At 37.7% G+C, this 72,089-nt stretch overlaps 2 protein-coding genes and 3 long non-coding RNA genes across 5 annotated transcripts in view; 3 read left to right on the top strand and 2 right to left on the bottom strand.

Annotated features, from left to right (window-relative positions):
* The first annotated feature begins 22,842 nt into the window (after positions 1-22,842).
* LOC110918018 lies at positions 22,843-24,798 on the top strand. Its single transcript, XR_002581017.2, has 3 exons — positions 22,843-23,442; positions 23,555-23,632; positions 24,083-24,798. It is a non-coding gene; the product is annotated as an uncharacterized LOC110918018 (long non-coding RNA).
* Positions 24,799-25,058: 260 nt separating this feature from the next.
* LOC110917987 lies at positions 25,059-27,634 on the top strand. The gene is made up of 3 exons (XR_002580993.2): positions 25,059-25,352; positions 26,467-26,648; positions 27,322-27,634. It is a non-coding gene; the product is annotated as an uncharacterized LOC110917987 (long non-coding RNA).
* Positions 27,635-28,554: 920 nt separating this feature from the next.
* On the bottom strand, positions 28,555-29,909 carry LOC110916446. Its single transcript, XR_002579762.2, has 3 exons — positions 29,781-29,909; positions 29,403-29,517; positions 28,555-28,783 (listed from the first exon to the last, which is right to left on the bottom strand). It is a non-coding gene; the product is annotated as an uncharacterized LOC110916446 (long non-coding RNA).
* An 18,049-nt stretch (positions 29,910-47,958) lies between these two features.
* Positions 47,959-48,639, top strand: LOC110920069 (leucine-rich repeat extensin-like protein 5). Its single transcript, XM_022164307.1, has one exon. The coding sequence runs from the start codon at positions 47,959-47,961 to the stop codon at positions 48,637-48,639; it is 681 nt and encodes a 226-aa protein (XP_022019999.1).
* A 21,646-nt stretch (positions 48,640-70,285) lies between these two features.
* Positions 70,286-72,089, bottom strand: part of LOC110920068 (AAA-ATPase At3g50940) — a 3,304-nt gene continuing 1,500 nt past the window's right edge. The window contains exon 3 of the mRNA XM_022164306.2: positions 70,286-70,735. Within this exon, the coding sequence (XP_022019998.1) occupies positions 70,349-70,735 (387 nt within the window). The 3' untranslated portion in view covers positions 70,286-70,348. The remainder of the gene's footprint in view (positions 70,736-72,089) is intronic.

The following is a 72,089-nucleotide window of genomic DNA, read 5'->3' as shown; positions in this document are numbered from 1 at the left end:
TTCTCGAGGTTCATCGTTTTCAACTACACCCTTGGCAACAATTTCCCCAACCGGTCTAGAAGAACTCGGTTCACTTCTATTTAAGCATAGGAACACATGTTCAAACCACGTTGCATCCTTAGATTCGATTATGGTGCCTTTGCATATTCCAGGGTTCTTGGAATCATGCACAATAAAACGATAAGGACCATAAGGACGGGTGTATCCTATAAGTACAGAATCCACCGTTTTGGGACCTATTAGTAGGCGCTTAGGTGGTGTGACCACCACCTTAGCTAGACACCCCCACACTTTTAAGGATTTATATGGTGCTTTCTTTCCCGTCCATAATTCGTAAGGCGTTACATTCTTTTTCTTATTGGGTATCATGTTCAACACATAATTTGCCGATAAGATTGCTCCCCCCCCCCACATGTTTTGGTTTACACTAGAACTTATCATCATGGCATTCATCATTTCTTTCAAGGTACGATTTTTCCGTTTCGCTATGCCATTTGATTGAGGGGAGTAAGGAGCTATGAGTTTGTGGATGATTCCACTTTTTGCACATATGTCAATAAAAGCTGAAACATATTCACCTCCTCGATCGCTCCTTACGATTTTGATTTTCCGATTTAGTTGATACTCAACTTCGGCTTTGAACAAGATAACCTTGTCAACAACCTCGTCCTTACTCTTAAGTAAGTACACATAGCAATACCTTGTACTATCATCAATAAACGTGATGAAGTACTTGTTCCCACCACGAGTAGAAATTGCTTTTAGATCACACACATCAGTGTGGATCATCTCGAGGGGTTCGGTGATTCGTTCAACCTTTTTGAATGACGATTTTGTTTGTTTTGCTTCTACGCAAGCTTCACATTTATTAATTGAATCGATATCGAATGTTGGTATACTATCAAGTTTGATTAAACGACGAATGGAATTATAATTTACGTGACCTAGTCTACCATGCCAAAGATTAGAAGACTCCATCAAGTAAGTAGAACTAGTAGCGTTTTCTTTCATTGCATTCACGACAATTACATTGAGTTTAAACATTCCATTTAGGGCATAGCCCTTACCAACATACACACCATTTTTGGTCAACACGACCTTATCCGACTCAATCACCATTTTGAACCCAAACTTGTTCAATTGCCACCCCGAAACAAGGTTCTTACGAATTTCTGGAACATACAACACATTGGACAATGTGAGTTCTTTTCCAGAAGTCATCTTCAAAACCACGTTACCCTCGCCTTTTATTTCTATCGTGGCAGAATTTCCCATGAAAACCTTTTCTCCATTAGTCACCTCCTTGAAGGTGTTGAAAAGGCTTTTGTCAAAGCACACATGTCGGGTAGCCCCCGTATCGACCCACCAATCCTTGTTATTTTGCCCAACTATATTCACTTCCGTGACCAAAATTGAGAGGTCCGTGACCATGGCAACAAGCTTATCTACCATGTTCACTTGTTGAGCATTTTCCTTCTTCTTGGGAAGCTTGCATTCGCTAGCCTTGTGGCCTTGCTTTTGACAATTATAACAAGTTCCTTGGAACTTCTTTTTCCCAACTCCTCCTTTAGGACCAAGGTTGGAGCGTTTCCCATGACCTTTCTTTCCACCTTTTCCACTGTTTTTTCCCTTTGAAGATTGGCCATGTTCAACAAGATTGGCCTTCACTGTTTCAGGACCATCAATCCGTTTCAAAGCCAATTTGTTATCTTCTTCAATACGAAGATGAACAACGAGATCTTCAATGGTCATCTCCTTTCGCTTATGCTTGAGATAGTTCTTGAAATCAACCCAACTTGGTGGCAGTTTTTCAATCACTGCCGCAACTTGGAATGTCTCGCTGAGGACCATTCCTTCCGCATGAATATCATGAAGAATAACTTGAAATTCTTGGACTTGGCTCATGACAGTTTTAGCATCTATCATTTTAAAGTCCAAGAACTTAGCCACCACGAATTTCTTAGTGCCCACATCTTCTGTTTTGTATTTGCAATCCAACGACTCTCATAATTCTTTGGCAGCCTTGGCTTTGCAATACACATTATACAATGTGTCCACCAAACCATTCAAGATAAAGTTGCGGCACAGGAAATCCGAATGATTCCAAGCATGCATCGCGCTCACAGTTTGAGCATCCATTTCCCCTTCATCAACATGGGGTTGAGGTTCAATCAAGAACCTTGCCAGATTCAGCGTGGTCAGATAAAAGAACATCTTTTGCTGCCACTGTTTGAAATTCACACCATTGAATTTCTCTGGTTTTTCAGCATGCGAAATTGCATTAGGCAGCGATGCAACCAGACCGGGTGTGACAGCAACAGGGAAGTCATGACAGCAGTGACGACTGTAGAAACAGCAGTGGTCACAGGGGTTTCCATTCTGAAAAGAACAAGAAGAACAATCAGTAAGCGAGTCTGTTTAAGTTTGTTAGAAAAAGTAATCGCTGATCAGAACCATTGTCTGTTTAAGTCTGATCAAACAGTGGCAAGTTTGTTAGAAAAAATAACCACTGATCAGAACCGCAGATTAATTAGAAGTAGAAAAATAAATTGCAGAAACAGTAAACGATTGAACCGGGCTTGTGTTTAACACAATTCCCTTAAACAGATTCGTCGTCGTTTCCCAGGGTACGCCGGTTCGAAGCAGCACCGCGCACTGCCGGACTTGAGCACTTGCCTGAAAAGAACAAGAAGCTGTGTTGCAGAAACTGAGATAGAGATAAGAGTAGTTGTTTTGTATATCTCAACTGATCAGCCTAGTCTTCGATTTATAGTGCCAGAACCCATAACCGAAATCAGCAAATAAAAGACCATATAATGGTCATTAGTGTATATCGGTTACGAAACTGACTGATAATTCATCACTACAGCTGTTAGGATTTGAAAATGAAATAATGATCTCATTTATTCATTTCAGTTTCAAAAAACTGAAAGTCAAGAGTGTAAAAAACCGCTCCACGCGGACCCGGGTTTTTGGAACTGCATTCGTGTCCGCAGGACGTGCGGGCATACGCGAGTTCAACTAATTCCGATTCCATTTTTTGCACCCCCCCTGCGCACGTGCGGGTAGGACTTGTGGTAAAACAAGTCATAAGACTTCAAAGGCTTGGATAAGGATTCACCTTATAAATAGCCTATCATTTTGTTCCCACTCCGATGTGGGACAAAGTGGTTTTACCACTTGTGACTTTCCATTCACACTATAACTTCCAACAAAAACTACAATATCCCTTTCTGGAAGACCATAAATTTAATTAGAAATGTTGAAGTGTCTACGAACCAATTCGAACCATAATTTGGATTACCCACTGGAGTCCAGATGCAAGACGAAATGGAATTAATAAAACAACCCTAGGGTGTTAATCGAAAAACGTACATTTTCGTAGAAACACGGCTAACCTATTTGCAACACCTTGGTTCAACTTTTGGGTTGAAAACCAAGACATGAACACCCAGGTTCAAACTCCTACGAAAGTACTTCATGAAAGTAAACAAACCACGCAAAACAAAGTGCATATGGGAGGTGGTGGCGATGCAGTGGTTGGAAATCGGTGGTGGTGGAGTCACAAGGGGGTAAGAGAGAAAGAGAGAGATGGTGATTAACTTTTTCAACCTAATTTCAATGCCTTATATAATATCCCCACATCTTAGGTTTTCCTAAACTTACCAATATCACATGACTAATCCCCGATAATTACCTCATGGAAGTAATTGTATATAAGTTGAGGGGACAAGTATGATTACCCTTAGATGCCTATTATATTGGAAGTTAAACGAGTTACACGAATACTAATATGTAACACTCCGTTTTGTAGACAAAATAAAATTATATAAAAAATATAGTTCATGTATTGTCAATCGAGTAAGTTTATTTAGATATGTAGTATTTAGACGAATATCTAGTATTATAAGGGACCGTATAACAATAATAATATTATACAACTTCGCTTCTAATGAAATTTAGGTTAAAACGTAGAGAAAAATGAGCTTGTCTTAACAATATATTCGTAATCTTATAAAATGCCATAGTATAGAAGTTATAAACGATAAACGAATGATGCAGCTGATTAACTATAATAATATAAAATTGAGTTTGTGTTTGGGGCGGAGTAAGCTGGGTAGCAAGCTAGCACAACACTTTTAATCCTACATCGAGTTAGTGAAGAAATCTGAGCAACTTTCATCGTTTATAGATATAAGTCAACTAGTAAGATTACCCGCGTTACGTTGCGGGGTTTGGATCGATTTCTATTTTGTTTCAGTATAGCAACCGAAAGAAACATGCTCAAAAGAATATCTACACATGTTTTACATCCATTGAAAACGGAAATGTAGACACCATTTTTAATATAACTTTAACGAAAAATTTACATCTAAACATAAACCAACTTGAATTTATACATACACGTGTATAAAATAAGTCTGTAAGAAAATATTGGTTTTTAAGTTAAAGAATGGTACGTCGGGTTTCGGCGGTGTTGAAATGTAAAGTAAATCGAATTTATGCCATTTATGCCAAAACGTAGACCAATTGAAAACGTACGAAATAAGCACGAAGAGAGTATTATATTTAACTTGACTCATTTATAAAAAAATGTAAAATTTATGCCAAAACATATAACAACTGAAAATGTATATAATAATAAGCGGTAAAACATATTATATTTGATCCAACCTTTTTAAGGAAAAATTAATATCGAAACGTGATTTAACTTGAATTTATACCGACTTTACATTAAAACGTAAGTTAACTTGAATTTATTCTGATACGTACATAAATATAAACACGTAAAACTTGATTACAAAACTTTTAGAAAATTAAGGGATTTTAATGTTAATGCTAAAACTTAAGAGGTAATAGTATAAACAAAAAAAGACAAAAAGAGAAAAAAACAAAAAAATAAAAATAAAAATATTGTTCACAAAAGTTATTAATTGTATTATAGTTAATAGTTTCTTTTAGAATATAAGTTTTAACGGGAATGCTCTAGCATAGAGAATCCCGTCTTTCTTTCTTACGTGCTTGTTCTTCTTGAACAATCGCATCCAATCTTTTTTTCTCAGCGATCTTATCCAGCCTTTCTTTCTCAGCGGCTTCTTGAGCTGCTTTTTCCTGTTCTTGCTTTCGTACATGATCAATTCCAAGATGCCGAATCTTCAAAGCACGCCATACTTCCTTAGCATTCATGAGTATGCCAACTTGTACCAAGATGTCGTCTGCCAGGGTTTGACATATGTACCCCAATGCGGTATATATCTTCTTCATTTACAGCTACGTCGACTGCAGGTTCAATAACGTCCCAAAAGCCATAATCTTTTAGAAATCCTTCCATCTTGATTGACCATACTTTGTAGTTCGATTTCGTCAATACTGGAAGTTCCCTAGTCACCATCGTGTCATTTCTATCTTTCGTTTCTTTTCTTTTCTCGTTTGTTATTTTCGGTTAGTATTGATTCCCGATACCGAAACCAATCTCTAATAAATAACCAAACACTACAAACTTTTCTTACTTTCTTTCTTTCTTTCAATTCATCAAGAACAACATTCTTGATTACCAGAAAACAATCTTGCTAAACGAGAACTTACTGCTGCGTTTTTTTTTTCTTTACTGTGTTCAAACGAATCTAAATGTTCATTTGGGCTGATCACTTGGATCACATTCGGTTGGTGCTCCTCACATTAAAGACTCATTCGCTGGTAGCTAAGCACTCTAAATGTTCATTTGGGCTCACTCGTATCGCTTATTTAGGCCATCATATCTCCAATCAAGGAGTTGAAGTTGATCCTTCTAAAATAGAGACCATTCAGCAGTGGCCTCGGCCCATGAATGTCAAGCAAGTCTGTAGTTTCCTTGGGCTTACGAGATACTACAGGCGCTTTATTCGAAATTACGCCTCGATTGCTGGCCTGTTAACTGATCTTGACAAAAAGGATGTCTTTCTTTGGTCATCACAGGCTGAGACCGCTTTTATTGAACTAAAACAAATGCTATGTACTACACCAGTACTAAAACTGCCAGATTTTACCAAAACATTTACTATTGAAACTGATGCTTTTGGGTCAGGTATCGGGACAATTCTTTCTCAAGATAAGCACCCGGTTGCTTTCTTTAGCCAAAAATTATGCCCTCGCATGCAACACGTGTCGGCTTACCAACGCGAGATGTTTGCTATTACCCAAGCAATTGCTAAGTGGCGCCAATATTTACTAGGATGTCGATTCCAAGTTATTACAGATCAACAATCATTATGAAACCTTCGGGATCAGGTGATTCAAACACCGGATCAACATAAATGGTTAGGCAAGTTACTCGGCTACAATTTCGATATCATTTATCAGTCGGGTAAAAGTAATTGCGCTGCCGACGCCATCTCCCGAATTCACACGCCATCTTGTTCCGCTTTGTATAGCGAGAAACTAGAATTTTTATCCGAATTACGGGCTGCCTTGGCCTCTGCCTTACCAAAGTACACTATGAAAGATGGGTTATTATTCTTTCATCACCGATTGGTCATTCCATCCCTTGATTCGATCCGCCAAACCTTACTTCAAGAGTTCCATTCTACACCGATTGGGGGCCACTCTAGCGTTACTCGCACATTTCACCGCCTCGCAGCTAATTTCTACTGGAAAGGTATGCGTTCCGATGTCCATACCTTTGTTACAAACTGTCATACATGCCAACACATGAAGAATTCTTGTGTATCTCCCAGTGGGTTATTACAACCACTTCCAATACCTACTTTAGTATTCGAAAGTGTGGCAATGGATTTCATCACTGCTTTATCACCCTCTCAAGGAAAAACGGTTATTTTCGTCGTTGTCGATCGACTTTCCAAGTATGGGCATTTCATGGCTTTGCCAACTTCATTCACTAGTTCCACAGTCGCTACTGTTTTTGTTAATGAAATTATACGGTTACATGGTGTTCCCATCGATATCGTCTCGGATCGTGACCCGCGTTTCATGTCTGATTTTTCGCGGGAGCTTCACCGACTTCAGGGGATGGCTTTATCGTTTAGCACGGCCTACCACCCCCAGTTGGATGGGCAAACCGCAGCTCTCAATAAATGTCTGTAAATGTACTTACGATGCTTCATTACCGATCAACCGAAAGAACGGGTCCGTTTCTTACCATGGGCTGAGTTTTCGAATAACACTTCTTACCAAAATTCAGCCAAGATGACACCCCTTCGAGATCTTATATGGTCGCAAGCCACCTACTATTACCCGCTATGTTAAGGACTCCACATGTGTCACACCCCGATTTCCACGTGTCTCACCGGTGGGCCCGGTGGGGGTTTACCGTGACGATGTTGGCAACAATATAGTCAAACCACACAATTATATAATGCACAGCAGAAGCATAAGATAAATATATAAATTTCAACCTCTGATTGTAATATCAAAATGTATTACAGAAGTTGAATATCCACAGTGGATCGTAAATACAGATAAAGTATTGTTCCATCAGATACTGCAATCAAGCTTGCGAGGCTTATCCCGACGCTAGGGAGCTAATACCAGCCAATTACGTTTAGGTACCTGCACTTAATCTTTTTGGGGAAAATACGTCAGTTTACACTGGTAAATACATTCAACTGACACATTTGAAAATGTTTATTAAAATTGATTTGAATGCACAAGGCACAAACTCTTTTTAACTTGGGAAAATTCATAATGATCTTGTGAACGTTTTACATGTTCTTTTATGCGTTCAGTAGCCCGGGTCGTGCCGGGTTAAAGATTTATAGACACACCACGTTTGCGTAAAACCGTAGTATGAAAACCAACGGCTACGTCTTTTAGTTTTAATGTCGACACTTTATACCGGGTGTACGCCTACACCGGGATGTCGATGGTCGTGGCCATTTCGTAAAATGATGCCGAGGATATCCGGGACAACGGTCATTAAACCCCCCAAAGGCTTATAAGCAACAAAACTGTTTAAATGAGCCAATCATATTTAATCATTTAACCACCTAAGCGATGGAAGTATATAATGCTCAATCAAGCGGTATTAGTATACCGTAACCCAAGCCCATATAGGGGAAATAAGTCAAAAGTATTTACCTTTGCAAGTATTAATCCTTAATTTAGATCAAGTCACCGATAGCTTTTACTGGGGCTCCTAATCTGGAACGAAGGTTTTAATTAACCTCTTAGAATCCTAACGGTCCTTGTATTAGCCGTAGCTTAAACCGGTTGATTCCGATATATAGATATGGTTAATTCGCACGAAAAGGCGAAAACCGAGAATGGAGTATGATTTGGACCCAACAAGTTTAGTGACTTGTTTTATATGGGTTTATAGTTCATACTCTGGATTTTGGGGTTCAAATAATATAATTTGACCCGTATCGGCTATTGCACGAAAACTAGTTCCATGAGCCGTACCGTGTGCGCAAATAGGCGAAACGGTTAACCATAAGAGTCGTACGCTTATTTCCTAAGTCAATATGCCTTAAAAGTATTTTGGTATCAGTAGGATACCTTCCGTAATGCCCGTAACGAGTCTAAGTTTATATTATGCCCCGAAGGGGCTTTTCGGTCATTTTAAAGACTTTAAAAAAAGGGCTTTTCGAGTTCTACAGGAAATCTGAGTTTCCCGAACAGCTTATAAAGCTTAAGACACTTTATTTATTATTTAAAACCAGTGGCAATTGGAATCGGGTCAAAAGACCTTGTAGAACTCCCGTTTTGGCCAAAAAGGGCATATTCGGTATTAACCGAACCGTAGCCATAACCGCAGGTTATGAGCAAGGTAAAAATTATTAAAAATCTTTAAAATTCCCAAAATATTATTTTACCACAGTGGGTAAAAGTTTTGGTGACGAAAACTTGGGTTAGATGGGCGTTATGCTAATTGCGCCGTTAATTACAAAACTTTCTTAAAAGTGCGCCTTTTAGCATAACTCTCATTCTAGACCTCGGATTGACGTGAAACTTCAGGGACATGCTTATAATTTAACAAGCAAGGTTTTGGTCCGTTCACGTGTTCGAAATACTCGTTTTAATTTTAAAAGGCCGTTACGGTCAACTTTTAGGCGAATGACGGAAATGCGCTAAAGACTCGGATAACTCATGAACCGACCACAGAGGCTTATACCAACATGTGACCTGGTCCTAAGAGAGTCCTAAGGTATATTTATACCTCACTAAAACGGGTCAGAACTGAAGTCAAAGCAAAAGTCAAACTTTTGCGACATTCGGCTCCGAACCGGTTCTATATAGTAAATGATCGATTCAAACGAGCGCAAACAGGTTTATATACTTATTATCATGTTTTATGATTGTCAAAACAGGTTCCATAACATATACATTACAGATTATGCTTAAATCGCTAAAATAGCTTTCTGTTGACTTTTTAACCGCACGTTTGACTCGATAATTGACATAGTTAGAGTGGTGATCAGGGGGAACCCTTTTTGAGGTTTAATACCCACATAAATACCAACTCATAACCATTTTTGATTCGTCATAAGACTGAATCATTTGCAAGATATTGCAATGACAACCGTTAGTTACGACGGTTGTGTTTATAGGCTATAACTATGGAAATGTGAAACCAAAATGGTTATGAACGACTTACAGAAGTTAACTCTTGATTAGAGAACAGATGAGAATGCTAGGGAGCTCTTGAAATGATCAGTTGTAAGTGTTTTGTGTTGTGTGATTTGTTATGCACAAGGTGTGGCTATTTATAGCCAAAGGAAGCAACTTATGATCATTACAAGCACTACAATCAGTCCAGAGCTGATGGGTAGATGTCCCCTAAGTGTATGGGTTGAGCATAGGGTGCCCATGCCCCATAATTATGTGCATGATCGTTCACAAGCTCCAAAAGTCAAGAAACTACAACTTTTTGCATCTGGGCGTCGTACGCGACCCGCATGGACATTCCATGCAACTCTTACGCGGGTCGCCTGGGATCAGAAAATCAGACGCGTAATAGAGGAGGCTCGCGGCCCGCCTCAACTTATGTTTAAACCTTACGCGGGTCGCGTGAGGTTATATTTTCTGAATTTTTCAAATCTTTTACAATGATTACAGAATCGGGCCATTAATAACGAAATCTTTCGTAATGATTCACCTGACCTTTCGGTTCTGAAGGGGTAACTTTGCGGTTTGGCCCTCGGTTATTTACCGATAGGGGCCTCGTGTTAATTACCCGCATTATTAAGTCCCCGGTTTATTTATTAATTATATTGGAAAGCCTTAACTTTCACTGTTGACGCTTTTAACCCTTCTTCTACGAATTCGATCGTAACTTTCTCGTTTCGTAACGAAACTTCGCGAAATTCATATATGTTATTTTAGTGAGGGTATAATACCGTTACAAAGTCTTTGGAACGTTAAAGGGTCACTCAGAGGTATTATTAAACATGTTGACACAGTTAACCCCTGTAGTTTGTAATCTCTCACTTTCTTCCGCGTTTTGTTTTTGTACGATCTATAATTTATTCGTTTGAAGGTTTAAGCATTATTTAGGGATACTATACAGTATATTTACCCTTGTTGGCGTTTATAACCCTCGAATTTATATACTTTTAATGTTTGTCAAAATTAGTCCTTTATTTATTATAGATGCCACGTGTAAACAAATGACACGTGTTAACACATCATTGGACACAAAAATTCGAGGTGTTACATCCTCACCCCCTTAAAATAAATCTCGGCCCGAGATTTACTCAAATAAATAGGGGTATTTTTCTTTCATTGTAGCTTCGACTTCCCACGTATATTCAGGACCTCTACGAGCATCCCATTTGACTTTTACAATCGGAACGTGCTTTCTGCGAAGCTTCTTCACCTGTCGATCTTCAATCGACAAAGGTTTTTCTATGAACTTTAAGCTCTCATCTATATGCACATCTGTGTGTGGAATCACCAATGTCTCGTCGGCGAAGCACTTTTTGAGATTGCAGATGTGGAACACATTGTGAATTCCATTGAGCTCTTCAGGCAAGTTCAGTTTATAGGCAACTGATCCGACTCGTTCAATGACCTCAAAAGGCCCTATGTATCTCGGACTCAGCTTGCCCTTCTTGCCGAAACGCATCACCCCCTTCCAGGGTGATACCTTAAGTAATACCTTTTCACCTACTTCGAAGTGAAAATCCTTACGCTTTGGATCAGCGTAGCTCTTCTGCCTATCGCGGGCAGCCTTGAGACGTTCCCGGATCTGGACAATCTTGTCCGTTGTCTGGAAAACAATCTCTGGTCCCGATAATTGGACCTCTCCTACTTCCGCCCAGCAAACAGGCGATCTACATTTCCTACCATATAATGCCTCAAAAGGCGCAGCCTTTATGCTGGTGTGGTAGCTATTATTGTAGGAGAATTCGATCAGGGGTAGGTTTTTATCCCAGTTACCACCTAAATCGATCGCACATGCACGTAGCATGTCTTCTAGCGTTTGGATGGTACGCTCACTTTGACCGTCCGTCTGTGGATGGTAAGCCGTACTAAAGTTCAAACGCGTGCCCAAAGATTGCTGGAAACTCTTCCAGAAGTGAGATGTGTATCTAGTATCCCTGTGGGAGATAATAGACACAGGTATGCCGTGTAAGGCTACAATCTTACCAACGTAAAGTTGGGCTAACATATCGGAGCTATACGTCTCCTTGATGGGTAGAAAATGAGCTGATTTAGTCAGCCTATCGACTATGACCCATATTGTATCATTTCCTTTCCTGGTTTTGGGTAACTTGGTTATGAAGTCCATAGTTACGCATTCCCACTTCCACTCGGGAAGTTCAGGCTGTTGTAGCAAACCAGACGGCTTCTGGTGCTCGGCTTTGACTTGAGCACAAGTCAAGCACTTTGCTACATGGGCGGCTACAGACTTTTTCAAGCCTATCCACCAATAATTTGCCTTTAAGTCTTGGTACATTTTATCAGCACCAGGATGGACTGAGTATTTGGAACTATGGGCTTCCTGGAGAACAACATCTCGTAGTCCCCCATAAATCGGAACCCATATACGTCCATTCAATCTAAGAATTCCATCCTTGCTAAGAGTCAACTGCTCCTCAGTTACTCCCAGCTTTTCATTTGGATAATTAGCTTCCAACACAGCCTCACGCTGCGCAGCTAATATCCTTTCCATCAAATTATTTTTAACTTCAATGCTCTTGGCATTGATTCGAATGGGTTTTACCCTTTCTTTCCTGCTCAATGCATCGGCGACTACATTCGCCTTGCCGGGATGGTACCTGATTTCGCAGTCATAATCATTCAGGGTTTCCATCCAACGGCGTTGTCTCATGTTCAACTCCTTTTGGTTGAACAGGTGCTGGAGGCTTTTGTGATCAGAATAAATCACAAATTTAATACCATAAAGGTAGTGCCTCCACAACTTAAGTGCAAATACAACGGCACCCAACTCCAAGTCATGGGTGGTGTAATTCTTTTCATGCACCTTTAATTGCCTTGAAGCATAGGCAATCACCTTGCCCTTCTGCATAAGCACACACCCCATGCCTGTATGTGATGCATCGCAGTAAACTACGAATTCATCTGTACCCTCGGGTAAGGTCAACACAGGTGCGTTGCTTAGCTTCTGCTTCAGTATTTCAAAGGACTCTTGCTGCTTCGGGCCCCAAATGTACTTTTCTTTCTTCTTGGTCAAGGAAGTCAAGGGCGCAGCAATCCTTGAAAAATTCTCAATAAATCTCCGGTAATATCCTGCTAATCCCAGGAAACTACGGATTTCGGTAGGCGTCTTTGGCTCTTGCCAGTTCATGACTGCCTCTACCTTAGCGGGATCCACTTGGATACCACGCTCACTCACAACGTGTCCTAAAAACTGAACTTCTCGTAGCCAGAATTCACATTTCGAGAATTTGGCGTAGAGTTTCTCACGTTGTAGTAATTCGAGAATGCAACGGAGGTGCTTCTCGTGGTCAGCTTGGTTCTTGGAATAGATAAGGATATCGTCGATGAAGACTATGACGAATTTATCCAAGTATGGCTTGCAAACGCGATTCATGAGATCCATGAACGCAGCCGGTGCATTTGTGAGCCCAAAAGGCATCACTAGGAACTCGTAATGACCATAGCGAGTCCTGAATGCAGTCTTGTGTACATCTTCATCTCTGACCCTTAGTTGATGATAACCCGACCTTAAGTCGATCTTTGAGAAGTAGCTCGCTCCTTGCAGCTGATCGAACAGATCATCGATCCTTGGCAAAGGATATCTGTTCTTTATGGTAACTTTATTCAGCTCTCTATAGTCGATGCACAACCGCATCGATCCGTCCTTCTTCTTTACAAATAGGACAGGAGCTCCCCAGGGAGATGAACTAGGTTTGATAAAACCTTTCGCCAGCAGTTCATCCAACTGGGTCCTCAGTTCTTTCATTTCCGTTGGCGCTAATCTGTAAGGTGCTCTGGCTATCGGAGCTGCTCCAGGAATGATGTCAATTCTGAACTCCACTTGTCTATCTGGTGGCAAACCAGGTAGTTCTTCAGGAAAAACCTCGGGGTATTCAGAAATGACAGGAAGATCCTCGATCTTCGGCTTTGGTTCTTCAATTATCACCTAAGCCATGTAAATTACACAGCCTCTGTTCAAACACCTTGAAGCTTTCAGCATAGATACGTCTTCGGGCAATCCGTAATGCGTATCCCCTCGAATGGTAAGAGATTCACCACTCGGAGTCTTTAAAACTATTTGCCGCTTGCCGCAAATGATTTGGGCCTGGTTATGGGATAACCAGTCCATGCCTAGCACGATGTCAAAACCCGCAAGTTTGAAAGGAAGTAGAGATAAAGGAAAAGAATGGTTCCTAATGGATATTTCACATCCTTCTAGAACGGTAGAGACGGTTTCTATCGTGCCGTCTGCTAACTCTACTTCGTATTTCACGTCAAGGGTTTTGATTGGCATATTTAGTAGTTGGCAAAATTTCTGGTCTACAAAGGACTTGTCAGCGCCAGAATCAAACAGTACTCTTGCAAATATATTATTTACGAGAAAAGTACCTGTAAGCACATTGTCGTCCTTGACCGCTTCCTTTGCATCCAAGCGGAAAATTCTCGCATTTGATTTCTTAGTCTCTTCTGCCTTCTTGGCATACTTCGGGCAATTACTCTTTATGTGCCCCTTTTCATTACAATTATAGCAGGTTGCGTCCTTTATCTTTTTGCACTCCACTGTCTTATGCTCCTTGGACTTGCATAGCCCACAGGGTGGAGTCTTTTGTTGCGACTGTGAACCAGACGCAAACCTACACTTCCCGGAGTGAGGTTTCTTGCAGACCTTGCAGTGAGGTCTTCCATCAACTTGCCCCTCTCTCTTTGCCTCCGACCCTTTCTTGCCTTCACCGTTTCCACGGTGCTTTTTACCGGACTTTCGTGAGGTATCATCCTCACGCTTTCGCTTTTCAGCCTCCTTGCTCCTTTGTGCCCTCAGACGGACAGCGTCAAGTGTAAGAGACAAGGAGAGGTCAGTAACTGACCTGAAGGTCGTTGGCCTAGAGGCCTTTACGCTGGCCTTGATCGCCGGCTCTAAGCCCCCAATGAATCGGGCAATCCTTCTAGGTTCTGGTGTCACAAGATATGGCACCAGGCGTGACATATTGTTAAAGCTTGTCAGATAAGCTTGACAATCCAGGTTTGTCATCACCAGTGAGACAAAATCTGCCTCAATCTTCTCAACCTCGTGCTGAGGGCAGTAGTTTTCTTTTATGAGGGTAATAAACTCCCCCCATGACATTTTGTACAAGGCAGACTTACCTGAAGCCTGCACCAGAGCTCTCCACCACGCCAGGGCCTCGCCCTTGAATGACTGGGACACAAACTTAACCACGTCCCTCTCAGCGCACCCGCTGATGTCCACAATCGTGTCCATCTCGTCCAGCCAGGTGATACAATCAACCGCACCCTTCTCCCCTGTAAATTCACGGGGCTTGCATGATACAAAGTATTTGTAGGTGCAACCCTTAGCACTGGACGCATCAGTATATTCTCTATCGCGGTGAACGCTGTGCTCAGTAGACGAGTGCTTGTCGTCATCTTTCTTGGGTTCAGAGGGTGGTTTGGAGTGTGTCTTTGGTTTAGAGGGTGGTTTTGACACAGTTCTGCCTTGAGACTCAGTATGTTGACGATCAATAGCTGCCTGGACAGCATTGTTGATCAGAGCCTTTAGCTGTGCGCCTGTCAAATGTACTGACGCATTGTCATAGTCATCTTCATTCGTGTGGCTGTTCTCTCCATTGGGATCCGCCATTGTAACTTGAATCTGTTACAAAAGATAACAAAATTTTAATTTAGGAGATTATTATAAAATTGTCTTTTATGACAATTTGTCAACCATGGTACAGAGACCATATCTGGTTAACTTATTATTTCATTATATATTAGGATCTGAATATCTCCTATTTCAACTATATAAATAGTATTGGCGGCATAAAGCCTAATCATGATGATGTTTTATAATGTTAGCCGAGATTTCAGAGAATCAAAGGCATAGAGAGTTGAACCGTAGTTCTTTTATCTCTTTCTGACAGAGAGTCATAGACTACTACTGCCTTTTGTCTTATAAGACAATTATTATGGCCCATAGGCACTACACCTCTAATGGATGTCTTAATATGGTTGGCCCGTAGGCACTACATCACTAATGGATGTTCTCATAATTCTGGCCCGTAGGCACTGCATCACTAATGGATGTTTTAATAATACTGGCCCGTAGGCATTGCATCACTAATGGATGTCTTAATAGTTCTGGCCCGTAGGCACTGCATCACTAATGGATGTTTTAATATGTTGGCCCGTAGGCAGTGCATCACCAATGGATGTCTTTATAATACTGGCCCGTAGGCATTGCATCACTAATGGATGTCTTTATAGTATTGATCACCTCTATTGGTGATTTAACCCACGATTTATATATCATTTAGTTGGGTTTTGAAATCCTTAAAGGATTATTGTATAGGAATGACGTGCGTGATTTTAACGAATCACATCTGCCATGTATGTTAACATGCGTACAGAGGTTAACAGGGAATCAGAATCTTTTCAGCTAGGTCGTACCATCTTGACTGATCTCAAAAGACCCCAAGCTAGGTTTCACCCCCTTAAGATTCTTTATTTAGGCAGATCAATGTAAAAAGGAATGGTTTTGATTTATTTTTATATATATTAAAACAAAACTCATAACATACATTCCAAAATTTCAAATACAATTACATATTGCCCTAAACGGGTCTTTCAAATAATACATACCTCCAGAGAGGTTTAAAATAAGTGACAAGTCCACGCAGGGACTAATACAAGATAGGTGTCCATGCAAGGACTAAAGATAAGTCCACATAGGGACTGAAATACGATAAGTTGTCCACACAGGGACTTATTTTAAAGTATAAATTACATTCGTACTATTATTAAGGGCTAGTGGTCACGTTTCTTCTTTTTGCCCTTTAGTAGGTTCGCCAAGCCCTTGAGAAATCCTCGGTGGCTTTTCTTCTCTTCCTCGAACTCTCTCTCCACACGATATAGTCGATGGAGTATTTCTTCCTGTTCAGGAGGAGAGAATCGTGGTTGTGGCGCTTGTTGCGGAACTGGAGGTCTGGGAGGTATTGGATACCCATGAGCTGAGTAGTCCGGTGGTCCCATGTTTCCATGTGCTCCGTCAGGGTAGCGCGCATTATATCTTGCCGACACCACATAGGGGTCGCGCTCATAGCCGTAGTTGTATTGTGCTTGTGACGGTTCGAACGGGTTGTAAGCCGTTGGACCTGTGTAAGCTGGTATGGGTTGGTCATACCCAAATGGTGGCGAATTTCGTGCAGTAGGTGCGGAGTTCGCTTCCTGTATAGGACTTGAAGGTCCTTCTTCATGTAGTGGCGGATAGTGGCTACTACTAGAATGTCGAGGAGTGCTGAAGTGGTTACCCCCTCCTCCTCGTGTAGACATACGAGCATTGGTCCTCCTACGCCTCGGCGGATCAGGTATTACTGGTTGTGCCGGTGGCGGAGGTGGTGGCGTAACTGCCTCAAAGCGTGAATCCTCAGAGGGATCCTGTGGATGTCTCGGTTGCGATGTCTGATGAGATGGTGTGTTGTACCACTCATGTCGGTCAAACAAGGCCATAAAGCTATCTGGGCCTTGATACTGCGGACCATGATATGAAGATCCATCAGATACTTCTATCGGATGCGTGGGCGTACCACGAGCTGGTTCAGTTGGATCCTCATCTTCCTCCATGGGATCTTCAGAAAAGTGGTCTTGAGGACCAAGCGGAACAAATCCTGAAGGTTCCTGTATGTAGTCAGCCGGATTAAACTGAGCTACGTAGTATGGACTAGGGTCGTCGTAGTTTCGGTGCGATACCGAACGTTGTAGAGGTATGAAGGAAGGTTGTGGATTGTTGGGATCATTTTCTGAGTTTGGCCCAAAGGAGTGCCGGTAGGATGGCGTCGAGCTGTGCGAAGTGGAATGCCTCGCGGGTTCGTAAAGATCTCTTCGTCGTTGTGGCTCTTCGCTCCTTGTCATCGAAGGATGTCTTGTACCAGATGGTCCAGCTTCTTGATCGTGATGTGTCACGATTTCTCCTCGGCCTCTTCGTCCCCTTCCTCTTCCTCGGAATATAACAGGTGGCATTTTCCTGCTCCAAGACTTATTAAAAATCAAATCGAAAATAAAGACAAAAAGGAGTAATAATCCGAATTTGTCCTAAGTTATTGTCTAGACTCAAGTATGTGCAATTGTGTCACTGAGGTTAAACACATTAGGATAGTGTTTAATTCACTCAATGTTGGCTCTGATACCAACCTGTCACACCCCGATTTCCACGTGTCTCACCGGTGGGCCCGGTGGGGGTTTACCGTGACGATGTTGGCAACAATATAGTCAAACCACACAATTATATAATGCACAGCGGAAGCATAAGATAAATATATAAATTTCAACCTCTGATTGTAATATCAAAATGTATTACAGAAGTTGAATATCCACAGTGGATCGTAAATACAGATAAAGTATTGTTCCATCAGATACTGCAATCAAGCTTGCGAGGCTTATCCCGACGCTAGGGAGCTAATACCAGCCAATTACGTTTAGGTACCTGCACTTAATCTTTTTGGGGAAAATACGTCAGTTTACACTGGTAAATACATTCAACTGACACATTTGAAAATGTTTATTAAAATTGATTTGAATGCACAAGGCACAAACTCTTTTTAACTTGGGAAAATTCATAATGATCTTGTGAACGTTTTACATGTTCTTTTATGCGTTCAGTAGCCCGGGTCGTGCCGGGTTAAAGATTTATAGACACACCACGTTTGCGTAAAACCGTAGTATGAAAACCAACGGCTACGTCTTTTAGTTTTAATGTCGACACTTTATACCGGGTGTACGCCTACACCGGGATGTCGATGGTCGTGGCCATTTCGTAAAATGATGCCGAGGATATCCGGGACAACAGTCATTAAACCCCCCAAAGGCTTATAAGCAACAAAACTGTTTAAATGAGCCAATCATATTTAATCATTTAACCACCTAAGCGATGGAAGTATATAATGCTCAATCAAGCGGTATTAGTATACCGTAACCCAAGCCCATATAGGGGAAATAAGTCAAAAGTATTTACCTTTGCAAGTATTAATCCTTAATTTAGATCAAGTCACCGATAGCTTTTACTGGGGCTCCTAATCTGGAACGAAGGTTTTAATTAACCTCTTAGAATCCTAACGGTCCTTGTATTAGCCGTAGCTTAAACCGGTTGATTCCGATATATAGATATGGTTAATTCGCACGAAAAGGCGAAAACCGAGAATGGAGTATGATTTGGACCCAACAAGTTTAGTGACTTGTTTTATATGGGTTTATAGTTCATACTCTGGATTTTGGGGTTCAAATAATATAATTTGACCCGTATCGGCTATTGCACGAAAACTAGTTCCATGAGCCGTACCGTGTGCGCAAATAGGCGAAACGGTTAACCATAAGAGTCGTACGCTTATTTCCTAAGTCAATATGCCTTAAAAGTATTTTGGTATCAGTAGGATACCTTCCGTAATGCCCGTAACGAGTCTAAGTTTATATTATGCCCCGAAGGGGCTTTTCGGTCATTTTAAAGACTTTAAAAAAAGGGCTTTTCGAGTTCTACAGGAAATCTGAGTTTCCCGAACAGCTTATAAAGCTTAAGACACTTTATTTATTATTTAAAACCAGTGGCAATTGGAATCGGGTCAAAAGACCTTGTAGAACTCCCGTTTTGGCCAAAAAGGGCATATTCGGTATTAACCGAACCGTAGCCATAACCGCAGGTTATGAGCAAGGTAAAAATTATTAAAAATCTTTAAAATTCCCAAAATATTATTTTACCACAGTGGGTAAAAGTTTTGGTGACGAAAACTTGGGTTAGATGGGCGTTATGCTAATTGCGCCGTTAATTACAAAACTTTCTTAAAAGTGCGCCTTTTAGCATAACTCTCATTCTAGACCTCGGATTGACGTGAAACTTCAGGGACATGCTTATAATTTAACAAGCAAGGTTTTGGTCCGTTCACGTGTTCGAAATACTCGTTTTAATTTTAAAAGGCCGTTACGGTCAACTTTTAGGCGAATGACGGAAATGCGCTAAAGACTCGGATAACTCATGAACCGACCACAGAGGCTTATACCAACATGTGACCTGGTCCTAAGAGAGTCCTAAGGTATATTTATACCTCACTAAAACGGGTCAGAACTGAAGTCAAAGCAAAAGTCAAACTTTTGCGACATTCGGCTCCGAACCGGTTCTATATAGTAAATGATCGATTCAAACGAGCGCAAACAGGTTTATATACTTATTATCATGTTTTATGATTGTCAAAACAGGTTCCATAACATATACATTACAGATTATGCTTAAATCGCTAAAATAGCTTTCTGTTGACTTTTTAACCGCACGTTTGACTCGATAATTGACATAGTTAGAGTGGTGATCAGGGGGAACCCTTTTTGAGGTTTAATACCCACATAAATACCAACTCATAACCATTTTTGATTCGTCATAAGACTGAATCATTTGCAAGATATTGCAATGACAACCGTTAGTTACGACGGTTGTGTTTATAGGCTATAACTATGGAAATGTGAAACCAAAATGGTTATGAACGACTTACAGAAGTTAACTCTTGATTAGAGAACAGATGAGAATGCTAGGGAGCTCTTGAAATGATCAGTTGTAAGTGTTTTGTGTTGTGTGATTTGTTATGCACAAGGTGTGGCTATTTATAGCCAAAGGAAGCAACTTATGATCATTACAAGCACTACAATCAGTCCAGAGCTGATGGGTAGATGTCCCCTAAGTGTATGGGTTGAGCATAGGGTGCCCATGCCCCATAATTATGTGCATGATCGTTCACAAGCTCCAAAAGTCAAGAAACTACAACTTTTTGCATCTGGGCGTCGTACGCGACCCGCATGGACATTCCATGCAACTCTTACGCGGGTCGCCTGGGATCAGAAAATCAGACGCGTAATAGAGGAGGCTCGCGGCCCGCCTCAACTTATGTTTAAACCTTACGCGGGTCGCGTGAGGTTATATTTTCTGAATTTTTCAAATCTTTTACAATGATTACAGAATCGGGCCATTAATAACGAAATCTTTCGTAATGATTCACCTGACCTTTCGGTTCTGAAGGGGTAACTTTGCGGTTTGGCCCTCGGTTATTTACCGATAGGGGCCTCGTGTTAATTACCCGCATTATTAAGTCCCCGGTTTATTTATTAATTATATTGGAAAGCCTTAACTTTCACTGTTGACGCTTTTAACCCTTCTTCTACGAATTCGATCGTAACTTTCTCGTTTCGTAACGAAACTTCGCGAAATTCATATATGTTATTTTAGTGAGGGTATAATACCGTTACAAAGTCTTTGGAACGTTAAAGGGTCACTCAGAGGTATTATTAAACATGTTGACACAGTTAACCCCTGTAGTTTGTAATCTCTCACTTTCTTCCGCGTTTTGTTTTTGTACGATCTATAATTTATTCGTTTGAAGGTTTAAGCATTATTTAGGGATACTATACAGTATATTTACCCTTGTTGGCGTTTATAACCCTCGAATTTATATACTTTTAAGGTTTGTCAAAATTAGTCCTTTATTTATTATAGATGCCACGTGTAAACAAATGACACGTGTTAACACATCATTGGACACAAAAATTCGAGGTGTTACAACATGTAACTCTATTGTGGATTCTCAATTAATGGAACGGGATGCTATTTATTCCATCTTAAAAACAATTTGCTTAAAGCACAAGAGCGTATGAAGTTGGCTGCGGATAAAAATAGACGTGATGTTTCCTTTCAAATTGGGGAATGGGTATATATTAAACTGCAACCGTTTCGCCAAGGTTCAGTTTAGTTGCAACGACACTATAAGTTAGGCCGCTGATACTTCGGACCATACCAAATTCTTGCTAAAGTGGGATCCGTGGCTTACAAGTTAGCACTACCCGAAACCGCAAAAATTCACAATGTTTTCCATATTTCTCTGCTGCGTAAATGCGTGAATATCAACTTAATCGTCTATTGTGATTATCAAGTTAGAAATTTAGTACCATGCGATTCTGGGTACACTAAATTGTAATAGGTTTTTCATCATATTTAAACCTATATATTTAAATTTCCACTGTCATCAGCAGCAGTAAGAAAAAAAGTAACTCTCCAATGACTTTCATGAGGCAAGTTGTAATATGTACTTCAACATTATGGCCAATAAAGAATAGGCATGAACTTCAACATATTTTTTTATAAAAATCCAAAGGATGTTCCTTTAAATACAAGTTTTAGCCCTGTTAACAAAACTAGATAATCTTTACCCGAACATCAAAACCTTCCCCTTTTGCTACACCCAAGAAACTCCCAAGACTTTAAATTCAATTATTCTTTGGCCTCTTTTGACATGCTTTTGTTATGAAATGTTGCAGGTAATAACTATGTGCAGTGGCTCATGATATGTTTTTTTGTTTACTAATTGTATGTTTCAAGACATGTTACAGTAAGAGTTTTGAATCACTTTTGGTATGTTAGTGCTAATTATAGGTTGTTATATACCCAACTGACCATCTTATTAAATTACTGTATCATTTGTATTAGCAAATTAGACAATACTAGGGACATTTCTCAGACGCGAATCCCGTCACGAAGTGCGGGGAGTATTACTAGTTTAGGACTAAAGAATAATAACAATAAAGACAAGACGTCGTTTTTATGAAACTTGCCTAGCTACTATATTATATGTGATGGTAACGGTTAAAAATATTTTACAAGAAGAATCTTTTGCTGTTGAATCCATCTACTATTAAATGACAATTTCATTTAGTTATAGAATAATGTTTTATTCATTTAACACAAAATTTCAATTGTATTTTGACCATTAAGTTAAATTGTATGTCGATCATATTATGGCCCATCCCGAAGTTTAAATTGTATATGATAATGATCATTAAGTTCATGATCTAAGATATTATATGGAGCAAGACATTCTCAACATTTTCAGTCTAATAAAGATTAGGGGCAATTGATGGTAAGGTTGGACTATCTGTTAAAATGTTACATTTATAAAATATAAATGGTGTTACATTTTTATATCTTTCTCTTCATTTTTATACTTATATAATGCTTTTTTTTTTTTTTTTTTTTTTTATGAGGAAATGGACTGGTACAAAGTGTTGGAGCAGCTGGGCTACTCAAGAAGTGATGGGCCGTGTTTCATCAGATGGGCCGAAGATGCTGTTGGGCTTTTGTCAAAGTTAGGCTGGTGGCCTTTGAAGGCTAGTTATTAAAAAGCTTCACTGATCTATTTGGTCAAGATCACATTATATATTCTTATGTTCCCATTAAAGTCAATGGGAACATTAAGCAATCTCAGCCCTTAGATGAAGCCAAGATTAAATCCTGACCGTTATAAATCAGAAAAAGTTTCTAGAAGGGGAGGTTTATTTTGGTTTCACTTTGACCGAACTTGTGCGAAATTGTTGGAACTCCCACGTTCTATTTGAAATTTGAAACCTTTGTTCTATCTTCTAGAAGGAGTAACCTCTCTCCTGTATAGGAGCAGTTATTGGAAACAACGCGGGATCGGTTTTTGTAACCTACTAGGTACAGTTTTCCAGATCTTCGCAACCCTATATACAACCCCACGTCTACCCTCATCCCAAGCTCTTCTGCAATTGTTTCTAATTTCTTTTCATCTTCACATGGAGATGCTTCTCAATTCTCATTATACCTTAATTGGCGAGAACACTAGTCCGTACGCCATTGCATCTTCCACTCTTCACCAAAAAGGTTGAATAATAATTTCGAATGGCTGAAGTGAAGAACCCTCTGGCAGGCTTTTTTTTATTTATTGCAATACGATTGATTGACGAAGATATTTCTTTCACCAAAATCACTGGCTCAAAAGCTTCAAATCGATGTTCTTGTCTGATGCTCAGGTATAATTAGGTTTGTTCATTTTAGCCCCTTGTGATTTCTGTTTTTTTAATTTAGTTTATGTTTATCGTTCTTAGGTTGTTCAATTTGTGTTTATCAAAACTTTGATTACAGGCAGTCCAGAAGAAGCTACTAGGTGGATTTGGATACATGAGTTGCAGGTACAAACTCAAAAAGATGGTAGCCATTTAGGTAAGACATAATGTGAATTTGTTTAATTATAAATATATGAAAAGTTTTTTTTATGAATTTGAGTCCTTGATATTAAATGTTTCTAAAAATGTCATGCACACGAATTGTCAATTGTGTTATTGGACCTTATCTTCAACAGTGTTTTTGCTGGCTCTTTGATTATATTTTAAAAAAATCAAGAATAGTTATACAATAAAGTAAACAAGGTCAGCTGATGTTGAGGAAAGAAATTTGACAACTTATATGGGTATTATGAGATAGACTGAGTATTTTGTGATGATATTAACAAAATATCGAGTGAACTCATGCTCTTGGGTATTGACCTTCCTGGCCTTTTTGAGGCAATCCTGGAAGTAACAGTAATATATTGTGTTTAAAAAGCCGTTAAGTATAAAGTTCCCAAACCTTTTTCAACTAGAGCATCATAGAAATGTTTTAATATCTGAGCAGGTCAAGATGGTTGGTGGGGTGCAGAGGAGGCTGATGTAAACCGATTAACTGCAGCAGTTATGGCTTTTGATTTCGGGTCAGAGTCCGGGCAGTTTTCGTTGAAAAGTCTTAGATGTTTGATGGAACACAAGTTTTTTTTTTCAGATCTGCGGATTGGATATGAATGGAATGGGTGGGTTCCTATTAAGGTAAATTTTGTGGCATGGAGACTTGTCTTAAATAGGTTGCCAACTGCTGTGAATTTGGTCCAAAGAAACATTAATATTCCAGACACAAGGTGCAAGGTTTGTAATGAAGAAGACGAGTCGGCATCGCATTTGTTCGTGGCATGCAATTTTGCTCAGAAGGTTTGGGATTTTGTAGTGGGTTGGTGCAGGCTTGGACCCCTTTTTTATCCTTGAACTAGAAGATTTGGTGACTGTCCAGAATTCATACCTCAGCTTGGCGAAGTGGAAGAAACTCAAGAAATGGGCATTCATGTGAATTTTGGGTCTTCTTTGGTGGGATGCTTTGATTGGCAAGAAGATAGCAACTGAAGATTAAACAATGTCATATAAAACTCCTGCCAAACTTTATTGGTATATTTCCATGTTATCACTTAGTTAGGCGATACTGATTATTGCTACCTAAAAAATGTGTATAAACCCCACCCCTCAACTTCAAGAAACATTCCAAGATTTGTTACTCACAGTTTATATTATAGGGAAGAGTGTATGCAACTGTTATATTGATTTTTTTACATTGTATATACAAAATAACTTTTTATATATATGTTATCCAACTCGTGAAATACATGTATGTCTACACGCAAACGTGGCCCATTGGAATTGCTAAGACCCTTGCTTTGTTATGTTTTTAGACATTACCATAAGTATGCCCGTCCACCGGACGGGTATAGAACTAGTTTATATACTATACAAACACTATCGTCGGGAATAGTGCCAGGCACCAGCCTGGCACATACCCATTCGCCTGATTGGGCGGTTTGCAGCTTTTGCAAACCCTAATTTCTTTGAAACGTAGACAACATAGCTAGAGGCAAGAAAGAAACAGAGAATAAGGCGGGAAAACATCAGGCTCAATCCTCCGGTAAAGAGAGTTCCGGACCCGGCGATCTAAGGCGATTGGCTTCAGGAATCTGCGACGCACTCCGGCGGCGCGTTTAATGTTTTCCTCGGAACCCTAACAGTAGTTGCGGTGTCGGTCACACAAGTGTGAAACAACGGCGTATGACGGTAACGAGGGGCGGTTCCGGCGACTATCGTTTTTTGTAAGTTTTGGAATCTGAAAATTATAAGAGTTTAATACCAATTTGCTTGAAATTCCAAAAATTTGTGTGTAAATCTGTACAAGGCAAAATCGGTCCAGATAGATAAAAAGAGAGGTGCCTAACAACTGACTTTAGACACCGCCAGTGATCATTTTTTGATTGATTTTTACCTGTATTAGGTTGGTACTTTGGTGTCCCATATGGTAGTATATATATACCCTTACTATGCCTGATGATACATACCAATTGTAGGCTATAGTTGTATTTATAACAGATTTAGCGTTGCACTCTGGCCATACACAGTTTCTTATTGTTACGCATTCCCGTTGTATGCTGCTTTGCTACTATTTTTTGTTACATCTTTTCTACCAGAGGCTTATGCTTGGTGCTGTTTACTTGCATAAACATGTCTTCTAAAGAGGGCAAATTGATGTCAAACATTTCAGCGACTGAATCAAATAGCTCTAAAATCATATGCAAGATACCCTATATAAAAGAACAAGAAGCAATTAGTTGTATAGCCTACATGCTCAAAATCTCAGCATGATGTATTACTCATATCTTTGTGTATATAAGTTAAAAAGCTTAGATTTAATTACAAAATTAAAATGCTAAATTGTATTTGTAATTCGCCTGCTTTTTGCTTTCGTGGCCAGCGAGCCAAGTATTACAATCCAGCAAAAGAATATGTTATATATACACATTTATCCTTAGATCGTGAATTGACTTTTTGGTGCATCATTTTACTAACATAAATATTGGATTCATCATATAACAGAAGTTTTGAAAGTTGGGATTGTGTAGTATAAAGCAGAGGAGGAGGATGATGATGGTGTTGGAATTTGGTGGCACGGCAGGTTTGCCGGCCATCGGTTTCGTTTTGAAATTTACTGGTTAGGCCTATTAGCTATAATATTTAATCAGGTCTAACAACTATATATTTACTGGATAAGATATTTTCTTTAATGTGTTTTTCTAAATTGCAGGTCTAACTACTATGTTTGCGGTTTTCTTTTGCGTTTTATGTAGCTTTGCTGTTTTCTTATTTGTCTTTTCTTTTATATATCTTTATTTTGTACATCTTCATTTTTATGAGCTATTCTTTTTGTTAAAGGGTGGCGTGCACAAACTGTATGAGAGAATGTGGCACGCTGGTGCAGAACTAAAGACCCGGTGAACATGTTCCGGCATGCGCGCGGCTCACACAGGTGGAAGAAATTGGGGTATAGAATCGTGCAAACAACTATCTGGTGTATCTGGAGAGGCCGCAACGAAGTGGTTTTCAAACGAAAACAGGTACATGTTAACAGTTTATTTGAAGAAATTAGAGTTCTTGGCTTCTATGGCTTAGGAATCGAGCAAAGGTTCGAGAGTTATCGTGGGATCTTTGGTTTAACCTTGATTTGCTGTGTAGGAGACTATAAGACATTGGTGTATCTAATGTTCTTACGGTGCTAACAATCTGTGGGTAACGTGTTTTAATAAAGCTTCTTTGTTGGCCGTTGAAAATAATTTGTTAAAAGATATGCATATAATTACCTGCAATCATTGTTTAGTGAAACCAAAGGAGGTGGACCCATTTATTAACGATTATACTTAGGCTGATGCAACTTAATATGAAATATCTTTCGTATATAGGCTCTTTCACATTGTTCAGATGTGTGTATCATCTTAGTTTTGTTGTATCCATTCACTTATCTTCTTGACCAACTGTGTTCTCTCTTCAAAACATGTGTTTTGGGTTTTCGGAGGTCATAATTAAGAGCGTATGTCTAAAATTGATATGTAAAATCTAAATTATGTCAGTCACCAGAGTCAAGTTCAACTTATTTTTAGATTTGTGCTTTAGGAATTATATATTTATATCATTGTATTACATATATGACCCGTTAATATGTTCTTTGCATTTTCTTAAATGTTAGTAAGATCCGTCAAGATTTTTAACCCAATTTGTATTGCATATGTGCAGAGGAAAACATGATTGACATCGGCAACACAAAGAGGATTCAATACCTGCCCTAAGAAAGCCAGCCAATAAACACACACTTTTGAAGCTCATCGCCTGGACACCATCTGATCATGTATTTTGCAGCCAGTTGAACACTTAAAGCAAAGGTCTTCTGTAACTAATACCATTCCAAGTAACCAACTGCATGCCTTGCTAAAGCTTGTACTACTTTTGTCTATTTCAGGTCTTTTGTAAGTAAACCAATTGTGTGGCTACTAAAGTTTACTAAATTTGAAAACACTTGCACAGCTAAAGCAAGTGTATTTTGTATATAGCAATAGTATTAGTTGCTGTACTAATTTTATCTTTAAATTATTGTTGGTAGAAAACACAAAATCATAGCTGGAAACTCGGCGCAGCAACGCGTGCCGGGAAAACATCTAGTTCAGATACTATTTACAAGTTCATGTCTCTCTCTCTCTCTCTCTGGTGTGTGACGATTAGGGTTTTTTTCAGTATAGTGTCTGGGTTCATCTTGAACCAGATTATAGTTATTCTTTTCTAATCATTGTCATATAAAGATTATCGTTGTCGTCGTAATCTTTGAGAGTTATTTTTAGAGATGCTAGGCTTGTATTTGAATCGTTCATTGTCATATTTTTGGGTAATAAATCATTGTGGTTTGGGTATTCGTTGTAGTTATGTAGATCTCGATCAGATATGTTGTTTTGACACTATCGTATAGAGGAATGCATATCATAGACTTATCTTGCTCGATTGTGGAGGTGGGTTAGAGGACCACGCTCATATATTGGTATCCAGCTCCTTCGCTGTTTCGGCAAAGTCCAGAGCCCCGGGCCTTTGGTTGATGTCTAAAGTGTCATTCAATGTTCAGTGGAGTGGTGTAATCTTGTTTTTTTTTTCTTGTAGTTCTCTGTTTTGTAGTAGTTCTACCCTCAAATTCTTGCTAGGTTTGGGTGGCTCTTTTTTTATAAACTAGTGGGTTACACCCGTGCTCTATGGCGGGGCGACCCAATTTTTAATGAAAACGTTGACGCAATAGTAAATATAACGTCGATGACACGAACTCGTTTGATATATTGGTTCAGCTCATTAAGATACCGACACTTACCGAAAGTGAAACCAGTGGCGGATCCAGGAATTTTTTCCAAGGGGTTCACTTATTTAAATGTTCCAATAACATATTTCCGAACTTAAAAAATACGGTCCGGTTCGACGGTTCGATGGTTCGGGTCGGGTAAAGTTCATCACATAATAACAATACGATACAATTATTAAAAAAACATCATCATGATAAATTTACAAAATGGTCTTTACGAATAACAAAAATATGTACACTTGTTCCCTATAGGAGGTTTCATCTTTTGGAAACGTTGCATTACATTCTCGATCTAAACATAACTTTTTGTAAGAACTCCCTTTCAATGTAGCAAATACAAGAATCGTTCATAAACATGAGATCCTGGGAATTATACCAGTGAAAAAAATCAATTAGAGGGACTAGGAAAAACATCCAATAGTCGTGGATTATTTTAAAAGATTTAAACATTGATGTTATTGACTTTCTAAAAAGAAATAAGGTCAACGAAGAAGGGACACTTTGCTAGTTTTGACAAATGGACATGTTAGTGGACCTCTTTCCTAAAATCTTTCATTTAGAGACACAAAAAGCATGTAAGGTGGCTGATCAGTTGCAAGCAAAAGACAACGGTTTATATAGGAATTGGAGATGGAAGAGGGACCTAAATGGTGATATGAAAAAAACAAGGAGCTTCAACAGGCACGTTCTCTTTAAAGGTTGATTTAAAGAGTTCAAGACAAGAGTTCAAGAATTAACATCAATAAATTCTACCTCATAATGCCAAGTTGAATTGCAATTCTCATTAGGCATCTCGAGAAGGAGAGCGCTATAGTTTTAATGATATACGATATGTTTATGGTTAATATACTCGAGCAAAAAATAGAAAGTTGTAACGTTATAAGAGATTACCATAGGAAGCCATGGACTCCAACAACTTAAAACTACAATAGACAACTGCCTCTACCGAGGCACATATTTCTTCAGGAAGTGCAATTCTTACCCAAACATACTTCCCTGTGAAAGCAAAAGGAATCTATGAAGCAAATTGGAAGAAGTCTCCATGCTCTCCTCAAGTGCTTTGGCATCTGGTCCTTCTCCATTCCAAAGTGTTCCCACTGCATAACAAAATAAACTGACTCAAGTGACACCATTCAGAAAATAAATAAATAAATAAATAAATAAATACATTAGTAATAGTATGCAATTGCCATCATTCTTTAAAGAAAATTCAACATAAAGAGCATTTCCAACTCAAATTAGTATCATTAGAGCCCAACACAAGAGTTCAAGAATTAACATCAATAAATTCTATGATATAACATCACTAATTATAGATTGAATCTAAAAATCAACAAACTGAAAGTTAAAATCAACAAACCTGAACTGAAGAAGTCAGAACTCAGAAGGGTTGCGGTCATGACTGTGGTGGCTTGAGTGGAATATAGGGGTGTTTGTGCAGTGGTCGTGTTTGTGTATGCGTGTGTTTGGAACTCAGAGTAAACAAAAGAGGCACTTAAACATTAAAAGTTAAACCCTAATTCATTTTGAGAGAAAAAAAACCACCAAAAAAGGGACTCGAACTCGAGACATCAAGTTGTTACACAACGGACTTTACCAGCAGACCACTTCTCTTCTTCTGTTATGGGGTTCCCCTAAAAATTATTAACAGGTTCCTTTAGTCTTTTCTATTTAACTTAACACTATAAATTGCGAACGAAACGGGTTCCCGGGAACCCCTTCCTTCGCTGTAAATCCGCCCCTGAGTGAAACAAAAAAAAGTTATGATACGACCAAAAAAATACCGAGATGTGCTTACATCGACCAGAACAATAAAAATGAATATCAATTCCGAACTGATGTTGTTCGGTCAGTATTAGATCGTTCGTTTTGTTACATATACAACATCAGGTTCGACTGAAACTTAAAAAAGAAAAACAAAAACAAAAAAAAGGAAAGATGAAAAAAATTCATTAAAGCACAAAAATCACTCTAGCTAAAAAGTTCATAAATTATATATATATATATATATATATATATATATATATATATATATATATATAGGTAAAGAGTATGGTACAAATCTCACTATCGTACATTATGTACGCTACAACTGCAGCCATACACGTGTCCTGATTCAATTTTAACAAATAAGGGTATATACATTCTATTATATCATTTACGACTGCTAATCATTGAATCCCGTCAATTATTGAGTTCGTTTCATAACCGTTCCATTTAAGTATTCTTCGTTTTCAATTCGATTGCAGGGTTTTGATTGATTGATTCCACACAGAACGGCCATTTCAGAGACTTCTTGATTCGTCATTTAGGTGAGTTTTGGGTTTTTTTTTATTTGATTTTTTTATTATTATTAGATTTATAATCAGGGGTAGAAGTTAAGTGTTTATTGGAACTAGTGGTTGTGTTACTATATCGCATGTGTCTTTTTATATATCGCATGTGGTATGTTAAAATAATCCAACTACTAAAGGAATGGATTTGATGCATAAATTCGCATGTTTAAATATAGTCATTTCGCACACAATGAAGTTTGATATATAATTTCGCAAGTTTAATTCGAGATTTCGCAAACCTTAAAGATTTTTATCAATTGTAGTTTTTGATTTCCCAATCTTTATGAGTAATTATTTTTATTTTTACACAGTGTGTTTCAATTATTGAAATCAAATAATTCAGTTCAATAATTGATTTCAATAATTCATATTAATAATTTTTTTATTATATATTCTATGTTTTCATTACTATTGAAAACATCCAATTAAAAAATGGCAGATCTACCAACATCCTCTTCTTCTTCTTCTTCTTCTTCTGAACCAAGTATCAAGCAGGTTTTGAGGAAAAGGATTCAGCAACAGATTCAAGAGGATCAATCTTGTCAAGAGATGTTGGAGGCCAACATTTCTCGTTTAACGGAAAACATGAAGAGAAGACAAGAAATTCTGAACATGTTATCCCAGATGCAAGTGAGTAGTCTTAAAGAAATTGCAGTTATGTTTATGGTGGATTTGGGTGAGAGAGATGAGAAACAGTTGAAAGAGTTGGCTGGTGCAATAACTGTATTAAGATGCTCAATGAAGATGAAAATAGAGTTTCTTTCATCTTTTGAATGAACTTTTGTTTTTTTTTGGTGTATGTTCCAATAAATTTGCATGTTTTGTTATGTAATGGACTTGTATTTCGCAAATTTTAAGAATTCAATGTGAAACATGCGATTTTCCTAAAAACACATGCGAAATAAAAACACAATTGGCAATTAAGAAACACCAATATATGCGATATTAAGAAGAGAACTAAAGCAGTTGAAACAGTTGAAATATGTAACATAAATACATCATCAAATGTAGTTTAGTTTCACCTGTCAAAATATATTTTCATCCTTTCTGGGATTTCCTTATCCAGATCTTTCATATACCTCTCTTTGTCTGGCCTTTTGTCGAAAGCATTGGCCATTTTAATTATTTTAAGACGATGCATGTTGTGTTCTGATAGAATGATTTTGCTGAGATATCTTGTCCTTAGGAGATGAATTTGTGCTTTCTGTCTGTTGTTTACTTCATCTTCATTCACAAATCCTGTCACCCATGGTTTTTGGTCTCCTTTGTACGTTTCCATGTGACGCATCGTAAACACTCCGCAGTCTACGCCGTTATTCTTCGTCCTCCAATCCATTTTCTTTCTTTCTATCACTGAGGTTGCAAGTTCTTGTATAGCCGGTGTTGGTTTTAAAGCATTTTGTAGGTATAAAACCAATACCCTTCTCTGTAATATTGTAACATTTGTATTAGTAGCTTTTACATAATATATAACATGTATATGTATAAGTTTTTGTATTACCAGTGTGTCTGGGAGCCCATTGTATCTTTCCTCAAACTCTTGTTCTGCTGCTGAATTGTCTATCAGGTCAATTTTTGCCGGATTTTAAGTTGAAGCACAAGACATAGAAGTGGTCACCTTGAAGTACCGGAATAAACACCAGGTCAACCGATTCAAGTTTTTTTTACCTCATATCTATTTAACATGTCTTCAAAATTCGAGGCAAATATTTTGAGTCGTTGGTTGTCTGTGTATTTCTTCTCGTCGTAAAAGATATTCGGCTGTATGTTATTTAACCAGAGTCAAATCCATGCAAACAATGTACCAAATGCGAATAGTGTATGTACCAAATGCGAAATTACAACAGTAGGAGAAAGGCAAACATTTGACTTTTTCACATGCGAATAGTAGATACAACACATGCGATATTACAACAGTATGAAAATGTTTTCAAAAGCAAAAATTCTGCTCTAATACATGCGATTTAGATATAACTAGTTTGCGAAATCATTTAATATGCATTTACTTTTTTAAAATTTCAAATGACGAAATGTATATGAAAACATACCATCATTGTGGAATACAAGAAGAATCTGTGCGGTGATGATTTTCTATCCCTTTTCTTCTCTTCAAGGTTTAGAATATCTACAAATGCATCTAATCCGTTCGATGCTACGTATTGTTCCTTGAAGAAGCTTTCAAACACAGCTTTGAATGTTGCAACCTCAGTTTTGGATCGGTAAAACTCTTCTCTGCCAGTCATAAAATAAATAATTAGCTTTTGGTTTGTGTATATTTTTTATTAGATGTTTGTTTGTTGATATATGTTTTTCTACTTACTGCAAGTCTGCAAAGGTGGCAAATGTGAAGCGGATCACACTCAATTCTTGGGTCAAGAGTGCTTCATGCATGTTCACCACTCTATTGCAGTAAGGTGAACAAAATTTGTCTCCAAGATCTGCACATATTTTTTCACCTCTTATTCTTGCTTGTTCTATTGTCTTGTAAAGCAGTTCGTTTAAACCTTTTGGTATAACTTGTTTTGGAACTTGCTTTGGCTTTGTGGTTTTTCTCCCCTTAGTTTGTTTTTTTCCTTTATCTTCTTCCAATGTTGGTCCTACGCTCAAAACCAACTCAACTGAATGCAGTTCTTCAGCAGTTACCTGAGGGCATTCAGGTTCCATTTCCTTTTCAACTTCAACGTCCGTATCGAGTTGTGGGGGGTCTTTTTCCGGCACTTCTTCCTGGACCTTTTGTGTAGATTCTGCCAAGTTCACTGTCTCTTCGACAACAGTTTCATTTTCACCAGTTTCTGCATGCCAGAGTAATTTAAGATATACAATAATTTATGATGTTTAATTTTTTCTCATAAAGTAAAGGGTTTTTATTACCATTGGCAGTTGTTTGGTAAGCATATACACCCGGTTCCACTGTTTGAATTTTTGCAATAAGGGTGTCTGTGACTCCTCCATCATCTGGTTGCAGTGTACCTATAGATTCAAATTATTTTATTTAATACAGCAGAATCAAAATTGCAGGAGTATACATGACATCGTGTGCGAAATCAAATCTGAAATGTTTTTGATAGTATCGCATGTGTTTTTCATAGGTTTCGCAAATGCATAAAATTTTAGTGAATTTTTACATTATATCGCATGTGTTAATATTGAGTTCGCATGTGTTACCTTCTGATGCCAATTGTACCAAAACACTGGATATTACTTTTTGCGCTTCTTCATCCTCTCTACCTTCTTTGTTTGTAGCAACTTCATGATGAACCTCAGAAGCTGGGTTTTCAGGTTCTTGATGAACAGGAGAGGCTGCAGGTTCATGCTCTTGAACCGGTTCAGGTGGCAGACAAATGGGATTATTCTGAAGCATTTTATCCCACTCCTTACAAGCATTCATAACCTCAACATCCCAAAAACACTTAGTTTTTGCCTCTGACACTAAGTTGTTCATCTCTTGAACATCTCGAACCATTTTAAGGTACTTGTTTACATTTGCTTTCATCTTTTTCAACAGATTCTGTAATATCAATATAGAAGTTAAATATAATTGATTAAGTTAAATAAGTTAAATTAATATTTTTCTACACTTACCTTTTTGTTTGCTCTCGAAGCCTCTAGTTGTTGTTCGTGGGCTGTGTCATAGAATACCGACGGTGAAAGTTGAGCAGGAGTGTTGCAATAATCCATCATTTTCTGCGTCTGCGTTCCAACTTCAAAGTCAATGTTCATCTGAGACATTTCATTGATTTCAAAACTGAAATCCATGAAATCATCAATGTTCTCGTTATCTTTTGGCTCTGCCCCGGTTTCTTCGTTTTGTACTGCGCGCGCAGTCCTTCTTTTGTAGCTTATCGTCGTGTCAACCGGTGGTCGTAGTGTATAATCATCCTCCGGAGGACCCTCTTCTTCTTCATTCTTTTCTTCATTTTCTTCTTCACTTTCATCTTCTTCTTCACTCTCACTTGATATCCATAGAGGTCCGTTATCCGAAATATGTTCTTCGACTTTATCAATCTCTGAAGATGTTATATAACGAATAACCGGCATCTCCACGGCTTTCTCAAACAGGTTAAGCTTTTTGTTGTATTCATGCGTGTATAGAAGCTGTATAAATCGCAAGTTCATTTAATTATATAAAAGAACAAACTAGTATTTTTAAATATGTTATTAAATGTAGTAATGTATACCGTAAGAAAGGCAACAGGTCCTACGAACTGTATCTTATAGTTCTTCCAGCCCGCTCGTGTCCGGCGCAAGGTTTCGAGTACATATGAGCACCAATCTAGATTTTTTATTTCCTCAACATCTTCTACACCGAGCAAACATCTATCATTTGCAAGTGTTGCCTTTGTAATTTCTGCAAAGAAAGTCATCCAGTATACAAGGAAATTTAATTTAAACAGACGCCCTCCGTCTCTTTGATTTTCCATTGTATTTGCTATTAAGCCATGGGTAAGTCTCGCGTTTTGTCCCCACTGGCGGATGAATGTATCCCGGACCGCATTTCCCGGTTCTTGACTTTTTTCAATTTTGTCTTGCTTTTTGACTTTTCTCTTATCGGCTATTATTTCAACCTTCTTTGGACCTTTTGGTAATCCAAATACCTCATAAACTGTGTTCGATGTTATTTTGATTTGGTGGTTTCCTACGTTTAGCTTATCGAACTTCTCATCAAAGTTTCTCACTAGCCAATACGCCAATCTTTTCGAAATATGGTTGATGTTGATATCAAGAATAGCTCCAAACCCTATATCCCTAACATCATCTATCTGTTTTTTGAAAATCTTCTAACAGTATCCATATATGAGTTAGGTTGGCATCGCAGCAGTATTGCTTCATTGCTGTATTTGAAAAACTCTCTATGTTCTGTTTTAGGTTGTTGCCCCTTTTTTGAATGTTTTTTTGTGACTATCTTTGATTTTCTTTTATCTTCTTTCTTGTCATGTTTTTTCTTTTTTTGGGGTGGCTTAACAAATTCATCATCTTCTGAACTTTCTTGAATCAACAATCTCTTTCTATTCTTTTTAATTTTTATCAGAGTTGATATTGGTCCTTCAAAGTCTTCATCAGATTCTATTTCTACAAAATCGCATACTGTAGTTAAAAACACTTACAAAATCGCATTTGTCAGTTAATCATGAACAACAAGTCATCAATTCGCATGTGTTAGATATCAATTCGCATGTGTTATTTTATCAATTTGCATTTATGAGTTATGATTTCGCATTTGTTACATAAGCATTACCTAAACAATACAACTAACTTATGATATAAAAGCGCATTTGCATTTATATCAATTCGCAAATCTAATTTAACCTAAAACAAAAAACCTTCTACATACTAGCTTTTTATCATATGAAATCGCAAATGTCAAAAAAAGCACAACAAAACCCTATATGATATCGCACATCCATCAGTATCATTAAGACAATTGCAGAAAAAATGCAAAACCTAATAAATAAATATACCAGTAACAAACCCTAGCAAAATTGACGTTGTTATCAATATGTAATGTTATAAAACTTATATGTTTCAGTTAAAACGTTAATAAACAAACAAAATCGCATTTGATTTTAAAGTACCTGTATATTACACTTTAAATCGCAAATGTAAATAGATACCTGGATTCATCTTCTTCGCTTGTGGTCTGTCGTTGTTTGCTTTGCTTCTTTTCTCAATATTCATGGAATCGTAGTTGAAATCGCAATGGAGAGTAGCAGGTAATCGCAATGGAGAGTAGCAGGTAATGTTTTGGAGAAGGAGAATGCTTTTGATTTTGGGTTTTACGGTATGATTTTGAGTTTTTGTGTGCTGATAATCAGGGGTTTTGTTCTCGCTATGACGATTCTAACCTTGGCGGTTTCTTTTATTAATTTTAATTTGATTAATTTAATTGTTTAAACACGCGCTTTTAATGAGATGATCGTACAATTGTTGTTGTAGCGTACATAATGTACGATTAGAGTATTTGTATGATAACCGGCCTATATATATATATATATATATATATATATATATATATATATATATATATAATAATGAAGCTAGCTTTGTCGTTTAAATAAAAATTCAAAATTATTTGTAAATTTTAATGATAAAAAATAAGATACGGATACATGTTATTTTATGCGGCCACCATTCGAAAATGTGCGATTAATTTTATATATTATTCATAAAAATAGTCCGGACTAGTAAATAACTACGACACCTATCTATATCTATCAATAGAAACCATTTAGAGGATACTTGTCATTCTATCATTCAATTGATTAAAATTATTAATAATACTAATAGTAATATTTAATCTAATCTAATACAAATTGTCATTATTAATAATATTTAATCAAATCTAAATCTAGTCTAATGCAAATTCTTATTATTAATAATATTTAATCAAATCTAAAAAGAATTAATACGAATTCCAAAGTTGATATTAACTTTCAAATAATTATAAAAATATCCACCTAACATCACATTTGTTTCTGTTAAATTCGATTAATTAATTTGTTCAACAATCACTATTAACTTTATCATTCAGTATTTTTCAAAAAATCTCGATGATTACAAAAATTGGTGATTAAAGGTTTTACACTACTAGAAAACTAGGCAATTGCGACTAAAATTTGCGACCTACACGAGGCGTTCGCAAAATTAGCGACTGGTTTGCGACAAAAATCAAAACAGTCACAATTTTAAAGACAAACCCAGATTCGGTCGCAAAACGATCGCAAATTTTATGACTGCATTTTTCCATTGCAAATAAGTTGAATGGTGGTTGGAAAACGGTCGCTAATATGAGAAAATAATAAAAAAAAGTTGCGACCGTCTAAAGCGGTCGCAAATACGAAAAATATGTAAAAAGCAAAAGTTGCAACCGTCTAAAGCGATCGCAAATACGAGAAATATATAAATGGAAGTTTAATTGACCCACAAATATACAAGGGATTAAACCTGAATATAAGTACTTAAAAAGGTGCAAAACGTAAGTTTTGCAAGTTTTAAGTTTAACCTCTATTCTCCTTCAATTTCAAGAATCATCTTCACCACCCCCTTTTCTTTCTATGCATTTTTTCTCTCTCTACAAATCTGTATCTCTACTCTACAAATCTATATCTCTATATACAACATTATATACATACGGTTCCATACATATTCATCTATTCACACACAAAATCATTAACCAATTCAAGTTCTTCAACTAGTAAAGTTTGATCGATCGCTTGTGCTATGGTTTAAATTCAATTAGATCTGTAACAACCGTTAATTAGGTTTATCAATGGAGGTTGGAGTGGATAATTCACCGGAGAATATCGGTGTTGCAATGGAGTTTCCGGCGATTGACGGTGAAGGTTTGTCGTCACCACCAGTTATGCCGCCGAGGCTTCGCCGGAGATTGACGCAATCAAAGGCGTCTCCGTCTAGTGTTGAAGAAATTGAATCTAGCCTTCGAGATGCAGATCTTCGTTGATAGGTTAGGGTTATTGGTTTGTTGTAGTTAGTTGCTCTAATTACTTGATTAAATATATATATATATATATATATATATATATATATATATTTGTATATATATATGTATATATATATGTATATACATAACTGCCAGATTAGGGCTAGAATCTGAACCAAAACTTAATTGGTTCGAAATTATTGCTTAATTAGCTATAAAGATGGAGTTCCACCAATATGTCTGGTCGGTCATGAATTTGCTTTTTATTTGTTGTTGATGCTTGAGGGATGGATGTATGTTGTTCAACCTCTTCATGAGATAGCCCTGCCGCTTCTTCTTTTTGAGTCAATTGAATTATTATCTTTACTCACTATTAGTTTATAACAACCCTCCTAAAATATTTATAACACCCCTATACGCCCTAAAATACACCCCGTATACGAAAAATAGGCCCAAAATACCTTAAAATTAACAAAATTCAATTAAAAACAAGAATTGAGGGCGCTCACGGGGCGCGAAGCCTTTGGCAAGCTCCGTCGCGGGCCGCGACAGCTAGACCACCAGGCGAACCCCTGAGCTGCCACGTGGCAGGTTCGTGTCAAGACTATTGGTCCGACTCAGCAAGCCTAGGCCCTACACAACCTAGCTCGCGGGCCGCGAAGACCCTTGTGGTCTCTTTCGCGGGGTGCGAGGAACTCGATATCAGGCCCTATAAATTGGAATGATTGGCATTCATTTTCCGTCGTTCAAAAAGTTCAATTCTCTCGATGTAAATTATTATTTATAAATATATTGTAAAAACAATTCTCTCTCAATTTCTCTATAGTATAAGTAATTCCCGAGCATTATACCCACTAAAATAGCGAAGCTCTGCATCGATGTAAGTATCATAACCCCCGGTTACGTATTAGATACGCTGCCCGACCAATCTAGTGCTTCGTAACTGCTGTAGTGGCTCTGCCCGACGTAGTCTTTGGAGTACTTTCTCGGGGAGGGTATAACTAATGTAAATTGAGTTATTATACTAACACGTATGCATTGTTTGATTAATAGATTATAACCAGGAAGTCACAAAGGCAAAACCTAAAATAGCAATGTGAGTAATCTCCTTTTTGTGAAACCTTTTTGTGAACTATTTTTACAAAACCTCAATGTTTTAAATTATATTTAACATTGATTGAGTATTTGTAATTCTAAAATTATCGTCGGTATGTTGGTGTTTTTGTATACAAAATTTGTTACTACACTGTGAGTGGTAACATGACCACTAGTCCTGGATTGACAGTACCGTGGGTGGTAATTAAATTAGATGTAAACAAATGTAATTGTTGGATTGCCCTCAATACTGTACAATGATAAAACCTGTTTTGATTAAATTGGGATTCACTCACCAGTATTTCCCACTGACAAAATGTTTTTAAACGCGTTTCAGGTAACAAAATGTGAAAGCCAAATAGAAGTCAGCTGGACAGCACTGAAGGCTTGGAAAAGTGGCTATAAAAGTTACCTAAATAAAGAAGATGTTTTATTTCAATAAAATATGGTTTATCCCTATAAACTTGATGTAATGAAAACTTGGGAATTTCCCATGTGTTTATTATTATAAAAATGTGGTATTTTACTCTGATAAAATATTTCCTAACTACGGTCCTGATGAAAATTCCGCTGCCAAACTGAATAATACCGATACCACTAAATCTGAGCTCGCGGCCGCCTGTTCCTAGGTGACTAGGGGACGGGGGTTGCGACAAAGAGTGGTATCAGAGCTAAGCCACTGATTTCAGCCACAGAAGTGTTCTGCTGACACCAAAATTCTATCCATTATGTTAGGAAATAATCTACGTGATTATGTGCATACCTGTATATTATTGTTTTGTGTTATTTGACAATTTGTTAGTTTACACTATGAGCGATCAAGGTCTGTCAGACGCTTACCGTCAATTGTCTAGTTCTCTTATAGACGAAGGAACTTCTTCCCAGCCTACCCCCTCGGGGTATTCAGCTGACACAGAGGAAGGGATTTTCGTGTTCAAAGCACAATCCGAAGAACCATTCCCTACCAAAAAGAGAGGATGGTTCAGTCGGGGAGCTCACGACCATAAGAAAATGATGAGGAAATTACAGCAGCAGAGAGCTTTAGCAGCTGCGTATAGGGAGATGAATGCTCAAACCCAGGATATAATCAACAGGAGACTGGTCAATTTCCACATACTAGCTACCACAGCCACAGACCCAAATTTAGAACAGATCATAGCACCCCAACCACTACCCTTATTCCCAACTCAACCCATGGAAATCGAACCCTACCCAGGAGACGAGATTCCAGCACCCGCTTTCAACCCAGTTGAAATCCCTAGAGTCCCCGCACCCCATCCCCCAGACTATGACCCATGGTTTGATGACCATAGGGATTACCCAGAACTCCATCCACAAGAGGAACTCATGCCAAACCCAGTAGCACCCTATCCAAACCTTGACCCTCTAGACCCATATTTTGATAATGACCAATACATATAGGACATCCTAGAGAACCCATACCCATATGAAGAACCGATGCCCCAGTTCCCTGACCCGATACCAGCACCCTCACCACCCATGAGCACTGAGAATGTGCAAGAACTTCACACCTTTGGTGAGGAGTTGTTAGATGAAAGTGAAAAGATAAGACAAATAGGGGAGAGACTCGTCTGGAAATACGACGAGTGTAACATGCAATACTGGATGAACCCTTATCAGTAATAGTAATAACATATATATATATATATATATATATATATATATATATATATAGGGGAAGGTTCATTCGGGAACACTAAAAAAGTGGGAACAGTGGGGAACCGGCTCAAACGAACTCCGATTGGACTCATTCCAGCGGCGTTGGAACCGGTTCGTTGAACCATAACTAAGATCTCTTAACCCTAAATCCTAAACTCTAAACCCTAAAGCTAAAAATAAGGCTAAAACTTAAGCTAAACCGTAAAATCTAAACTATAAACCCTAAAAGCTAAACCCTAAAGGCTAAACCTAAAGCTAAACACTATAGCTAAACCCTAAAGCTAAACCCTAAACCCTAAAGCTAAACTCTAAACCCTAAAGCTAAACCCTAAGGCTAAACCCTAAAGCTAAACCCAAAAAGCCAAACCCTAATATATTTAGAGTTTAGGGGTTATGATTTAGGGTTTAGGGTGAGATCCTAGTTAGGGTTCGACGAGACGGTTCCAACGCCGCTGGAATGAGTCCAATCGGAGTTCGTTTGAGTCGGTTCCCCACTGTTCCCCACTTTTTTAGTGTTCCCCAATGAACCTCACAATATATATATATATATATATATATATATATATATATATGGTAAGGTTCATGCGAGAACCAACTTTATTGCGAGAACCGCGAGAACCAATGTGAACACAACCTAAAATAGCTAAAAAAACCTAACCCCCCCCCCCAAGCTAAATGCTAAAAACTAAAACCCCTAAAAAACTAACCCCCCCCCCCAAGCTAAAATGCTAAAAACTAAACCCCCGAAAAACCTAAAATAAATAAAAAAAATCTAATTTTTTTTATTTTTTATGTTAAAATCGCTACTTTTAGTAGCCAAAAAAATATTTTAAAAAAAAAAACATTTTAAAATTTTTTTTGCTACTAAAAGTAGCGATTTTCTTATAAAAATATTAAAAAAAAAATTGTGTGTTTTTTAGCTATTTTTAGGCATTTTTGGTTGTGTTCACATTGGTTCTCGCGGTTCTCCTAATAAAAGGTGGTTCTTAACGGATCTTTGTCCTATATATACATATATATATATTTATGTAAGTTTGAAAAAAAATCAACTAAAATCCAATATCTACTAATGCATACTAATATTGTATTTTAAATTCCAGTTGTAGTTGTAATAGATATAGATGCATATATATAAAATAGAGTAAATGTCGCAATGCATGACGATTTTGGATCAATGTGTTATTGTGTGATTATTCGCATTAAATATTGTTTCGTGATATTAATACTTGGTATATGTTTATAATTCAGATGAACAACGAAGTGAATCAAGAAAACCCGAATAACGATAATAACGGAAACCAATTAGATAACAGTGCCGTCTAACACATAGTGGCACAAGGGATTATAGACGCTATGCCATATATTATCAAAACGGTTAAGGAAGCGAAAAATAATAAAAGTAACAGTGGAAGTAAACGACCACCTACTGAACCCAGTCACAGCGTGAATAATAGACTGTTACTTCAAGTACCTATTCCAAAAAGAAGAAGAACCATGTCTTATGATTGTTCTTATAAAGAATTCTAGTCTTGTAAACCAATATAATTCTTGGGCAATGAAGGAGCCATTGCGGCTCTACGCTGGATAGAAAAGACTGAGGCAGTCTTAAAAATAAGCAAATGTGCAGAGGAAGACAAAATCATGTTTACTTCCAATCTGTTTAAGAATGCAGCTTTAGAATGGTAGAACACTATTCTCCAGTCTAGGGGGAGTGATAGAACCTATAATATGGAATGGACTGAATTTAAGCATATGATTGAAAGGAAATTCTGTCCTCCCAATGAAAAGGAACAGATAGCTTATAAGTTCTTAAACCATAGAATGACTGGAGTAGACTGTAAGGGTTACACTACTATATTCTTTGAATATGCTAGAATAGTGCCAACCCTAGCTTCACCAGAACCAGTATTAATCTCCCGTTACATATGTGGATTAATCGGTGAGATTAAACACGTAGTCAAGGTAGCTAGACCGCAAACTATAGAAGAAGCTGTAGAACTAGCAAATACCTTGACTGATGAATTAGTGCGTACACAAGAAGAGAACCAGATGAAGAACCTAGTCCAGAAGCTTACCCAGGAAGTTCGCTACGGTAATTCCAACCGTGGGAGAAATGTAGGTTCTACTTCTGCACCTTATTGTAAGGCCTGCAAGAGGAAGCATTCAGGAAGATGCTCTACCTACTGCAATTTCTACAAGATACCAGGACACAAAGAAGAAGACTGTAGGAAGAAACCTAGTAAATTAGTAATGGAGTGTGCTTCAGTTGTGGAGAAAAAGGGCATATCAAGCCGAACTGTCCGAAACTAGCTCTAGCCATGAACAACAAGACTGCTAAGAATGCTAGGACATTTGTTCTAACAGCCGAAGAAGCAAAGATGATTCCGGACGTGATTGCCGGTACGTTTTTAGTTAATGATGTTTTTGGTAAAGTATTATTTGACTCTGGTGCGAACCAAAGTTTTATTAATACTTCATTTTGCAAACTTCTCAATCAACCATTAACTAAACTCCAACAAGAATGTCTCGTAGAGACAGCAAATGGAGAATCCATTAAGATTACTGAAATCTTGCAGGGAGCAAGAATAGAAATTTTAAACCAAAAGTTTGTTGCTAATCTTTACCCAATGAATCTGGCTGGATTTGATATTGTATTAGGAATGGATTGGTTAGTAACCAATAAAGCCAGTATTCTATGTGATCAAAAGTCAATGCAAGTAAATTCACCAAAAGGTGAAAAGATCACAATTAAACGAGATAAACCATCTAAATCCACAAAATTCATCTCTTTGATGAAAACAACAAGTCATGCTAGAAAAGGATCCCTAGTGTATTTGTAACACCATGTAAAAACGTGTCCAATTATACATAGACACGTGTCCTAAACTCCGGTTATGCGAAAAATTGAGTTTAAGGGACTAAAGTTGACAACAAGTGAAAATATGCAAACGAAAGGACTAAAAATGTCAACATGCCAAACTTAAGCCTCTGAATGACCACACGTGAAGAAAATATTCTTGAATGGGTGATTGATTGGGTATTCGAAGTCGTTTGTGAAAATAATCAAGTACAAGGGTTAAAAGTGTCAATATGTCAATTCTGACCTCTGAGTGGCCTTTTAACGAAACCGAGGCTTTGTAATACTCAAATATACTCCCGAGAAAATGTGGTAAAAATTTCACGTGATTCCGAGATAGTTAAGCATGTTTTCTAAACTTTGGGTTAAAAGCGTCAACTTGATGAAACTTGCTTTCATGAAGAAATTTAACGAACCCAAGCTTAACGAAGTTAGTTTATTCATCATGGAGCCTTAATATACTGACTACAAGGGCCTCATATGTCTAAAATAAGGTTAAAAAGGATTAAAAACGACCAGGGACTGAAACTGCCAACATTCAAACTTGTTTTACCAGTTAATCCGGTCCAGGCGGCCCACGTAAGACACCCTTAAGTCTTACGCGGCCCGCGAAAGACTGCCAGATACAGAAATTACATGCCAGGTGCAGGTTTGGCTGTTCCACCGCCTTAGTCTAGGTTGTAACGATCTTTGGAGCTATATGTCGGTTTAAATCACTAGCTAGGACACCTGGGGTGATCCTAGGGCCCCCAATTGCACCTGGAAATGATCAAGATCAATGGAATTCACTATATAAGAAAGCTTAGTCTTATGTTCTTGAACATCATTTGCAACACTTCAATTGTGGGACTTGCTCTGGAGCTCTCATCAGTAACAAGAGGATTACAAGTGTAGAAAAGATTGCTAGGACCATTACTAAGCTTCTGATTACTTATTTAGTTGTTTAATTTAGCCTAATTACTTAAAAGTCAAACTTAGTGTATAATCAGTTTGACTTTCGTTTTAATTACATGTGGCTTAACCACTGATCAAATTGAAAGTGGTTATGAAACCACATTAGTATAGGTGATTAACCCCTGAAAGGGTGTCTCCTAATTATCTAGTTTGACTGATTAAATGTCGGGTCAAAGTAGTTTTGACAAAAATCAAACTGGACAGAAATGAAAAAAATGATTTTATTTAATAAACCAGAGGTTCTAAATTACATTTTAACATTCTAATGACTTGGTAATGACTATCTAAACATGTTTTAACAGTCCTAATCCGACAATTAATAGTCTAAGGGCAGATTATAACCGAAAGTCGCAAAAGCTTGACTTTTGCTTTGACTTTCAGTTCTGACCCGTTCAAGCTTAATTCTTCTATGTATTAAGCTTCCATTAGGACCATATTACATTGTAGTATAACCCTCTGAAGTTATATTGCATGGTGCCTAATCGTTTGTAATATATGCTCTTGATCGTAATTATGCTCATTAATGCCTAAAACGCCCTTTTTGCATAAAACCAAGATTTCTAGAAATGTGAATGAACTAAAACCTTTGCTACTGATATTTAGACATGTCCCGAAAATTTGACATCAGTTTGAGGTCTAGAATGAGAGTTATGCTCAATAGCGTAATTAAGGAATTTTTAGTAATTAAAAGGCGTAATTAGCATGAAGCTTATCTAAGCCCGATCTTTGGAACCAAACTCTTTACCTACTGATGTTAAATGATATTTTGGGATTTTTGGAAATTTTTAATTATTTTTAGGTTGAGCATAACATAGGATTATAGCCTAATTTCGGTAACTACCGGTTTTACCCTTTTCATCCATAAAATGAGTTTTACCTAACATTTTAATACCAAATTTTTGCTACTGATTCTATATGATAAATATAATATTTTGAACTTTATAAACTGATCAAAATCTCAGATTTCCTATTTTTACCATAATAGCCCTTTAAATCGCATTTTAGCGTTTTTAGCACCTAGTATGTGTCAAGACTATATTTGTCATATAAAACTCATAACCTACTGATGTTTTAAGCTAATTTACATAATATTACAGTAAACTAAAGTTTTAAAACTCAGAAGTCTATTTTAACCCTTTTAAGCCTATGTAAAATTACCAAAATGCCCTTATGGGACTTATTTTGGTTTAAATTGCTTTTTGGGCATAAATGTTAATATACTACTGATATATTAACATATTTTGAGCATAATAATGATTAAGACCTGTAATTAATTTATTTGGTTACTCGTTACGCATTTACGCGTTCGGATCGGTTTACGTGACTAGTTTACGTAAAATAGCCAAAACGGGCTTAACCTTGTCATTAAATTCTCATTTTCCAGAATGTATTTAGTTTACCCATATTATACAAGTATCCAAGCTTGTCGGGTCTAAATCACGTTCTAACCCGGTCTCCGCTTAATCTACCGTTAAGTCCATAAGGTTTCCTTCTAGCTAGCCGGTCTAAGTCCTTGACTTAAATAAAGACACGTTAGCATCCTAATAGGCTAATTAAACCTTCTATACAGATTTATAGCTTCCGGTAAAAAGTGCCTTTCAAGAACCTTAGGAACTTACTGCTACCACCAGGTAAATACTTTTAACTTATTTTCCCTATACGGGCTTGGGATATGGTATATTAATACCGCTTGGTCGGGTATGGGATTATTTTGTCGGATTGTGATTTAATAAATCCGCATGACCCGTTTTAATCTGTATTATTTGATAACATAAACATTTGGGGGTTAACGACCGTGTCCTGGATATCCTCGGCTCATTTAAATTATTAATGGCCACGACCTATGCACGGGGTGCAGGCATGCACCTGACAGATGCAAATGCTAAATATTAAATTACCCACAAGTTGGGGATAACTCCTCTGTGGGTTCTATAAGTGGTGAGTCAGTTAATCATGTCCGGCTTCCAAACCGGCCCCACTTGTATGACAAATATATAAAGCTGTATACAAGATCTTAATAAAGATTGTCCCAAGTTATAAAAGATTTGTGACATGTGCATCTAAATCAATTTTCTTAAATGTTTTCAAAACGAGTCAGTTAAATTGTATTTACCAGTGTATACTGACGTATTTTCCTAAAGATTGAATTGACGTGTACTTCTCAAAATAGGCTGGAGCTATAGGGTGTTATAGAGGATCTTGCAAATCCCATAAATACCCGTAGTCTGTAGTTTATATTTCTTTGTACTTTATGATCCGCCTGAGGATCTTATTACATTCCAGTCTGTATTATTCATGTACTCGAACATCGACAGACAGTATGGTTTGTAATAGTTTATTTACCCAGCCTTCCGCTGTGCTATATTATTGTGTGTGTTGACAATGATGATATCAACTACGTCACGATACTCCCCGCCGGGCCCACCGGTAACACGTGGAATATTGGGGTGTGATAGGTTGGTGTCAGAGCCAACATTGAGTGAATTAAACACTAACCTTTTGTGTTTAATCTCAATGACACAATAAGCACATTCCTTAGACTCTCGAGTCTAGGCAAATGACCTAGGATGCATCTTTACTTTTCCTTTGCTGTTATTATGTTTTGTTTTATTTTTGTTTTCTTGTTTCAACAAGAAAACTCACCATCATGCCTCCAAGAGTAAGAGGACGAGGCAAGGGTCCCATGTGGGGAGGACCGTCATCAGCTGGACCATCACACAGACGCACTCCATCGGCGTCTCTATCCTCCTCCGACTCTCACGATATGTGGGGTCAACCTTACGAGCCGGCAAGACACTCAATCTCGCTAAGCTCTTCACCTTCCTTTCATCCGTCTTTCGGGCCGTTTACTCCAAACGAACCTGAACACTCTCATCACTCTCAACAATCTCACCATTCGCACGAGTTTTACCCGTCGCATAACTCTTTGCAATCTCACTTGTTTCATCACTCTGACTCCCCCTACTCCCCGGGACAGTTCAACCCAGCTGATTATGTTAATGATTTTCTTGGCTATAACCCATTGGGCCCTAAGGACCATTTCTCTCAGGAAATGGAGATGGATGATGACCCCGACCCGGAGATGCAAACAGGAACCCCGGGCCACCCTATCAGCATATCTAGTGGGTCTCCGTTTTAGGGATCCCCATACCATGGGCCCGACTCGTGCCAGGAGAAAATGGCTACATATGACTGGTTCTTTACACCATCTTACCATAGCTCCCCAGTCCAACCACCTTTGGAAGATCTTCAACTTCAAGCTGTCTCACCACCACCATTCCCAGTAGAGGAGCCACCGCAGCAGCCACCGCAGCCACCTCCCGAGCCTCCGAGGCGAAGGAGGAACGCACGTATGTCCGTAAGAGGAGGACCCCATTTCAGTTCTTCTCATGGTTCGAGTTCCTATCCCCCTATTCCAGAGGACCCCCAGATGGGTGGGCCCTCAAATGCAGCACCGAAGGCTAATCCTCCGCAAGCTTCTTATGCACCACCTCAGCCGCCTGTGGGTTTTGATAACCCAATCCCGACATACCCAGGTCCTTCCGGGTACAATCCTTATGAGAACCCATCGGGGTACCCCTCGGACTATATATCTCAGGACCCGTACCTTACGGCTGCGCAGTATCACCACCTCTATCCTTCTACTTACCCTCCTATGCATCCAGCTGGATACCCGGATCAGGGTTACCAGTACCCGTCGTACCAGCCACCTCCTCCCCAGCAGCTTCAGCAACAGCAACAAACTCAAGAAATTCTGGAGAGGCTAGATAAGGTTGAGAACAAGGCTAGGAAGAACAAGGAAGGGCATACTAGTTTCATGAAAGGCCTTGCGAACCTTATCAAAGGGAAGAAGAAGTAGAGGATTGTTTTGTTTTCTTGGTTGTTGTAATCGTGTCCCTGCGTGGACATTTGTTTAGTTTCTGTATCAAGTCCCTGCGTAGACTTATTTTCCTTTCTGTATGCCCCTGCGCGGGTAGTTTGTCTTTTTCTAAGTCCCATTTAGGGCAATTGTACTTGTTTTCAGCTTAATGAAGTTTTAACTTTGGTTTTTAATTGTGTATTTTATTACACCCTGTTATCTCTTTTCAATTTATAATTGATCTGCCAAAGAAATTCTTAGAGGTATAACCTAGCCAAAGTATTATTTGGCTATGATGGTACAACCTTTTTGAGATAGCAAATCTCTGTTAACATTTGAAAACATGTTAACATTCCTAGCTGTGCGGTACGAGAAACCACACAAGCTTCCAAAAGGTACTTGGATTTCTCCAAGTCATATAAAGCTAAAATGATCAATGCGAATCATGGCTAGTAAACATCAATATGATGTATACACCAAGACATCCATTTGAGATACATGCTTTTAAAGCAAAGGTGTAAAAACGGCAATGAAAGTATAATTTATAAACTTCTTGTCAAAAAGGCGATGAACTTTGTTCAACCCTTAAAAGATCACTGGTCTTAGAGATCGTTAGATAGATCTTAACTCGTCCTTGTGACAAGCTTCCTATGCTATTTAAATGTCCGTCGAGACGAGTTTAATAATGAATAAAATGTCTTTTACGACATTGGCAGTTGTGAAATTTCTATCCTTCCCCTGCCCAATAATGTAAAGAATAATGCATTCTATTAACTTTTAGTTATGATTTGAAATGGTCTAAATGGTTTAATAATACCATGACCATTGGATCATCAATGCGATGAATCTATATGTAATTTAAATTATTATTATTGTCTATATTATAGCATCCAGAAATGGCTGGCTCAGACGAAGCAAATAGTCATCCAGCAGAGGGCAACACCAGAATCAATATTACTGGTGCCGAACTGCAAGCTTGATCACTGCTGCAGTTTCTCAAGCGGTAGAGGCTAAGTTTAAAGAGCCGAGTGTTGTTCGGTCTCAAACTCTTTCGAAAACCCATTCTCAACCACAAACTCACAGGAAAAGTGAGTCCCTGCACTCATCTAACCAGGGTAGTGTACCCAAGAAGTAGGTTGTTCCTGAGCCTACCCTTAGGCACGCCAAAGGTTGTACTTACAAATATTTTGTTTCCTGTAAGCCAAGAGACTTTACAGGAGAAAAAGAGGCGATAGACTGTATGAAGTGGTTAGATGAGATGGAAACAGTGATAGATATTAGCGGTTGCGCTAAAGAAGATGTGGTTATGTTTGTCTCCCAATCTTTTAAGGGCGATGCCCTTACATGGTGGAAAGCTCTTGTATAATCCACTGGGAAAGTGCATTTGTATAATCTCTCATGGGAGAAGTTTGTTGATCTGGTTAAGGACACTTATTGTCCTCAGCATGAAGTAGAGCGCATAGAGACTAATTTTCTCACCCTCGTGATGAAGAATCTAGACTGTAGATCCTATGTGACTAGTTTCAATTCCATGTCGAGGCTTGTACCGTATCTAGTCACACCTGAGCCCAAGCGCATTGCGCGTTTTATTGGTGGTTTGGCCCCTGAAGTTAAGGGGAATGTTAAGGCTTCAAAGCCTACCACCTATAGATCCGCTGTGGATCTATCTTTATCCCTCACTTTGGATATTGTGAGGAGTAGGGCGAAGAAGAATTCTGAAGAAGGGAAGAGGAAGAGAGAGGATGATCAGTCCTCCCAGTCGAACAAGAAAGGAAAGGGGAACTCTGGTTCCAAGAAAGGGCAAACTGGTGATAAGCCCAGATGTAAGACTTGCCACAAAAGGCATTTTGGCAAGTGCAACCAGGACCCACAGGCCAAACCATGTGGGATCTGTAAGAAAAAGGGGCACAAGTCTGTCGAGTGCCGGAATATAAAGGATGCAACCTGTTACGGTTGCAATGAAAAAGGGCACATCAAGACCAATTGCCCCAAGAATGCGAAGAAGCCTGAGGAGGCTAAGAAGAACAATGCCAGGGTGTTTCAGATGCAGGCACGGGAAGCAGTGAATGATGATAACGTAATAACAGGTATGTTCCTCATCAATAATACTTATGCTAGAGTCTTATTTGATTCCGGTGCTGATAAGTCCTTTGTAGATCATAAGTTCTGTAAGTTGTTGAATTTGCCTATTAAGACTCTAGACATAAAGTATGAGGTAGAACTCGCTGATGGTACCTTAGAATCAGCTTCAACTCTTCTTGATGGATGTTCCAAATCCATTAAGAACCATTCTATCCCGTTGTCCCTCCTGCCAATGAAATTGGCCGGTTTTGATATAGTTTTAGGCATGGATTGGTTGTCACATAACCAAGCCCAAATTGCCTGTGATAAAAAGCTTATCATTATCAAAACCCCCTCCGGTGAATCAGTCACTATCCAAGGAGACACACAGTACGGGTTGCCCAGCAATGTGTCTATTCTTAAAGTATCCCAGTGTTTAAAGGGCGGATGTGTCATTTACATGGCACAAGTGACTGTCAATGACCCGAAGCCGAAGATTGAAGATATTCCGATCATTTCAGAGTATCCAGATATCTTTCCTGACGAATTACCTGGACTACCTCCTGAGTGGCAAGTAGAATTCAGGATAGACATCCTCCTTGGATCTGCGCCTATTGCACGAGCTCCGTATCGTCTAGCGCCTACCGAAATGAAGGAGCTCAGAACTCAACTGGATGATTTGTTAGAAAAGGGTTTCATTCAGCCCAGCTCTTCGCCTTGGGGAGCTCCAATTCTGTTTGTGAAAAAGAAGGATGGATCAATGCGCTTATGCATTGATTACCGTGAACTGAATAAGGTAACGATCAAGAATCGTTATCCTTTACCCAGGATCGATGACTTGTTTGATCAACTCCAAGGAGCGAGTTATTTCTCAAAGATTGATTTGAGATCTGGGTATCATCAACTCAAGGCTCGAACTGAAGATGTTCCGAAGACAGCATTTAGGACGAGGTATGGACATCTCGAGTTCTTAGTGATGCCTTTTGGGCTCACTAATGCGGCTGCAGCATTTATGGACCTCATGAATAGAGTTTGCAAGCCATATTTAGATAAGTTTGTCATTGTCTTTATAGACGACATCCTTATTTAATCACGTAGCCAAGTGGAGCATGAAAAGCACCTTCGGTGTATTTTAGGACTACTTCGACAGGAGAAGTTGTATGCCAAATTCTCCAAGTGTGAATTTTGGCTTCGTAAGGTCCAGTTCCTTAGACACGTTGTCAGTGAACAAGGTATTCAAGTAGATCCTGCCAAGGTAGAGGCTATTATGAATTGGGAAGCACCTAAGACACCTACAGAAATTCGCAGCTGTTATGAATTGGGAAGCACCTAAGACACCTACAGAAATTCGCAGCTTTCTGGGTTTAGCAGGATATTATAGAAGGTTCATCGAGAACTTCTCAAGAATAGCTGCACCATTAACCTCCTTGACCCGCAAGAATGTAAAATTTGTCTGGGGTCCCAAGCAGCAGGAATCTTTCGAGACTCTAAAACAAAGATTGAGCAATGCTCCGGTTTTATCCTTACCAGAGGGAATTGAAGAGTTTGTTGTATACGGCGATGCTTCACACACTGGCATGGGATGTGTACTTATGCAACGGGGCAATGTAATTGCCTATGCATCGCGACAACTAAAGGTGCACGAAAAGAATTACACCACCCATGATTTGGAATTGGGTGTCGTTGTATTCGCACTAAAGTTATGGAGACACTATTTGTATGGAACAAAATGTGTAATCTATTCAGATCACAAAAGTCTCCAACATCTATTCAACCAAAAAGAGCTCAATATGAGACAACGCCGTTGGATGGAAACTTTAAATGATTATGATTGCGAGATTCGCTACCATCCCGGTAAGGCGAATGTGGTCGCAGATGCTCTAAGCCGAAAAGAAAGAGTTAAACCGATTAGGATCAATGCAAAGAGCATTGAATTGAAGAATAGTCTGAATGAAAGACTATTAGCTGCACAGAAGGACGCTGTATTGGAAGTTAATCTTCCAAACAAAAAGTTAGGTGTAACTGTTGAACAGTTAACACCTGGAAAGGATGGAATTCTTAGAATGAATGGTAGAATTTGGGTTCCTATTCAAGGAGGACTTCGGGATGTGATCCTTCAGGAAGCCCACAACTTTAAGTATTCGGTTCACTCGGGAGGTGACAAGATGTATCAAGACTTAAAGGCCAATTACTTGTGGATAGGTTTGAAGAAATCTATTGCCACCCATGTAGCTAAGTGCCTGACATGTGCTCAGATTAAGGCTGAACATCAAAAGCCATCAGGTCTTCTACAACAGCCGGAACTTCCCACTTGGAAATGGGAAATGGTAACCATGGATTTTATAACCAAGTTACCTAAAACAAGGCACGGAAATGATACTATATGGGTCATTGTTGATAGATTGACGAAGTCAGCTCATTCTTGCCCATCAAGGAGACTCATAGCTCTGATAAGTTAGCCCAGTTGTATGTCGATAAGATTGTAGCTCTTCATGGAGTACCGGTGGCTATTATCTCTGATAGGGATACTAGATACACCTCTCACTTTTGGAAAAGTTTCCAACAATCTTTGGGCACTCGTTTGAATTTTAGTACTGCTTACCATCCCCAGACAGATGGTCAGAGCGAGCGTACTATTCAAACTTTGGAAGACATGCTTCGTGCATGTGTTATTGATTTGGGTAGTAGTTGGGATGACCACCTGCCATTGATTGAGTTCTCCTATAATAATAGTTATCATACCAGCATTCAGGCTGCGCCTTTTGAGGCATTATATGGTAGGAAATGCAGAACGCCTGTCTGTTGAGCAGAAGTAGGAGAAGCCCAGATATCAGGACCTGATATAGTCCTTGAAACTACGGACAAGATTGTCCAGATTCGTGATCGCCTAAAAGCTACCAGAGATAGGCAGAAAAGTTATGCTGATAAGAGGCGAAAGCCTCTCAAGTTTGAAGTAGGCGATAAAGTTTTATTGAAAGTGTCACCTTGGAAAGGTGTGATGTGTTTTGGTAAATGGGGCAAGTTGAGCCCTAGATATATAGGACCATTCGAGATCATCGAATGTGTCGGCAGTGTAGCTTATAAGTTAAGATTGCCATAGGAGCTGAGTGGAATTCATGATGTGTTCCACGTTTGTAATCTCAAGAAATGTTTAGCCGATGAATCTCTAGCTATGTCTCATAAAGACGTGCAAGTTGATAAAAGCTTGAGGTTCATTGAGAAACCTATACTGATCGAGGATCGACAAGTCAAAAAGCTCCGAAGGAAGTATGTACCTATAGTAAAGGTCAAATGGGACGCTTGCAGAGGTCCCGAGTATACGTGGGAAGTTGAATCCACTATGAGATAGAAGTACCCTCACTTATTCAAGTAAATCTCGGGGTCGAGATTTCTTTTAAGGGGGGTGAGGATGTAACACCACGTAAAAACGTGTCCAATTATACATAGACACGTGTCCTAAACTCCGGTTATGCGAAAAATTAAGTTTAAGGGACTAAAGTTGACAACAAGTGAAAATATGCAAACGAAAGGACTAAAAGTGTCAACATGCCAAACTTAAGCCTCTGAGTGACCACACGTGAAGAAAATATTCTTGAATGGGTGATTGATTGGGTATACGAAGTCGTTTGTGAAAATAATCAATTACAAGGGTTAAAAGTGTCAATATGTCAATTCTGACCTCTGAGTGGCCTTTTAACGAAACCGATGCTTCGTAATATTCAAATATACTCCCGAGAAAATGTGGTAAAAATTTCACGTGATTCTGAGATCGTTAAGCATGTTTTCTAAACTTTGGGTTAAAAGCGTCAACTTGATGAAACTTGCTTTCATGAAGAAATTTAACGAACCCAAGCTTAACGAAGTTAGTTTATTCATCATGGAGCCTTAATATACTGACTACAAGGGCCTCATATGTCTAAAATAAGGTTAAAAAGGATTAAAAACGACCAGGGACTGAAACTGCCAACATTCAAACTTGTTTTACCAGTTAATCCGGTCCAGGCGGCCCACGTAAGACACCCTTAAGTCTTACGCGGCCCGCGAAAGACTGCCAGATACAGAAATTACATGCCAGGTGCGGGTTTGGCTGTTCCACCGCCTTAGTCTAGGTTGTAACGATCTTTGGAGCTATATGTCGGTTTAAATCACTAGCTAGGACACCTGGGGTGATCCTAGGGCCCCCAATTACACCTGGAAATGATCAAGATCAATGGAATTCACTATATAAGAAAGCTTAGTCTTATGTTCTTGAACATCATTTGCAACACTTCAATTGTGGGACTTGCTCTGGAGCTCTCATCAGTAACAAGAGGATTACAAGTGTAGAAAAGATTGCTAGGACCATTATTAAGCTTCTGATTACTTATTTAGTTGTTTAATTTAGCCTAATTACTTAAAAGTCAAACTTAGTGTATAATCAGTTTGACTTTCGTTTTAATTACATGTGGCTTAACCACTGATCAAATTGAAAGTGGTTATGAAACCACATTAGTATAGGTGATTAACCCCTGAAAGGGTGTCTCCTAATTATCTAGTTTGACTGATTAAATGTCGGGTCAAAGTAGTTTGACAAAAAGTCAAACTGGACAGAAATGACAAAAATGATTTTAATTAATAAACCAGATGTTCTAAATTACATTTTAACATTCTAATGACTTGGTAATAACTATCTAAACATGTTTTAACAGTCCTAATCCGACAATTAATAGTCTAAGGGCAGATTATAACCGAAAGTCGCAAAAGCTTGACTTTTGCTTTGACTTTCAGTTCTGACCCGTTCAAGCTTAATTCTTCTATGTTTTAAGCTTCCATTAGGACCATATTACATTGTAGTATAACCCTCTGAAGTTATATTGCATGGTGCCTAATCGTTTGTATATATGCTCTTGATCGTAATTATGCTCATTAATGCCTAAAACGCCCTTTTTGCATAAAACCAAGATTTCTAGCAATGTGAATGAACTAAAACCTTTGCTACTGATATTTAGATATGTCCCGAAAATTTGACATCAGTTTGAGGTCTAGAATGGGAGTTATGCTCAATAGCGTAATTAAGGAATTTTTAGTAATTAAAAGGCGTAATTAGCATGAAGCTTATCTAAACCCGATCTTTGACACCAAACTCTTTACCTACTGATGTTAAATGATATTTTGGGATTTTTTAAAATTTTTAATTATTTTTAGGCTGAGCATAACATAGGATTATAGCCTAATTTCGGTAACTACCGGTTTTACCCTTTTCATCCATAAAATGAGTTTTACCTAACATTTTAATACCAAACTTTTTGCTACTAATTCTATATGATAAATATAATATTTTGAACTTTATAAACTAATCAAAATCTCAGATTTCCAATTTTTACCATAATAGCCCTTTAAATCACATTTTAGCGTTTTTAGCACCTAGTATGTGTCAAGACTATATTTGTCATATAAAACTCATAACCTACTGATGTTTTAAGCTAATTTACATAATATTACAGTAAACTAAAGTTTTAAAACTCAGAAGTCTATTTTAACCCTTTTAAGCCTATGTAAAATTACCAAAATGCCCTTATGGGACTTATTTTGGTTTAAATTGCTTTTTGGGCATAAATTTTAATATACTACTGATATATTAACATATTTTGAGCATAATAATGATTAAGACCTGTAATTAATTTATTTGGTTACCTGTTACGCATTTACGCGTTCGGATCGGTTTACGTGACTAGTTTACGTAAAATAGCCGAAACGGGCTTAACCTTGTCATTAAATTCTCATTTTCCAGAATGTGTTTAGTTTACCCATATTATACAAGTATCCAAGCTTGTCGGGTCTAAATCACGTTCTAACCCGGTCTCCGCTTAATCTACCGTTAAGTCCATAAGGTTTCCTTCTAGCTAGCCGGTCTAAGTCCTTGACTTAATTAAAGACCCGTTAGCATCCTAATAGGCTAATTAAACCTTCCATACAGATTTATAGCTTCCGGTAAAAAGTGCCTTTCAAGAACCTTAGGAATTTACTGCTACCACCAGGTAAATACTTTTAACTTATTTTCCCTATACGGGCTTGGGATACGGTATATTAATACCGATTGGTCGGGTATGGGATTATTTTGTCGGATTGTGATTTAATAAATCCGCATGACCCGTTTTAATCTGTATTATTTGATAACATAAACATTTGGGGGTTAACGACCGTGTCCTGGATATCCTCGGCTCATTTAAATTATTAATGGCCACGACCTATGCACGGGGTGCAGGCATGGACCTGACAGATGCAAATGCTAAATATTAAATTACCGACAAGTTGGGGATAACTCCTCTGTGGGTTCTATTAGTGGTGAGTCACTTAATCATGTCCGGCTTCCAAACCGGCCCCACTTGTATGACAAATATATAAAGCTGTATTCAAGATCTTAATAAAGATTGTCCCAAGTTATAAAAGATTTGTGCCATGTGCATCTAAATCAATTTTCTTAAATGTTTTCAAAACGAGTCAGTTAAATTGTATTTACCAGTGTATACTGACGTATTTTCCTAAAGATTGAATTGACAGGTACTTCTCGAAAGGGTGTTATAGAGGATCTTGCAAATCCCATAGATACCCGTAGTCTGTAGTTTATATTTCTTTGTACTTATGATCCGCCTGTGGATCTTATTACATTCCAGTCTGTATTATTCCTGTACTCAAACATCGACAGACAGTATGGTTTGTAATAGTTTATTTACCCAGCCTTCCGCTGTGCTATATTATTGTGTGTGTTGATAATGATGATATCAACTACGTCACGATACTCCCCGCCGGGCCCACCGGTAACACGTGGAATATTGGGGTGTGACAGTATTCCATAATCATCAACTCTAAAGGAAAAGAATTGAAAGATATTCCAGTAGTATCCCAATTCTCAGACGTGTTTCCAGAAGAGCTACCAGGACTACCGCCAGACAGGGAAGTCGAATTCAGAATTCATCTGCTACTAGGAACAACACCGATTACCAAGGCACCTTACCGTTTGGCACCAGCAGAAATGCAAGAATTGAAGAAACAATTAGACGAACTTTTGGGGAAAGGATTCATACAGCCAAGTTCATCGCCATGGGGAGCACCGATCTTATTCGTAAAAAAGAAAGACTGGTCAATGCGTACGTTAATTGATTACCGAGAATTAAATAAGGTCACTATTAAAAATCGGTACCCATTACCGAGAATCGATGATCTGTTTGATCAACTGCAAGGAGCTCGATTCATTTCTAAGATCGATTTACGCTCAGGATATCATCAATTAAAGGTACAGGAAGAGGACATTCCTAAGACCGCTTTTAGGACAGGGTATGACCATTATGAATTTACTGTCATGCCATTTGGTCTAACCAATGCCCCAACCGCATTTATGGACATGATGAACCGAATATGTTAGCCATATTTGGATAAACTCATAATTGTCTTTATAGATGATATTCTCATTTACTCTAAGAGTAAAGAGGAATATGCAGCGCATCTGCATGCACTCCTAAATTTGCTGAGAAAAGAAAAGCTTTACGCTAAATTTTCGAAATGCAAATTTTGGTTAGAAGAAGTGCAATTTCTTAGACATTTAGTTAATCATGAAGGAATTCATGTGGATCCCACAAAGATTGAGGCAATTACTAAATGAAAAGTCCCTGAATCACCAACGGAGGTTAGAAGTTTTCTAAGACTGGCAGGTTATTATAGAAGGTTTATCCGAGATTTTTCTAGAATAGTCATTCCCTTAACAAAGCTGGCCTGTAAGTCTGTTAAGTTTGAATAGGGACCACAACAGGAAGAACCCTTTAGAATTCTTAAGCAAAGATTAACCAACACGCCCATACTAGCGTTACCAGAAGGAACTGAAAACTTTGTAGTCTATTGTGACGCTTCTAAGTTAGGTTATGGATGCGTGTTGATGCAACGTCAAAAGGTTATAGCCTATGCGTCTCGACAACTTAAGAATCATGAAGAAAACTATTCAACCCATGATTTAGAGTTAGGAGCCATATTTTTGCCCTTAAAATTTGGAGACATTACCTTTACAGTAAATTTACCATTTTCACCAATCATAAGAGTCTAAGATATGTTTTCGGGGAAAAAGAGTTAAATATTAGACAGAGACGCTGGATGGAAATTCTTAGTGACTATGATTGTAATATCCAGTATCATGCAGGAAAGGCTAATGTAGTAGCGGATGCTTTAAGTCGAAAGTATCACGAAAAATCAAAAAGAGTACGTTCTCTAAAACTAAATCTGCAGATAGATTTAAACGAGCAAATTTGAGAAGTACAAGAATCAATAATCAAGGATGATACTGAAAAATTGAAAGGAATGATTAAGGAATTAGAACAAGGAACATATGCAATATGGAGATTCCATAAGAAAAGGATTTGGATACCTAAATTAGGAAACCTACACAACCGAATATTAGAAGAAGCCATAAGTCTAAGTATACGATACATCCTAGAAGTGATAAGATGTATCAAGATTTAAGAAAGAATTTCTGGTGGATAGGAATGAAAAAGGATATAGCAGCTTATGTTGCCAAGTGTCTAACCTGTTCATAGGTCAATGCTGAGCATCAGAAACCCTCAGGTTTGTTGCAGCAATTAGAAATGCCGATATGGAAATGGGAATTGGTAACAATGGACTTTGTTACCAAATTACTGTCACATCCCGATTTCCACGTGTCTCACCGGTGGGCTCGGTGGGGGATTACCGTGACGTAGTTGGCAACATTATAGTCAAACCACACAATATAAGAATGCACAGCGGAAGCATAAAGATAATATATTTCAACTTTTAAGTGTAATATCGATGTATCACCATTGTTGAAATAATAATCCACAGGGGATCAAATAGAAATAACAAAAGTATTGTTCAACAGACTTCAGGCATCTTAAGCTTGCGAGACTTCTAGTGATGCTAAGGAGAAATCCCAGCCAATTACGCCTAGTACCTGCATTTAGTCTTTTTTGGGGAAAATACGTCAGTTTACACTGGTAAATACATTCAACTGACACTTTTGTAAAAATGTTTAATAAAATTGGTTTAAATGCTCAAGGCACAAACTCTTTATAACTTGGGATAATTTATAATTAAATCTTGTAAAGAATTACATGTTACTATGCGTTCGGTCGCCCGAGTTGTATCGGGTTAAAGTTTAATAGACACACCACATAGTATAAAACCGTGGCGGGTAACCAACGGCTACACTTTTATAATTATAGACATAATGCCGGGTGTACGCCTACACCGGGATGTCAAGGTCGTGGCCATTCGTAAATGCTGCCAAGGATATACGGGACATGGTCATTAAGCCCCCAAAGGCGTCAAGCCAACAAAACAAGTTTTCAAACGGGTCACATTGATAATACCCAACTACTAATGAGTTGGGGTCAATTTCCCGACCAAGCGGTATTTTAGATACCGTAACCCAAGCCCGTATAACGGAAAATAAGTTAAAAGTATTTACCTTTGCAAGTATAATCCTTAATTGAATAAATCACAGATAGCTTTTACTGGTCTCCTATTCTGGAACGAAGGTTTAAAAATAACCTATTAGAATCCTAACGGGTCTTTATATTTGCCGTAGCTTAGACCGGTCGGTTTCAAAGGATAGTTACGGTTTAATCGCGTGAAAGGCGAAAACCGTGAATGGAGTGTGATTTTGACCCAACAAGTTTGAAGACTTGTTTTATATGGGTATAATAATCATACTCTGGATTTTGGGGTCAAAACAATATGGTTTGACCCGTTTCGGCTAATTTATGTAAACTAGTTACATAAGCCGAACCGGGCGCGCAAAAGGCGCAACGGGTAACCGTAAGAGTCCTACACTGTTTCCCTAAGTCAACATGCTTTAAAGAGGTTGTGGTATCAGTGGGATACCTTCCATAATGCCCGTAACGAGTTTAAGTTGATATTATGCCCCGTAGGGGTATTTCGGTCTTTTTAAAGATTATAAAAGAGGTTTCAGAGTTCTAGAGGAAATCTGAGTTTCCCGAATAGTTTATAAAGTCTAAAATACTTTATTTATTAATTAAAATCAGTAGCAACTGGAATCGGGTCAAAAGACCTTGTAGAACTCAAGTTATGGTCAAAAAGGGCATATTCGGTATTTACCGAACCGATGCCATAACCGTAGGTTATGAGCAGGTCAAAAATAATTAAAAATCTTTAAAAATCCCAAAATATTATTTTACATCAGTGTGTAAAAGGTTTGGTGTCGAAATCTTGGTTTAGATAGGCGTTATGCTAATTGCGCCGTTTATTACAAAAGTTTTCTTTAATTGCGCTATTTAGCATAACTTCTATTCTAGACCTCGGATTGACGTGAAACTTTAGGGACATGCTTAGAATTTAGTAACCAAGGTTATGGTCCTTTCACATGTCCGAAATTCTCGTTTTAATTTGAAAAGGGCGTTACGGTCAACTTTTAAGCACTTAACGGAAAGGTGTAAAAGACTTGGACAAACGACGAACCGGTCACAGAGGGTTATACCATCATGCAACCTGGTCCTAAGAGAGTCCTAAGGCATATCTACATTACCCTAAAACGGGTCAGAACTGAAGTCAAAGCAAAAGTCAAAGTTTTGCGACTTTCGGCTCCGAACCGGGTCAATATAGCAAATGGCCGGATCAAACAAGCTTAGACTTGTTAATATACTTATTATCATGTTTTATGAGTGTTTAAACAGGTTACATATCATCTACATTACAGATTATGCGTAAATCGCAAAATAGTACTTCTGTTGACTTTTTCTAAGCATGTTTGACTCGTCATTTGAACTGGTTAGAGTGGTGATCAGGGGGAACCCTTTTAAGGGTTTAAAGCCCACATGAATACCAACTTATAACTACTTTTGATTCGGTTAATCACTGGACCATTTGTGATTAACCGTTATGTCAACCGTTAATTACGACGGTTTGACTTTTAAGCTAAAACTAAGCAAAAACAAAACCATAAAGAGTTGAACCAACTTACAGAAGTTCTATGCACGAAAAGTGAAGCTTAGATAGAAGTCTTGAGCTCCAGAGATGATCAGAGATGCAAGAGAAGGGTGTGAAGAACTTGTTGTGCAATGAGGCCCTTATATAGTGCTCATAAGGCCCTAGATTGTTGACAAACAAGTCTACCCATGCTCCTTGATCATCAACAAGTGTCCTATAGTGTTAGGGAGTGATTAGGGGTCGCCCATATCTTTGGAAGATCCATACATTAATGTTTTACCGCTTTAAACAGCCAACAGCCAACTTTCTGTCGCTGGGCATCGTTTACGGACCGTATGGCTTGGGCCTTGCGGTCCGTAAGCCTGTGGCGGAAACACTTTTACCCCTTCACCCCCTTACGGTGCGTAAGGCATGACCCTTACGGTCCGTAAGCGATCATCAGTGGCAAAAAAAATTAACCTTTCATGATTTGAATGGTCAACTTGAAATTAATAATTTTGATGGCTGGCCTTTTACCCATACTTGACCAGATGTCTACCCCATTATGCAATATGGGTTTGCAAAAGAGGATGGGCTCATGTCTTATCATTTGCATTGCATTATTTTCTTTAGAACCCATTTTATTAACTTGGATGTTTTGATTAATATTAATGATGACCCGATTAAGATTAGGTGCTTATAAATTTGCTTGGGGTCTCGGGATTTATAATAACGGAGTCGCTCAGAGGTATAAAATTGACATGTCGACATATCCGAAAATCCTACCGCATATCTTAATTAAATCCGGGTTTATATTATTTTTTGTCGTATTTGACACGTGTCATTTATTTATTGGACACAAAAATTCGAGGTGTTACAATTACCCAAGACACGAAAAGGTAATGATACAATCTGGGTGATTGTAGATAGGTTAACTAAGTCTGCTCATTTCTTACCAATGAAGGAAACTTTCAGTATGGAACAGTTAGCCAAGTTATATGTAAATGAAATAGTTTCATTACATGGAATTCCTTTATCTATTGTATCTGATAGAAATAGCCGTTTCACCTCTCATTTTTGGACAAGTTTCCAAAAAGCAATGAGAACCAAGCTAAATCTAAGCACCGCTTATCATCCTCAAACGGATGGGCAAAGCGAAAGGCCAATTCAGATAATGGAAGATATGCTTAGAGCTTGTGTAATTGATTTCGGAGGAAATTGGGACGATCACCTACCCTTAATAGAATTTTCTTACTACAGCTATCATACCAGTATCAATGTTGCACCATTCGAAGCACTTTATGGACGAAAGTGTCGAACTCCAGTCTGTTGGGCAGAAATTGGGGAAAAGCAATTATCCGGACCAGAGATAGTACAAGAAACAACGGACAATATTATTCAAGTCAAGGAACGACTAAAAGCAGCACGCGATCGACAAAAGAGTTATGCTGATAACAGGCGAAAACCATTAGAATTTCAGGTAGGAGACAAGGTATTATTAAAAGTTTCTCCTTGGAAAGTAGTAGTAAGATTCATCAAAAGAGGAAAGCTAAGCCCCAGGTACGTTGGACCCTTTGAGATTATTAGAAAAATAGGACCAGTAGCTTATCAGCTACAACTGCCAGAGGAAATGGCAGGAATACATGACGTATTCCATGTATGTAATCTCAAAAAGTGCTTAGCCGATGAATCATTAGTAGTACCTCTTAAGGACATAGAGGTAAATGAAAAACTTAAGTTTGTAGAAAGACCACTACAAATTGAAGACAGGAAAGTCAAGAATCTCAAACACAAGAGATTGGTTCTAGTTAAAGTGAAATGGGATTCCAAAAGAGGACCAAAATACACATGGGAGCTTGAATCAGAGATACAAAGGAAATATCCACACCTGTTCCAGTAGACCTCGAGGATGAGTTCTAAAACAAGGTGGGGGAGGATATAACAACCCTCCTAAAATATTTATAACACCCCTATACGCCCTAAAATACACCCCGTATACGAAAAATAGGCCCGAAATACCTTAAAATTAACAAAAATCAATTAAAAACAAGAATTAAGGGCGCTCGCGGGGCGCGAAGCCTTTGGCTAGCTCCGTCGCGGGCCGCGAGAGCTAGATCACCAGGCGAGCCCCTGAGCTGCCACGTGGCAGGTTCGTGTCAAGGCTATTGGTCCGACTCAGCAAGCCTAGGCCCTACACACCCTTGTGGTCTCTTTCGCGGGCCGCGAAGACCCTTGTGGTCTCTTTCGCGGGGCGCGAGGAACTCGATATCAGGCCCTATAAATTGGGATGATCGGCATTCAGTTTCCGTCGTTCAAAGCTCTGCCTCGATGTAAGTATCATAACCCCCGGTTACGTATTAGATACGCTGCCCGATCGATCTAGTGCTCCGTAACGGCTGTCGAGGCTCTACCCGACGTAGTCGTTGGAGTACTGTCTTGGGGAGGGTATAACTAATGTAAATTGGGTTATTATACTAATACGTATGCATTGTTTAATTAATATATTATAACCAGGAAGTCACAAAGGCAAAACCTAAAATAGCAATGTGAGTAATCTCCTTTTTGTGAAACCTTTTTGTGAACTATTTTTACAAAACCTTAATGTTTTAAATTATATTTAACAGGGATTGAGTATTTGTAATTCTACAATTATCGTCGGTATGTTGGGGTTTTTGTATACAAAATTTGTTACTACACTGCGAGTAGTAACATGACCACCAGTCATGGATTGACAGTACCGTGGGTGGTAATTAAAGTAGATGTAAACAAATATAATTGTTGGATTTCCCTTACTGTACAATGATAAAACCTATTTTGATTAAATTGGGATTCACTCACCAGTATTTCCCACTAACAAAATGTTTTTAAACGCGTTTCAGGTAACAAAATGTGAAAGCCAAATAGAAGGCAGCTGGACAACACTGAAGGCTTGGAAAAGTGGCTATAAAAGTTACCTAAATAAAAAAGATGTTTTGTTTCAATAAAATAGGGTTTATCCCTATAAACTTGATGTAATGAAAACTTGGGAATTTCCCATGTGTTCATTATTAGAAAAATGTGGTATTTTACTCTGATAAAATATTTCCTAACTACGGTCCTAATGAAAATCCCGCTGCCAAACTGAATAATGCCGATACCACTAAATTTGAGCTCGCGGCCGCTCGTTCCCAGGAGACTAGGGGCCGGGGGTTGCGACATAGTTATTGTAAAACGATAGCCTCTTTGACTAAGTAGCCTCTATATAAGATTGCAATTTTGTACTTGACAGTTGACAATGATTTCAAGTAATTCGATTCTTTGTTAACTTATTAGAGTTCCTAACTTAATGCAACCAAGGCACCAACTCATGGGTTAATAGGTTATTTTTTTTTTTTTGCAACGGAAGTGTTCCAAAAAGAAGAATGTTGCAAATTCAGTGACTCCCGAAAAGAAAGTATTGTAACCTTTGAGATAAAGGATACACAACTTTAATAACAAAAAGTTCTTATAAAAGTCGAAACAAATGCCTCAGGAATGGTCGAACACGGAATCCTGGTTCTATCCCTGATCAGGACATATGTGAAAGATATATGTTGTCTTTAATGAGATAACTTGCTTTTGTTTTCCTTAGATAGTGTTTTCCATTCAACGTAATGTCTAAAGCATCATTTGACAATTTTGTGAACTATGTTAGGGTTCCGTGAGAATTGGTCGGGCATGTTTTAAGACACTGAGGCCCTTGGTATATATTGTCTTGGCAGAGTCGTTCATCATGCTCGGGGAGATCTTTCATTGAATAGGTAAGCAACATTAGAGACTATCTAATTAAGTAAGGGGCTGTTTGGCAATATCTGAATGGTTAAGTGCTGAACCAGTAAGAGGTCTGAACCATTAAGTGCTGAACCAGTAAGAGATCTGAGCCATTAAGAGCATGTATAATGCTTAACCGTTCAAAGGCAAATGTCTGGCCAATTTAGATTAGAGGTCTTAACCATTCAGACTCTGTATAAATCTTAACCATTCAGAGGCAAATGTCTGAACCATTCAGACATCTGTTGGTGAAACAAACAGTCTGAACCATTAAGTGTTGAGCTAGTAAGAGGTCTGAATCATTAAGAGCCTCATTAAGAGGTAAACAAACAGCCCCTAAGAAACATTAGAGACTATCTAATTAAGTAAACATATATTTTAAAATTAATTACCCTAGTAATTTTACCAATGGAAAGAACACTGTTCAATGTAGAAATGGTATCTACTTGACGTATTTTTAGAATATGTCCTTGTGGTGGATAAGTAAGAAACATTAGAGACTATCTAATTAAGTTACCATTCATCAATTGGATTTGAGTCTCTTCCTTCCCCCTTGATTGTACGATTCATCTTCATCTTTTAAAACATGTATCTAATCACTTGCTCAATGCTTATGCTTATGCTCATTTTTTCTTTTAGGGCATTTTTCAACTGGTCGATATAAATCAAACTTTGTTGATTTAGGGTTTTATACTTTAAAAGATTTAACGATTCTGATCGTATTTTGTTGAAAAAGATGCTCAGATTTCTTCTTTTGTGAGTAATCTCTCTAGCCATAGGACATTCATGTTCATCTAAATGCAGATTTTAGCAAGTGACGTGTAGGAAAGGTAACTGATTTTCAAACTTTTAGCTTATTTTTATACCTAATTTCGGACTATTGTGCTTCCAGAATAGATTGAGATCATCAATTTTAGTTTTGCTTTGGAAGCAGGAACAACATCCAATAACTCTGCACCAGGAAACTTAACACCATTATGAAGCTCCGGATATTTATCATTCAAATCCTTCAATCACCCTCAGCTCCATCGAATCGGGTAATCAGTCGTTTAATTTTCGTGTTTGTAATATCTTTCCATTTTAGTTGTGTTTGTATTGATTATTTGCAGTTAGAAACCGATTTTTGAGAAAGGTGTTGATCTACCATCCATGGATGAAGCAAGGATCTTATTGGTAAGATTTTATACGGCTTCTTAACTTTACATGATATTCTTTCTAAAGTTGCAATGACCCACATTGGCAATTTCATAATGCTTTTTTATTTCAGAATAATGATAGTTGGTTCTTATTTTATCTGTAGGGGGAATATTGGATGCTTTTGTTGGGAAATTTAGCACTTTTAAGCGTAGCATCCCTCAGGTATACTTTACTTTGTTATTGGTATAAGCAAATAATATATAGAATGTCTTCCCAGTTCTCGATTCAAATGAAAGTTCAAATACTTTCAACATGTACTATCATAGTATAAGCAAACAATGCAGAAATGATTTATCAATAATTATAAAATAAAGGTGAACTGTGGATTAAATGAGTAAATACTTAAGAAATCATTAGGTTTGAGTACCGTTGAAAAAAAAAAGATTCGACTAAATTAAGTAGGTTATATCTGAAAATAAAATTGGAAAATGGAAAATAAAATGTGATTAATGGAGGTTTTTTGGTGGTATACTATGTGCTTCATCACCCTTATTAGGTTGCTGCTTGTACTCTCAGCCCTTTTCAAAGAAGAATTCCACTAGTTGTTACTAGAATTATGGCAAGTACCCTAAAACCATTAACTATTTACAAAAAATCAAATAAGTAGATAAAATAATAACTCAACCCAGGTCGTTACGACTTGTACTAAAATCGACACGGTCCAACCAGAATTTGTTAGCTCACTTGCCCATTTTCATTCAAAATGCAGTTTTATGTAAATTTACTATGTTGTCCTCATATGCATTATAATATAGTGTATATATAATATTCGGTACCGTTACCGGTACCCACTTTCCCCGTTTTTCGGTACCACTATAGTATCGGTATATACGGGTAAAACACCGATAAGTACCGGTACCCACTTTTCCCATTTTTCGGTAGCGGTACTGGTTCGGAACCGAACGGGTACCGTGCTTATCCCTAAACGTGACCATCATTTGCTTGAACTTGTGTTCATTCTTTGTTTTGTTTTGTGTGTGGATTATTGATAGTATTTAACTCCAAGTGAAAATGTGGTTTACAAAATGTTATTTTGTGCTACTTTTGCAACTGTGCCACACTTTGATTCTATTTTTTTCCGACTTAAATATATTGTTCTTTTATAAATAGGTAACTAATAACAAAATTCAGACAGGGTATGACTCAGATGGTAATTGCATGTATTATTATTTGGTTTTATAATGAACTGTCAACCCCTTTTAAAGTGAATAAGATTGTAAGGTGCTTTATTCTTTCTTAATTCTTCATTACTTAGTAACTCATGAGTTCTCATTAATTTTTCTTCTTTCCTATTAAATATGCATGTTTTCTATAACTTTCCAGTTGTTACTTTATGTAGCTTCAATACCTCTTCCTCTTGAAGTGTTTCGCCATGCTGAGACCGCTGCTTCCACTTTAACATGCCGGTATGGTTAATTTAATTAATTTAGAGTTTTAGTGTGCTCAAGTTAAACCCTTTACTTCTGTTACTCTTATTTTGATGACTGAATACAGATATTCAATGTGGATTATTGTGGGGTTGGAGATGGAAAAAGAAAAAGAGATTATGCACTACATAACGACAATCATTGAAGCGATGTTAAAAGCTAGGTTTCAAAGTGTCTAATCATCGAGTTAGGCTATAAAACTTTATTTCGCATATGTATTATGTTAGGATTCCTCGTGTATTTGATGTTTTATATATTTTTCAATATTTAATCAATGCTTTAGTTTATTGTTAGCAGATTAAAAAACAAAACGACTAGAAAACAAAAAAAAAGTATTTTGCAACCGCTTTTGTGGTCGCAAGTTTCCAGAAGGCAAGCAGTCGCAAAATGGTTGCAACAAGACCTTTGCAAACAAAACTTAAAAAACAGTCGCAAAATTTGCGATCAATATTCAGGTCACGAAATGTTCGTCACAAAAAGATTGCAGCGGTCTCAACTCGGTTGCAACAGAGCTTTTGCGACGTGTGTTTTTCCGACTGCACTTCCGGTCGCAAAACGGTCGCAATTGCCCTATTGCAACCGTTTTGCGACTGTAAAAGCTGTCGGGAAAGCTCAATTTTCTAGTAGTGTACTAGATATCTTACACAACATAATAAAATATAAATATAACTCATTGGTTCTTATTTTTCAAAAGATATCTTATTGTTACAGAAGACATTTACATAGGTTCTTGAGTTTTTAACTAATGAGAAGAGTTTGATTTATTTTAGTGGTTAACAATAACAAATATATAATTCAGAGTAATAGGTACTGGAATCCCTCACACGATGGAGTGGAAATTCAATTTTGTTCGAAATCAGTTTGGTTAGTTGCAGTATCAGCACTCGATATGACAATTGAAATTTATTTTAGTTATTAACAATAACAAATATATAATTCAGAGTAAAAGGTACTGGAATCCCTCACACGATGGAGCGGAAATTCAATTTTGGTCGAAATCAGTTTGGTTAGTTACAGTATCGGCACTCGGTATGGCAACTGAAAGAAAAAAAAAACAAAAAGAATGAAGTTGTTTAACTTTAGAGTACAAACATTTTGTGGTCATTTAAAAAAAGTAGAAACTTTAATATGTGCTAAATCTATTGTTTAAGAATTAACAGTACTTACAGATTCTTTTATCCATGTGTAGTTTTTCATTTCAAATTATTTATAATGAATGTATACTTCTCATTTATAATTATTATTTATTTGATTTTTTATATCATATTATCTTCATTGTTTATATTAGCTAACGTGTTATGTAACAACTACATTTTTTAGTTTCTTTTTACCCGAATTATTAATTCTTTTTGACAGATACCTACTTTTTATTTGTAACATACAAATTTACTCTTATTCTTTTCGATGATGATGTAGTTATCTATAATAAACTTTAAACTTTTACCATAGTATATATAATGCTAGACATAAAATCAAAAAACATATTGAATGACATCAATAAATTAAGACATAATATAATTATATGTATAATATGCATTTTTTAATGAAATAATACCAAACAAAATTACAAATATAAAATCATTGATTTTACTAACAATAACAAAGTCTTATTTTTTTTTAAATAATTCAAAAAATATATAACTAAAAACATATGAAATTATAATACGGTTAAACGATTTATCATCATACAACCTCCCACCTATTCAATCATACGATTTTTCAATCTTATATTAACTAAATAAATAAAGATTAATACTCAGTCTTATCTTACTTTAAATATAAAAAATCCGTTAGTTTTTTTAAATATATTTTTTTATTATTTGGTACATAAAATCATATTTATTCAACCCATGTAATACACGAATGTTTTTAAAAATATAATTTTTTTTATTATTTGGTAAACAATATTACATTTATTCAACCCGTGTAATGCACATGGTTATAAAGATATAATTTTCTTATTATTTGGTATATGATATTACATTTATTCAACCCGTACAATACATATGATTCTTATAGATATAACTTTTCTTTTATTTTATATATAAAATTAGATTTTTTCAACCCGTGTAATAAAGGAGGCTTTTAAAAATATAATATTTTATTATTTAGTATATAAAATTTATTTATTCAACCCGTGTAACATACGGGGTTATAACCTAGTAATATATAAAATGGAAAACCGGACCTTTAAGCTTCCATTACCGGAGCTTTAAGCTTCCATTATAAAATGGATAACAAGGGTTTAATTTAGAGTTGTAGAGCGTATGTTTAGTCTAATATCCAAACATCATCAGACTGACTCACCATTAATTCATGAATTGCAGGTCTTCACTGATCTCATGTTTCTTCTTCAGATCCATATACTGGAGGAGACCACCAAGGGCAACGTCGGGATCTCTAAATCTCAGCAGTTGCTCGCCCACTTCAGCAGGCGTGATCTCCAAACTACCCCCGATCAGATGCTCAATCTTTTCAAAAGCATCATGATTGCTGACACCCAGGTAGTTTGATGCCATCAGCCTGAATCCGGACACGGTGCAGTAGGACATGTTGATGTGAACATCCATGCGACCAGGGCGAAGGAGTGCAGGGTCAAGTTTTTCCTTATGGTTTGTTGTGAAGACGATGATTCGCTGGTCACCACAGCTTGACCATAGACCATCAATGAAGTTGAGAAATCCGGACAACGTTACCTGTTGAAATCACAAAAAGAATAGTCCATAATCCATAATGTAGAATAAGTAATCAAAGCTAGGGATAAGATCAGTGTCATACCAATACCGTACCGGTACCGATACCAAAATCATGAAGAAGTAGGTACCGAATTTATTGGTTCGGTACGGGTTTTTTGTTACTTTAGTGTTTTGGTACCACCATTGTGTTATGAGTAAGTTAAAAAAATCATACTTATATTAACAGTGTTAAATTTAACAGTATCGAGATCTATGATTCATAATCGGTTACCATAGTATTTATACTTGGTTACTTTTGAATCAAATTGAGTACAAGGTAAAAAAAATAATATCAAACACGATTGGTGAAATTATTATCTGAATGTAGGTAATAACAAACATGATTAGTCACGTGCATGGCAAAACTCAAATATAATTAGTAATAAATATTGACAAGTAAATGCATAGAGAAACTCATTCAAGCCCCCATTGGTACGATTAAGTGAATTTGTTGTTAAAAAAATCAGTTTCAAGGGGTGTTACCTTTACCTAAAACCCGACCCGATGTCACCCCCAAGAAACTATCCTACCAAATTACCCTAACCCGATGAATGATAAACCCGAACCCGATTGAAGTTAAATAGTTCGGTGAATGGATATAATTCATGGGATTTGATACACCCGAAAAACGCGAGAAACTTCCGATATTATGTTCCATTTGAAACTTATCAAATCCTATTAATTTTGATGAGATTATATTCTATTTTTTCTTAAACGCTGATAAGATTATATTCAACGACAAAAATGAAAGGAGCAATTAAATAATAGTAATGTCCATGGCTTTATAGCCTAGTGAAATCTTGGGGTGCGATAAAACTTTAGTACCAATAGGTCCTGTGTTCGATTTTCACAAGGGGGTTTTTCAATATTTATTGGCCTTCCTTCTGAACTGGTGTATAGGCATTATGACTAGTGGAGATGGATATGATCGGGTGGTTCCGCTGGTGACACGATGATACTCCAGTGGTCTGTCAGTGATCCAAATTTCCCATTCAAAAAAAAATAAATAAATAAAATAAATAATAGTAATTCAAATCCCCATGAATCATATAACCTATTTCCTATTCCACTTTGAGAAACTTTCAAGATTATACCAATTTAAGTTAAATCCCAAATATAATATTCACTTATAAGTACATCCCAATTTATATATTATGATATATTGATTCATTTGTCTTCATATACAGAATCATAGTCATACTCGTCAGTGGCGGATCCAGTAATTTTTTTCACCAGGTTCCTTTTGGTAAATTCTCACTAATTTTTCCCAAATCATACAAGGTTTCCACTAATTTTTTTCAATTTTTCCAAACCG

Source organism: Helianthus annuus, chromosome 16 (assembly GCF_002127325.2).
Source record: "Helianthus annuus cultivar XRQ/B chromosome 16, HanXRQr2.0-SUNRISE, whole genome shotgun sequence".
Lineage (NCBI taxonomy): Eukaryota > Viridiplantae > Streptophyta > Magnoliopsida > Asterales > Asteraceae > Helianthus > Helianthus annuus.
Note: the sequence above shows the minus strand (reverse complement) of the source record. Positions and strands in the feature narration are given on the sequence as shown.

What these genes read in the sequence shown, in the direction of transcription:
- LOC110920069 (XM_022164307.1), top strand. Translation starts at nt 47,959, where the DNA reads ATGGCTACATATGACTGGTTCTTTACACCATCTTACCATAGCTCCCCA.